Source organism: Nicotiana tabacum, chromosome 10 (genome assembly GCF_000715075.1).
Source record: "Nicotiana tabacum cultivar K326 chromosome 10, ASM71507v2, whole genome shotgun sequence".
NCBI lineage: Eukaryota > Viridiplantae > Streptophyta > Magnoliopsida > Solanales > Solanaceae > Nicotiana > Nicotiana tabacum.
This window is the reverse complement of record NC_134089.1, coordinates 78,858,174-78,930,262: the sequence shown is the minus strand read 5'-3', so window position 1 is coordinate 78,930,262 and position 72,089 is coordinate 78,858,174. Positions and strand designations below refer to the sequence as shown.

Sequence of the window (72,089 nt, the reverse complement as noted above, 5' to 3'; positions counted from 1 at the left end):
TCTTTCATTTTCATTACTGATTCCAAAAGAGGGGTATGAAAGAATAAATAAGGCTCAAAGGGGGAAGCAAAGGTTAAAGTGTTTGGATAGAAGAAAGAATTGCCTCCGTCATTTCATTCTCCGATAAATGCCAAGTACAAACAAACAACAATTACAATCAAAAGAAATCATACATAATATCTCTTAACTGCGTCCAAATTGATAGCCATGTCGACGCATTTCCCTTCGATATCTGTTAAACATAAAGCGCCATTGGACAACACTCTGGTTACAATGAATGGCCCTTGCCAATTCAGGGCGAACTTGCCTTTTGCTTCGGCCTGATGTGGGAGGATGTGTTTCAGCACTTGCTGACCCACTTCAAACTTCCGGGGACACACCTTTTTGTTGTATGCTCTTGCCATCCTCTTCTGATACAACTGGCCATGACATACTGTTGCCAATCTCTTTTCATTAATCAGACTCAAGTGCTCCAATCGGGCTTTGACCCATTCATCATCATCAATCCCAGCCTCAGCGACAATCCGAAGGGATGGAATTTCAACTTCTGCCGGTATCACTGCTTCAGTTCCGTATACCAACAAATAAGGAGTTGCACCTACTGAAGTACGAACAGTAGTGCGATAACCCAACAGTGCAAATGGTAATTTTTTATGCCATTGCCTCGAACCTTCTACCATCTTCCGAAGTATCTTCTTTATGTTTTTATTGGCTGCCTCAACTGCTCCATTCGCCTTGGGACGATATGGTGTGGAATTACGGTGTGTAATCTTAAACTGTTGACACACTTCTTTCATCAAACCGCTATTAAGATTAGCACCATTATCCGTGATGATCACTTTTGGGATCTCAAATCTACAGATGATATGGGAATGAACAAAATCTACCACTGCCTTCTTGGGTACCGACTTGAAAGTTTTAGCTTCAACCCACTTAGTGAAACAATCGATGGTCACCAAAATGAACCTATGACCGTTGGAAGCTGCTGGCTCAATTGGTCTAATGATATCCATGCCCCAAGCGACAAATGGCCATGGTGCTGACATTGTGTACAATTCTGTCGGCGGAGAATGAATTACATCTCCATGTATCTGACACTGATGACATTTCCGCACGAAACTGATACAATCACGCTCCATAGTAAACCAATAGTACCTTGCTCGAAGAATCTTCTTCGCCAATACATATCCGCTTATATGTGGCCCACAAACTCTAGCATGTACCTCTGTCATAACTGTCGTGGCTTGACTAGCATCTATACATCTCAGCAATCCTAAATCTGGTGTTCTTTTGTACAAAACTCCTCCACTGAGGAAAAATCCATTTGCCAATCGCCGAATGGCTCTCTTTTGATCTTCGGTGGCCTGCTCAGAGTATATCCCCATCCTGAGGTATTTCTTGACATCATAAAACTATGGCTCGCCATCCATTTCTTCCTCTATCATGTTGCAATAAGCATGCTGATCATTAACCTGGATATGCAATGGGTCAACATGAATTTTATCTGGGTGGTGCAACATTGATGCTATGGTGGCCAAAGCATCGACAACCTCATTATGAACTCTTGGGATGTGTCTGAACTCTACTGATCGAAATCGCTTGCTCAGATCGTGCAAACATTATCGATATGGTATGAGCTTCAAATCTCTTGTTTCCCATTCACCTTGAATCTGATGCACCAGGAGGTCCGAGTCTCCCAAGACTAAAACGTCCTGGACATCCATGTCTGCAGCTAGCCGTAGACCCAAAATGCATGCTTCATACTCAGCCATGTTGTTGGTACAATAGAACCGTAGCTGAGCCGTAACAGGATAGTGATGTCCTATTTCCGAAATAAGTACCGCTCCTATTCCAACTCCCTTCGCATTTACGGCTCCATCGAAAAAAAAGCTTCCATCCTGGTTCCTTGGTTATTTCCAACTCATCTATATGCATCACTTCTTCATCAGGAAAATACGTCCTCAAGGGCTCGTATTCTTCATCAACAGGATTCTCAGCCAAGTGATCAGCCAATGCTTGGGCCTTCATGGCCGTCCTCGTCACATAGACGACGTCGAATTCTGTGAGTAATATTTGCCATTTCGCCAATCTCCCTGTAGGCATAGGCTTCTGGAAAATATACTTCAGTGGATCCAAGCGTGAAATGAGATCAGTAGTATATGATGACAAATAATGCTTTAATTTCTGGGCCACCCAAGTTAGGGCACAACATGTCTTCTCGAGTTGAGTGTACTTAAACTCATAGCCTGTAAACTTCTTGCTGAGATAATAGACGGCTTGCTCCTTCCTTCATGTAATGTCGTGTTGCCCTAGTATGCAGCCAAACGAATTCTCCAGGACCGTTAGATAAAGAATTAACGGTCTTCCCGGCTCAGGTGGAACCAACACAGGTGGATTTGACAAATATCCTTTGATTTGGTCAAATGTTTCCTGACATTCTGCCGTCCATTGTACCGCAGCATCTTTCTTCAGTAGCCGAAAAATAGGTTCACAAGTTGCTGTGAGTTGAGCAATAAACCTGCTGATATAATTCAACCTTCCCAACAGACTCATTACTTCTGTCTTGTTCTTCGGCGATGGCAACTCTTGGATGGATTTGATCTTTGATGGGTCCAACTCAATGCCTCGCCGACTGACGATGAATCCCAACAGCTTTCCAAATGGAACACCAAATGCACATTTGGCCGGGTTGAGCTTAATATCGTACCTTCAAAGTCTTTGGAAAAACTTCCTTATGTCTGCTATGTGGTCCTCCTGATGCTTGGATTTTATGATCACATCGTCCACGTATACCTCAATCTCTTTGTGTATTATGTCATGAAACACAGTAGTCATTGCTCTCATGTAAGTTGCCCCAACATTCTTCAAACCAAATGGCATTACCCGGTAGCAATAAGTCCCCCACGGCGTAGTGAAGGCCGTCTTTTCCGCATCTTCTTCATCTATCAGAATCTGATGATACCCAGCATAGCAATCCACAAAAGACCCGATCTCACGTCCGACACAATTATCGATCAAGATATGGATGTTGGGTAATGGAAAGTTGTCCTTGGGGCTTGCCCTGTTCAAATTACGGTAATCGACACACACTCTAATCTTCCCATCTTTCTTCGACACTGGCACCACATTAGCCAACCAATCAGGATATCGAGTGACCCGAATAACCTTTGCTTGCAACTGCTTGGTTACTTCCTCTTTAATCTTCACACTCATGTCTGTTTTGAACTTCCTTAATTTCTGCTTGACGGGAGGCCATGCTGGGTTAATGGGCAATTTGTGAACTACTAAATCCGTGCTTAGCCCCGGCATGTCATCGTACGACCATGCAAAAACATCTTTGAATTCAATGAGTGCTTTGATTAGTTCCTCCCTGATGTTCGGCTCAATGTGGATGCTTATTTTGGTTTGCATCCCCTAAATTGACAGCTTCAGTGTCATTCAAATTGGGCTTGGGTTTCTCTTCGAACTGGCTTAATTCTCTATTTATATCTTCAAAGGCTTCATCCTCATCGTATTCCGATTCATCATCATAATCGACCTCTTATATAATTAGTTCGAAATCAGATTGATTTTTTAGACTAGGTTGAAGATCCGTTGTGCATGCCATATCATTAGAACCAGTATAAAGAGAACTGTTCAGAAAGAGAAAAGAAGAAAACAGAATTAAAACAAAATAAAGAGAGAAAACTTTCACTTTATTAAAATGCGGGATAACAGAGTTTCACTCTTTTGTCAAATACAAAAATAAAACAAAACTGGATTACAACCCTGGAATAATCCAAAAACAAGAAAGAAAATCCAGAGCCTACTACTAAGACTCCCTCCGGGTAGGAAGAAGAGTAGCTGTCCAATTGTTGATATTTGCCCTAGGCCCCACAAACTGTACATCTAACCTACTGGACCCTTCTCCAACTTCTATCATGTTGCCATCGGCGAACAGCCTTTCAAATCCCTCATTCAAATCTCCATCTGGCCCAATCAGTGGTCCGAGAACTTTCGGGACCGACAACTTTCTGATACCTGTTCTGACAAATGATCTGGATAGGTGCGGGATTGGCTTGGAAAGGACCCAGACTCTTTTCTTCAACTTGCGGGCCCGTCTCATATTCGCCGTTGTAGGCTTGAACCCCAACCCAAAGGTATCCAGATTTTTGGGCAAAGAAACCGGCTGAACAATACCCTAAAGATCAGTCCCTAAACCGTTGCCTGGCACAAACCTGTTCTTCAATATCTCTGAGGCTACCATGACAGTTGCAGCTGCTATTTTGGGAAATGGGATGCTTTCACCTTCGGGAACTTTGTCTACTAAAACTGTATCGAAAATCTGGTAAACCCACGGCCCCTTGTCATCGTCAGTCTCTATGAAGGGTACGATGACATCACTTACGGCACTTGTATTGTCTTCCCCATGTACTACAATCTCTTGCCTATCCCACTCGAATTTGACCATCTGATGTGATGTAGAGGGCACTGCTTTGGCGGTGTGGATCCAGGGTCGCCCCAACAAAAGATTATATGACACTGCCACGTCTAACACTTTAAACTCCATGGTGAACTCGACCGGACCAATTGTTAATTCAAGTATGATGTCACCCACTGTGTCTGTACCACCACCATCAAACCCTCGAACATAGATGTTGTTCTTGTGAATCCTGTCACCATCGACCTTCAGTTTGTTCAATGTGGCCAAAGGACAGATATTGGCACTGGACCCATTATCAATCAGTACTCGGGTGACTACCGAGTCTTCGCACTTCACGGTCAAATAAAGGGCTCTATTATGTTCTGTACCCTCCACGGGCAACTCGTCGTCTGAAAAAGTGACCCTGTTGACCTCGAAAATCTTGTTTGCTATTTTCTCCAGATGGTTCACAGAGATCTTATCCGGAACATGGGCTTCGTTTAGAATTTTCATCAATACCTGGCGATGCTCATCTGAATGGATCAACAACAATAACAATGAGATCTGTGCCGGGGTCTTCCTCAACTGCTCCACAATGGAGTAATCTTGAGCCTTCATTTTCTTTAAAAATTCTTCCGCCTCTTCCTCGGTAACTGGATTTTTTGTCGCTACTGGATTGGCCCTTCTTAACTCTGCGGGAGCAAAACACCTTCCCGAACGAGTTAACCCATGTGCCTCACATATTTCTTCCACAACTTCCTTCCCCTTATGCATTACCATTACCTGACTGTAGCTCCATGTCACAACTTTCTCGCTGATTATCGGCAACTGCATTACTAGCCTGATAACAACTGGTCCTATGCATGCGCCTTTCACGGCTACTGGCTTGCTTGATATCCCTTGCACCGTTACTTTGACTGGCTCTGGATTCTTGGCAACATCAGATGAACTCTTCCCTATCACCACCACTGGCTTGCCTTCTACCCTTTCCGACTGTACTACCGTTTTTTCACTGATCAACTTTTCTTTCGGACTGGCACAGATCATCATTACTGTTTGTGAGGGCTTCTTGAGCTTCCCTCCTTCGTGCACTAGTTCGATTATGTAGGCTTCATAGTGTGCCGGCAACGAGTTCTGATTGATGTTAGGTGCCTCTGGCTCCTCGACGTCGATCCTATTTGTGTCAATAAGATCTTATACGATAGTTTTCAACTTCCAACACTTCTCAGTATCATGCCCGGGAGCCCCCGAACAATATTCACAACTTACTGAGTGGTCCAGATTTTTGGGAAGGGGATTTGGCAATTTGGACTCCACAGGACTCAATAGGCCTAACTGCCTCAATTTATGGAACAGAGTAGTATAGGTTTCTCCCAGCGGAGTGAATGTTCTCTGCCTCTGCACCCTTTCATTCCTGAAAGTCTGATTCCCACGGAAACCTGGTCCCGAAGGATTCCTGTAGACCCTTGGTGGTGGATATGTGTTTTGTGGAGGTGGATATGTATTTTGTGGGGCCAGCGCACGCCATTGCGGGCGAGCCAGAGGCTGGGTGTAAGTTTGGGCGTGATGAACAGAGAAATGGGGCTCTTGTGGTGGGTAGTAGGGCTGTGGAGGGCCGTATGGAATGTGTGGGTAATTTGAGTGATGGGGTCTAGGTTGGTAGTGAGGGGGGGAGAACCTCTGGATCTGGATCAAGTACCTACCTCGACTGTTGCTACATCTTCCCTTTTCTTCTTTTCGAGCGCACCTCCTGTGCCGCTCTGGATGGCCTGAGTGGTTGCTTTAATCGCCGAATAACTCAGGATTTTTTGGACTTAAGTCCCTCTTCGATCATACCGCCCATTTTCACTACCTCGTTGAAAGATTTGCCAACTGACGTCACCAAGTTACCAAAGTAAGTTGGCTCTAGAGTCTGCAGAAAGTAGTCCACCATTTCCCCTTCCCTCATCGAAGGATGAACTCTGGCCGCCTGCTCTCTCCAACGAAATCCAAATTCCCTGAAGCGTTCCCCGGGCTTCTTCTCAAGTTTTAGCAATGTGAGACGGTCAGGGACGATCTCAAGGTTATACTGGAAGTGACCTGCAAACGCTTGTGCTAGATCGTCCCAAGTATACCACCTGCTAGGATCCTGCCTCGTGTACCATTCCAGCGCGGACCCGCTTAAACTTTGACCAAAATAGGCTATCATCAGCTCATCCTTTCTACCTGCCCCTCTCATCTTACTACAGAAACCTCGTAGATGTGCCATGGGATTACCATGTCCCTCATACAGATCAAACTTTGGCATCTTAAAACCTGCCGGCAATTGAACATCGGGGAAGGGACACAGAACTTTGTAGGCCACACTGACTTGGCTGCTCAATCCATGCATATTTCTGAAGGATTGCTCCAGGCTTTTCACTTTGCGAAGCACTTCATCCTGCTTCGGATTCTTAGCTGGCCTTTCAGTTTCCGCTGGGATCTCAAAGTGAGGGGTGTAAGTGTATGGCTCGGGTGCTTTGAAGGTGAGTTAGGGAGGATAGTATTGGTTGTCGTGAACCTGAAACACTAGTTCACTGGATGATCTTTGCAATGTGGCAGGTGGAGGTGCCACGAAAATAGGAACAGTTGGTGGATGAGGGTTCTGTTTGGGTGGTGGAGCTTGGGGATTATAGGAAGTTTCCCCCTGATAGTATTGGGCAATGGGGAAGCTCGTTGATGGACCAGTGGGAGGGTGTTCTGGAGTCCGAGCCGGTGAGAGGGTAGGAGTAGGGGGAGGGATTGGTGATGGTTGTCCCCTAGCCCAGGCTAGGTGCATCCCAGCTATCTCTTGTCTCAACCTGTCTACTTCCTCCTTCATCATTTGCATTTCCGTCTTTTCCTCCTCAACACTTTTGTCCGAACCAGAAATGCTTTTCGGAATGGGCCCTTTAGATCTTGTGTGGTAATGGTAATCTGCCAGAACGTTCTAACGAGCTAACTGTTTCGTAATCTCTGGATTAACAACAAACTTGTTAGTGTTAGAGTTTTAACACATATTGCAATTTCACGTTGGGGGATGCAATATTCTTAAGCAGTTTAACCATTTCTAACATGTCTTTGCTTCGACCGCATGCGTCATTCCGACTTACTTTGTTTGTGCCTCGTTTAAGTGTTTCTGAAACTTTCTTTATCTCTCTTTTTATTTCTTTCTTTTCCTTTCTTTTATTCACTTTGCCTTTTCTCTTTTTCTTTTTAGTGGTGGTCGAATCTTATGTGGATTGCCTACGTATCATGTCCCCGCATGAATCAGACCGGGCGTAGTTCTGCCCTATAAGTGCGAAAAGCAAAAAGATAATTTTTTGGAAATTTTCAATTTTTCTTTAATAAACATTCTATTACAAACCAGACACTTCTTAGAAAGGAAAATAACAAACTTGAAACCAAACCAAGTACGAACTCAATAACTACCAACATACTCTGATGCGAAATAAAGACAGACTCTAACAAATAACAGACTCTAAGAGAAATAAAATGCAGATTCAAACTATGAACACATTAAGGTTTTGAATTTGGGTGCCAGCGGGGCATCATTCGGCCTCGCCGCGGGTTTAGGTGTAAGGTTCCTTTCCAGCTGCTCCAATTCATGCATGATTTGCTTCACAAATATCATCACCGCCGAGAAGAAGGTAGTACGGGTCATGTTTTCACACTCCCGACATTTCCTGGTGATAGCACGAGCAATAGTCAGAATCTTGTTCCTGGTTCGGTCTTTCTCTAGGAGTAGGCGTTCTATCTGATCCCCTCTAGCCTTAAAAACCTGAGAATCATGCAGATGTTGTTTCCGTAACTGCTGTATTTCATCTTCCATCGAGGCCATCAGATTACAACAGTGTTTACTCTCGGTTTCAAAAGCCTTGGCTTGTTGAGCCGCCTTGCTCTCTAGGGTGGTCACCTTCCTTTTTAGGCCGACAATGGTTTTTTCATAATCTTTCCTTGCCTGATGTAAGTACTATGTGCGCTTTTTCGTTCTCTTCGCCCATTGTGCCTAGAGTTGTGCTATGGTATCCTCAGATTTCTTCAAATCATCCCGGCACTCACCGATTTCCTTTTTTAACCCTTTTATTAACCGCTCATCCGACCGACTCCTTTGTTGTTTGTCACTATCTCTCCTCATCTGTCGGATTTGGGCTTTCAACGCCTCATTTTCTTGGGTCAATTTGCTCTTTTCTCCCCGATCGGCATCAACTTGCAAACTATTTTCAAATTCCAGGTCTCCAATCTGTTGCCTCAGCTTACCTATTTCTGCCCTGTAGCTCTCTTCTTTAGCCAACCAACCCCACTGTTCTTGCGACGCCTAGACGAACTCCTGGAGATGGGGCCTTTTAGCCGGCCTTTCGTGCTCAAGTCCTCTCATGTACCAAACAAGGTATCCTAGCGCCACTTCGCCTTTGGCCTGATCCTGCACGCAAGTATCTGCTTTTAAATATTGGCATTCACTCCAGATCTGACGGACTCTTGCTTCAGGGAACTGTCCGTCACGGCTAATCTCAATTACTTGAGCACTAAGATCTTCTTCCTGCGGCCTTGTTTGGCATCTCCCGAGTTGTCTCAAAACTCGATATGGTGCGTAAGGCTGAATGCTCTTGAGCCCCATCAATAGAAAGTGGGTCCTAACTGCCGGCATATGGATGACCTCGTCAACGGGCAACCATCCTAGTGTCCACTATATTTGGCTGGCGGTGAGGGTCCGAAAGAATGATGTCCATGCCGTAACTCCCTCGGGTAGACTGACCCCCTTAATTCTTGTGTAGAACTCTTCTATGCAAGTTTTCTTCGAGGAACCATAACTCAAGAGCTGGGAACGGTGGCAGAGATGCTCAGTCATCCATATTTGTAGCAACAAGTTACACCCCTCGAAACAGTTCCCTCTGGCTTTGCAGGCTGTGAGATCTCGGAAAATATCAGATACTATCATAGGTGCAAGAGTGCTTTTATCTTGAGTGAGCAAGGTACTGACGACCCCGGCTATTTTCAGATCAATGTTTCCGTCTTTCCTTGGAAATACCAAAAGGCCCAAAAAGGCTATCATAAAAGCCGCTCGTCTATGCGCGTTCCACTTCTGACGGTTACTTTTGCTGGATAACTTGTTACCCGGGTTGTTGAATCCTCCGACATGACCGTATTTGTCGTATATGAAGCGCGGATTACAAAATCCTGCAGCCAAATCTGGGTTATGGACCGCCCTGGGTATCTTTAACGAATCTATAAACCGATGCACAATGACAGCTCTTGGAGCGACCAGGTATTTTTGCCTCAATGGAACTTCAGCATTTCCAATGTACCTGGCTATTTCCTCCAAAGTCGGTGTGAGTTCAAAATCGGAGAAGTGGAAGACATTGTGTGTCTGGTCCCAGCAGGTGACCAAAGCTCTTATGATATCCCCCCGAGGCTGGATTTCCAATAAACCCGTAAGACCTTTTAGATATTTCTTGACCTCATCTTGCCCTTCACCACCTAAATCATCCCACCATAGCCGCAACTTGAAAGGGATTTTAGTCATTATTGAAAAAGGTTCATTTTGCATCGTGCTCATCCTGCACATTTATTAAGGTGATTAAGAAATAAAATTTATTTGACTCAACAAATTGACTATTTTTTTTAAATTTTTCACAGATTAAAAGGAAGATCCGATTCTGCACACGGCTTTTCAGCACTTCGGGAACGAAGATTTTAAAGCTGGGTGAGTCAACCGGTCAAAAATCCAAAAATGACTAAAAGTGGCCGTTTATGCAAAGTCAGGCTTTCGGCGTCCCTTTCGAGAACATTCGGCTATTCTTGCCAAAAACGGCATCACCCGACTTATTTATGTTGACAATTAAAATTTGACATTTTTTGGCTATTTTTGTAAAAGGGAGGTTGGACTCGATGAGGGTTGCCTACGTATCCCGCACCCTGTGAGAATCAAAGCGGTGTAGTTCGGGTAGATAAAACAAACTTCTTTTGAAAACAAGACTCTTTTCAATAACAAATAAAACCATTTTTCATAAACAAAACCCTTTTTTTCTTTTTTTTTTGTTCATTTTTTCTCAAAAATTCGACAGAGTTTCGACGCTATTTGGACATTGATTTTTTTTCAACACAGGCGATTAACTACATCTATCTCTCTTTTTCTCAAAGTATTCAAAAGCCGGTCAGCATGCAAGTCCGAAGCAAACAAATGCATAGGTAGCAAGTTAGATGCAACAGGATGGTCTTTTGTCGTTTTGGTACACCTGTCCTAGACAGACCCAACCCCTGTGTTGACCCTCCAAAGTCAAATGCACATGATGCAAACAAACATTCCTACTAGGGATCCGGCATGAAACTGAGTTATTCTAGGTTTGTAACCTGGGTATTTGTTCTAGACTGTGTACCCAAGAGGACAACTCGAGTCGAGGAGGGGGCTACGTACCGGGGACCCGCGAGATCGTCTGACTTTGTAACTTGTCCGGCCTCTTTCTTATTTCAAGGTACGACACTAACAGAATAGGGAGTCTCAACCAGCAAGCACATCCCCGGAGGTAAGAAGAGAAGGGTTTCAGCATAGTTTATATACAGTTCAGATAATATCAAAGCGGTAAAAGCAGCATTTAGCACATTAGGCCCAAACATGTAAAAATCAGATATTAAACAAAGCCAAATATAACAATTTATCTAAGCTCGAATTCTGAAACCTGAACCAGAGGTTCTGGGTTTATATCCCCAGCAGAGTCGCCAGAGCTGGCACACCTCTTTTTTACCTAAACCCCCGTGAAGGGACGTAAATGGAGTTTTTCCAATTAAAGGGCAATCGAAATGGGATTTATTATTTAATTTAGAGTCGCCACTTGGGAGATTTATGGTGTCCCAAGTCACCGGTTGAATCCCGAATCGAGTAAAATATTAACTCTGTATTACAGTCCGCGAACCAGAAATCCGCGTAAGGAATTCTGTTAACCCGGGAGAAGGTGTTAGGCATTCCCGAGTTCCGTGGTTCTAGCACGGTCGCTCAACTGTCATATTCGGCTTATTTGTCTGATTTTAATTCATATTGAACCTATGTGCAAATTTAAACTTTTTACCGCTTTTATTATTGTTATTTTTTTTCAACGAGAATTGCAATGTCGTGAAAACGCATCTCGAACCACGTCACATCAATGCACCCGTGGTTGTTAACACATCTCGACTCCGTTGAGATTTGGATTTGGGTCATATAAGTGTGCACCCAAGTTTAAGAAAGTAAATTATTAAAGGCGCGCCTAAAGCGACTAGCGTATCATTATTTTGGGTAAGGCCGTGAAATTTTGCTATACGGCCCATCCCGAAGTCTAAGTAATTTTACCAACACATATAGAGGGCCCCGCAACTTGTGTATTTTTGTTTGTCGAGGCTCTTCTCACTCATTATTAGGTCCATCCTAAAGTGAACTAAGATTTTCTAATTAATTTGTCTCTAAAAATAAGGAAAAATCCTAATCGATTTTGTCAAGGGCCTAAAACAATAATTATAAACCAAATATGTCTCAGGGCTCAAAGATAAGCCCGAAAAATGTGAATTGGCACAACCAAAAGCCGGCCCAACGTAGTCTTTGGCCCAGGTCCATGCGAGTATACAAATAAGGTAAAACCCGGGCCATTCGTTAAAGCGCTAAAGCTCAGATGGCCTGGAATTAGGCTGACCATTAGACCGACGCAGCTTCCGTTGAATCAAATCAAGTACCCATCGAAATTACTGCGTCCTTTTACTCAAATGAACAGAACATGGTTTGAAGATTAGATTATTTTAACTACTGGTCCGTTTTTACTAAAGGTGAAAGAGCAAATTAAGAGGTAGCTTTGAGTTCGACAACAAGATTGCATATCAAGCCTTCAAGGATTAGACTATTGGTCATACACTTCTACCAACGCTAGTTAACACCTATATATTAAGAACTAATCTGCATGATATGAGTTACTGTAATACAATACATGCTCAACTGGACATCAAACTCGATTTCAAATCCAACTGTTTCCGACTTTTTGTTTTAAACATAAATGAACACTAAACTACACATACACCCATTGTACTGAATTGCAGTTAGATAGTCACGAATTTGAATTGGTTCGAAGCAGTTCAAAGGCAGTTTATTACAAGCTGTAGATTTAGCCATTCCAAATTACTTAAACAAACAGTCCTAATTACAATTCAAACCATTACATTCTATTATAAGGAAGATATAGTAGCTACTGAAGTTTTCCAATGAAATTAGGTTTCCATTTCATTTTATTTCAGCCAAACTCTACATGATGTGGAGATTCAACATGTAACTGGATTGGAAAACAGGACAAGAAGAAGGAGAAGTCAGCAGCAGACAATACAGCAGCAATGGGATTCAGAACAACTCCAAAAACTAGTTTTAAACCAGAATAACACTCAACCACAACCCAGAATGAGTTTGTCAACCAACAACAATACAGACACCCAAAACAGAACAAACTGAGTTCGGATAAGTTCAGAAACAGAATCAATAGACTGCCAAATAGATTCAACAATCAAAAGGGGCAAGAACCAGTGCTTGGAATCTAAATTCTGCCTAGAACTCAATGGAACAATATCCTTTCTCTTAAACTCTCTCTTTGAACTGATTCAAGACTCAAAAATGTTCTCTCAGATTGACTTTTCCTCTCTCCGGGTCTCTCCTCTAATTTTCAGAATATCCTTTAATGTCTCTACTGATCTCTATATTTATACCGAAACCTTAAACCCTTTCCAGCCCCTCTCCTTTTTCTTTTCCAGTTGTAAAAGAAAACCTTTTATTATTACCCCTACTCCTTTTTACTTTCCAGCTTTAAATATTCTTCTACTATGTGAACGTTTTTAACTTTTCATTATTACTTACTGTTTCTGATTTCCAATTTAGTAAAAAGCATTCAACAGATTATTATTCTCATAACCCATTAGAGCCCTACTTATTACTTAGTGGCCCCCCCTATTAATAAACTAAAGCATTAGTTTAAAGGTAAATCAGGACCCTATTGGACAGACTACCCAGTTAAACCCATTTTCAAACCTTTGAACTCCCAAATTACCCCCTGAAAACTCCTATGATTTACCCTAGAATCTCCTATTGTAAACACTTTAATCTATATTACATCTTTCAACTATAACCAATTCAATTCGAATTCAAATAACCGTTCGAACTAGAATTTAAATCAGATCAAATGGCATCAACATAAGAACAATGATTCAGGACGAACTCCCATTGAACTGTCAAGGTTACAGATACATAGAAATGAACTAACACAATCCTAAATTGAATCCATGCAGGAACAAATGAATCATTGTAACTACACTGAATTCATATGCGACAAAATGATAGACAACACAGATGAAACAGCTTGAACCAAATAATAGCACCAAACCATTATAGGAGTAATCATGGCTTTATACCAGGCCTTATTGACACTGACTTTTACAACCAAACTAACGGACAAACATACTCAATCGATTCAGCATATGCTAACCAACCATATAAGAAAAACTGGACCAGAAAAAGGTCCGAAAGAGAAGAGAGAAATAAATTAAAAGATGATGAAATACCATGAAGCTTAAGCAGATAAATAACAACAAAAATAGAAAAGAAAAAGAAGAAAAATACCTCAAAATTACAGGCTAACTCCGAACAGTTCCCATTTTAGACTTTGACTCGAACTTTTGAGGTCTAAACGGACCTTAATCGAGTGTTCTCGACTGAAAACACTCGACTAAAGTCGATTAAGAACCTCAAATTTCCCCTTTACTCGGACAGGTTCCAAGTTTTGGCTCTCTAGGGTTCTTCAATTAATTTGAAACTCGACCAGTTCTAGCAAGATTCGAGCCAGACCAAGGGCGTTTTAGGCACGATGGAGGTCAGGTGGATAGCTGGTATGAGTTTGGGGTTCATTAGATGAACTAGGGTTTTGGGTCCTGAGCTTCGATCGAAGATTCGAAAAAGTCGGGGATGATTCGAGGACAATGGAGTGGGGATTCGGGTTGAGGGTGGTTAGGAGGCTTAGGGGTGTTAATTTGAGGGTCACCGGAGAAGGTGAGGTTTTAGGTTGATTCTGTGATTGAAGATTCGAGAAGTTGTGGCGTGATTCGAAGTTAATAGAGTATGGAATCGTGTTGAGGGAGGTTAGGAGGTTCAAGGGTGTTATTTGGGTGGCCGACGGCATTGTTGCCGTCGGGTTTCAAGCGAAGGCGTGGGGTGGCAGCTCTAGGGTTTCGAGAGGTCGCTTGGTCTGTGGTTTGGGAGACGAAGAAGAGGGGTCGGGAAATGAGGAGGGGTAAGGGGTTTAGGAGTTTGGTATATTGAGATGGTGAGATTAATGTGGTCCGTTGGATCAATGAAGATTGACGGCCTGGATCAATTCCCTTAATGGGAACGATGTCGTTTGGTTTTATTAGGGGATGGGGCGGGTATAGGAACAGGTAAGGGAAATGTTTTTGGACCGTTGATCAATTTAAATCAATGGACCTGATCGGGGCTTCTCCAAAACGATTCCGTTTGGGGTGTCTTTGAGATGGACTGGACCGGGGTCGTTTGGGCCTGTTTGAACGGGCAAAACGGGGTGGGTCTAGGCCCAATCCGATTGTTTTCTTTTTCTTGTTTTATTTGTTTCTTTTTCTTCTTAAACTAATTTTCCAAATTAAAAACCAAAATCCTACATTGATTTATAAATCAAATTAACTTATAAAAATGCTAATTAATTATCATACATAATTGACTAACAAATGAGAAAACAAAATCGCACAATCGGACATCAAATGCTAAAAATGCACAGTACATCATTTTTGTGATTTTTGTTCTCGCAAAGCCAAAATTGTTTTAATTAATTCCTAATTGTAACATTAAATCCTAAATTCACAGGCAACACATATGTCACACCTCCTTTTTCCGCCCCCACGAGGGTGCGTAGGGAGTTTTCTCCATTTGAAGGACAGTCGAAACGGGATTGGTTTATTTGTTTCAGAGTCGCCACCTGGGAATTTTAAGGCGTCCCAAGTCACCGGTTTTAATCCCTGAATCGAGGAGAATATGACTCTATTTGTTATTCTGCGAACCAGAAATCTTGAGTAAGGAATTCTGTTAATCCGGAAGAAGGTGTTAGGCATTTCCGAATTCCGTGGTTCTAGCACGGTCGCTCAACTGTTTTTATTCTTGGCTTAATTATCTTGATTTTACTAAATACATTTTTATCGCATGATTTTGTTACCGCTTTTATTTAGATTGTTTACAATTATATAAACGAATTACGCGTACGTATACTCGTATTATATACCTTTTATAATCATAAAGAATCATGTCACGCATACGTGTACATAAAAAGATTGATTATATTTTTATTATAAAAAATCATACGTTCGAAGTTAGAAATAAAATTAAGAACAACGTCGCCCTTGTATGCACATCTCGGGTTATATGAAATTATTTTAACATTCTTGGAGAAATCCCTTTTATTAAATATTCGCTCGAAGTTGCGCGAACGCATAATCCGAATTTGCTTTTAAAAATATAATCAGGTTACGCGAACGCATCCCTAATCGTGCAAAATATTCGTAATGGTATTATGAATTTTCCACAAATTGTTTATTATATCCATACATTTTTATGTGAAAATCATGAGAAATTCCCATTTTTGAGATGCCCTTAAATTCTTTGAAAAGAATTCACAATTTATTAAATGTTGACCGCTGATTATATTTTTCGCTTATGAATTACATTCCTCCAAGCTATTCAAATTTAAAGAAAATAATAAACATATAATTAACACTATTTTTAGTAAATACAACATATGCATACTAAAAATGTGAATAGCGTATGAAACTAAAAAAAAAAAATCAATTCTTGAAAGGAAATGATATTTTCGAAGAATTTCATTATTCTTTTTGCAACGAATGCTATTTTTGCACTCTTAAAATTGTTACACGTTATAAATCTAATCTACTTCTACATCACGTGTTCTTAATCCGATATGCATGATTATTTTGGTTAATTCTGCTTATGATTGAGTTTGGGATATACATAATCGAAACGATTTCTATTCTTAACCTACGCGAACTATCGGCAAACACTAACTTTCGCATTGTAAAATTCCTAGGCCATTTGTTATTAAGAAAGAGAACAAATCTACCTGTTGACTTAATAAAATGATATTGCATATAACAATGCGGATATTTTGCCATATTTTGACATTGTGAACATAGCGGATTTTACTAATGCAACTTTCAACTATTGATTGTAAACATAACCATTGTTATGCCATAATATAGCAAAGTGCAACCAACATCACCTAGCTTTAAACAACAACTAACTAACTAACAAAATAAACCAATAATGTATGTTTTCCTTGATATTTCCATATTATGCTGTACCTAACTAACAATACCATAAAGTTTGAATAATGGCCAACTTCCTGCCATGTTCCTTATTTTGACAGTTCAAATATAACTAAACTAATGAGATTTCGAAATGGATAACATTATTACAAAGCTTTTATACGAATTTCAAAATAAGACAATTAACTTATAACCATCGTGTCGAACTCACTACTAGTTAACCAACATGAAACAAAGCTGAAATTTAAACTAATGAACTTAGACGAATGGAAAACAGAATTATAATTTCCAAGCTTTATTTATTTGTCATGTTGAAGCTCTTCACAACATGAGTTTAAAAGATATGTACCTGGAAATGAAGGTAGAATGAGTAAATTTCAGCAGTAATAGCAGCAACAAAATAGACGCAGCCGATTTTGAGTACAATCAACGAGTCCCGTGAAACCAGACCAAAAGTAACAGAAATTTGAGAAAAAATTTCAGATTTAAACCACACAGTATCAACAAACAAACACGGACAGATTCCAGGAAAAATATGTTTCGGATTTTTCTTTCCTTCTTCTATATCTGTTTCAGATTGTGTGTATGTGTGTGTGTTCTCATTCTTCTGTTTCTTTTTGTTTTCTTCTTTCTTTTCAGATTGTTGTTTCTGATTCAGTATGTGTTTCTTTTCTTAATTTCTCTCTTTTCCCTTTGTGTATCTCTCTGTGTATATGTATCTCTCTGTGTATATGTATCTCTGTGTGTGTTCCCCTCCTTTGTTTTTTGCCTTAAAATCAGATCCTGTATTTATACAGGTCTGCCTCTTTTCTTTTCAGTGCTGCCTGGACCCTTTTCTCTTTTAAAAAGCAGAAAGTCCCATTAAAATCTGCTTTTACTACTTTAAATCTCATTAAGTGATCTTATCCTGACTTTCAGCAGCCCATTACCCTTTGTTTCTCATTATCCCATTAAATTAAAAGCCATTAACATTCCACTTTCATCCCACTATTATTATCATATTACCCTCACTGTTTTATCCCAGAAATACCCCAGAAATCCTACTGTAATTACTGTTATTACTGCCTTTAAACTAAAATTCAGAATCTGATACAAAACAAATTTTAAAATCTGTCCAGGCTTAATTATCCTTCTGATTTAAACAGCTAGAACCAATCCTAATCAATTTCCTAACACAGTTGTATCTAATCAACCCTTGTAAACTTGAATTCAAACTTAACATCACAATAACATTACACTGAATTCAGTACAATAATTCAAACTGAACTTCAACTTTGAACTAAAATCAACCAAACACAGGAGCATTGTCAATATACTGACAATGCCCTGAAACTTAGTGTTCAGGAAACAATATATACACAACATTTATTTTGATAGACTTATTGATTTACAAACGAGTATTAATCAACTGACTATCAAATACGAAACAACTGATTACAACAAAATAATCCATCCAAAACAGGTTGTTTCAATCAACATTTTCAGAAACAGGATTTATAACACAACTAATCGACGAACTTAATCGAGTCGATTACACACATTGTAAATAATCATAACCAACAGAAACAATTCACATTTTGATCAAGTAGACGGGTAGGAGACAGAATCATAGAATTAAATAAACAAAAATATGAAAAATTACACAGGTTATTAAAACAATCAACTATACATACGTAGGAAACAAAAGAAGTAGAAAAAATATCTCTGAATCCTTAATTCACACGGACACAGGGTCGACTTGGACTTGGACCTTTTTGAGGCTGAACAGACTTTATTCGAAGTATTCTCAACTGAGAATACCTCGATTAAAGTCTCTTAGACCTCAATCCCTCATTTGGATTGGACAGATTCCACGAGTGAAAGTTTTTAGGGTTTCAGATTCTTGGATTTTAAATTCGAACACTTCTGGGCAGATTCAAATCAAACCAATGGTATTCTAGGCACGAGGGAGGTCAGGTGGGTAACTAGTGTGAGTTTGAGGTAGGTTGGGATAGGGTCAGGTTTCACTCGAATCTTCAAATGAAGATTCGAGCAGTTCCAGTAGGATTCGAGCCATGCAACTAACAGATCCGTGGTGAGGGTATCTAGGGGAAGCTGTGGTGTTATTTTGGAGGCCATTGGAGAAGATAAGGTTTTCAGACCAACCTTCGATTTAAGATTCGAAGAGTTGGGGTCTGATTCGAAGGAAACTAATCCTGGATCCGTAAAGAGGGGGTTGTGAGGAGTCTGGGGTGTTAAGGTGGTGACCGGCGGCGTTGTTGCCGCCGGGTTTCAGGCGATGGGATGCTAGGGCGGCTAGGGTTAGGGGTGTGCTTTCGGAGAAGATGATGAATAGTGAAGAGGGGGGGGTTTTAGTTAGGGGGCTGGGGTAGGGATTTGGACTTATATAGGGACGGGGTGGATTGATGCTGACCGTTAGATCAGGCAGAATGAATGGCCAGGATCTATTCACTTAACCAAACGATGTCGTTTGGTTTAGGTTGGGGGGACGGGTTGAACCGGGTACTGGATCGGGTAAGGATCACGGGTTAGGTTTGTAGGATCTCAGCCGTTGGATGGATTTAATCAAACGGCCCTTGATGAAGGACGACCAAACGTTGTCGTTTTGGTTCGTTTGAATTGGACCGGACATGGGAGTGTTGGGATTGGGCTGTGGAGGGTTAAAATTTTTTGTTTGGGCCTGGATTTCAGTCCAGGCCCGATTTTTTAATGTTCAGAATCCATTTCAATTTCCTAATTTAAATTTTCCAATTTAATTATTAAAATACTAATTAAAATTATAAAAACAAGAATTAACTTTACAAGACATTTAATCAACCTTTAACAATTATTAACACATAGACAAAATATTAATCACATAGTGAAACATGCATATTTTTTGTGATTTTATTTTAATTAACTCAATTATTAAATGCATAATTAAATCCTAGATATGCATGAAACATGTATTTTTATTTTAATTTTGTTTAATTATAACAAAGCAAACATTTACGGACAAAACATAAACAATTAATAAACGCAACACAATTTCTAAAATTGCACACTAAAAGAAATTAATTTTATTTTTTATTTATTTTGGAGTAGTTTTCGTGAGGCAAAAATCACGTGCTCACAGCTGCCCCTCTTTGTGTGGAAACTCGAAGAGTTTTCGTGCAAAGATAAAGTGAGCGGATACGAGCGATTTTTGCCCATTCAAATACTCCGTGGGAAGCATTTTTTGAAAGATTTGACCAAACCTCTGCTTCAAAGGTTTCCTACATATCCTTGGCTATAAAGGAATCAGGTCAATGTAGTTCGGGAAATTTTGGGTAGCTGGGACTACCATGGGACTGTGAAGTTATTGCTGTTTTGTGCTGCTTTTACTGCTTGCTGAACTCCTTATTACACCTTGCTTCAAAGGTAATACAAAAAGCTAAACTAGACTATGGTACATGAATTATAAAATCTTATCTAGATCATGCACTTGCGTTTCTTGTTGTCTTGATATCTTGGTGACTCTTGGGCATTTGGCTTATTCCGCCTTCCCTTTCATTGTGTCCCATATTTTCTTTCTCTGTTTGGGACTCTTGTTGTTTCCTATTGGGGACTTTGTTGCACTCCTCTGCTTTATTAACTCTAAGTGTGCTCCTTTCTCATACGAGCAGGCTTTTGATTTCAATACTTCAGTTATATTCCCTTGTTCTCCAGGTGGGCGCCTGACTTCTGTTGCTTCAATTCTTCATCCTCATTCTCCAAGTGGACGCCTGATTTCTTCTTCTTAAATTTTTCATCCTCATTCTCCAGGTGGACGCCTGATTTCTTCAATTCTTCATCCTCATTCTCCAGGTGGACGCCTGATTTCTTCTTAAACTCTCATCATCATTATCCAGGTGGACGCCTGACTTCTTTTTAAATTCTTCATCCTCATTCTCCAGGTGGACGCCTGATTTCTTCTTCTTAAATTTTTCATCCTCATTCTTCAGGTGGACGCCTGATTTCTTCAATTCTTCATCCTCATTCTCCAGGTGGACGCCTGATTTCTTCTTAAATTTTTCATCCTCATTTTCCAGGTGGACGCCTGATTTCTTCTTAAATTCTTTATCCTCATTCTCCAGGTGGACGCCTGATTTCTTCTTAAATTCTTCATCCTCATTCTCCAGGTGGACGCCTGATTTCTTCTTAAATTCTTCATCCTCATTCTCCAGGTGGACGCCTGATTTCTTCTTAAATTCTTCATCCTCATTCTCCAGGTGGACGCCTGACTTCTTCTTAAATTCTTCATCCTCATTCTCCAGGTGGACGCCTGATTTCTTCTTCTTAAATTTTTCATCCTCATTCTCCAGGTGGACGCCTGATTTCTTCAATTCTTCATCCTCATTCTCCAGGTGGACGCCTGATTTCTTCTTAAACTCTCATCCTCATTATCCAGGTGGACGCCTGACTTCTTCTTTAATTCTTCATCCTCATTCTCCAGGTGGACGCCTGATTTCTTCTTAAACTCTCATCCTCATTATCCAGGTGGACGCCTGATTTCTTCTTTAACTCTTCATCCTCATTCTCCAGGTGGACGCCTGACTTCTTCTTAAATTTTTCATCCTCATTCTCCAGGTGGACGCCTGATTTCTTCTTTAATTCTTCATCCTCATTCTCCAGGTGGACGCCTGACTTCTTCTTAAATTCTTCATCCTCATTCTCCAGGTGGACGCCTGATTTCTTCTTTAACTCTTCATCCTCATTCTCCAGGTGGACGCCTGACTTCTTCTTAAATTTTTCATCCTCATTCTCCAGGTGGACGCCTGATTTCTTCTTTAATTCTTCATCCTCATTCTCCAGGTGGACGCCTGACTTCTTCTTAAATTTTTCATCCTCATTCTCCAGGTGGACGCCTGATTTCTTCTTTAATTCTTCATCCTCATTCTCCAGGTGGACGCCTGACTTCTTCTTGAATTTTTCATCCTCATTCTCCAGGTGGACGCCTGACTTCTTCTTTAATTCTTCATCCTCATTCTCCAGGTGGACGCCTGACTTCTTCTTAAATTTTTCATCCTCATTCTCCAGGTGGACGCCTGACTTCTTTTTTAATTCTTTCTCCAGGTGTTTCCTGACACAAATGTTGTTTTTGCCCCTATTTTAAAATCAAAGAAAATTTTGTTAATTTTAAAACAGGATGGTTAACTGGGGCATTCTTGCCGACAGTGGGGCTTCTCTGTCTTGTTTTGTTGCCTTGAATGGTTGAAAATACTGTTTGTCCTTGTAATTGATCCTTAACTATATGATTCCCCTCTGTATGTTTTCCTTCAAATCCTTTTAACCGTAATCATATGTTCTCCTGACATTGCTGATCCGCTTTTGATTCCACTTTTCTTACACCCATATCTTATTATTTTTTATTATCTCTTGCCCATCATGGCCGTATTTTTGTCCTATGCAACCTTGAATCTTGGTAGTATACCTTGACATTCTTTCTTATTTGTTTGGAACAAAACTCATCTCAAAAGCTTTAGAAGAGTAAGATTATTAGTGACGAAAACATGATGATTTCGACAATCTAGAATGAAAAGAAAAATCCAAATTTGGATGATTGTTGGAGAAGGAATAAAGGACTTATCTGATTGGAGTCACCGTCGCCAATGATCATGGCATGCAATTTGGATTAATCAACCCAGTATTTTAATCAATCTCCTTTCAATTGTCTCATTTTTGTTTTCCCCAAAATTTCCGTAACCCAACTTCATTTTTCATTTTACAGACTTGTTTGACTTGCAATATTTCAAAGAGTTTTCACCGACAAACCTTCCTCATTTGTTCATTTCTTACTTCCTTTTCGCCTTATGGTGCCTGCGAAGGTTTTCACCAATAAGACTCTCTCATTTTACTTTCTCTCAACTTCCGTCGTCTTATGGTGCCCGGATGGGTTTTCACCTATAAGACTCTCTCATTTTTACTTTCTTTTCTTGTTTGTACCAGAGTGTTATGAACCATCTTCATTTGCTTGACTCAGCATTCTCTAAGATTGATCGAAAGGTCTTTTTGGCATGTGGTTGAAAATGGAAAGGTATCAAAAGTTAAACAGTTTTGATATGGGTTTAAAATTACAACTCTTGGAATCTTTTTCTTATTTCCAATACAATTCCTGCCCCAGTTTTCTTGATTGGGGTCTCTTAATGTTTCTTTTTGTGCACATTATGCATATTGTGCACCCTATGACCGAGCCGTGAGGCGCCTACATATCCTTCTTTGAGGAATCAGGTCAAACGTAGTTCACTAAATAATAGTGATTTTCTTTCCCCCTTTTTTTTTATTATTATTATTTCATATTTGATTTTCATTGATTCCAAGAGAGGGTAGGAAAGAAACAAATATGGCTCAAAGGGGAAGCAAAGGGTATAGTGTTTGGATAGCAGAATAAATTGCCTTTGTCATTCCAATCTTCGAAATAATGCTAAATACAAACATTCAAAAAGTTATGCATAATATCTCTTTACCGCGTCAGAATAGATCGCCATGTCTATGCATTTGCCTTCAATATCTGTTAATCATAGTGCACCATTCGATAATACTCTGGTCACAATGAATGGTCCTTGCCAATTTGGGGCAAATTTGCCTTTTGCCTCAACCTGATGTGGAAGAATACGTTTCAGCACATGTTGACCCACTTCAAACTTCCGTGGACGTACCTTTTTGGTGTATGCTCTTGCTATTATTCTTTGATACAATTGACCATGACATACTGCGGCCAATCGTTTTTCATCAATCAAGTTTAACTGTTCCAGACGGGTTTTGACCCATTCATCATCATCAATCTTTGCTTCGGCGATGATCCGAAGGGAAGGAATTTCAACTTCTGCAGGAATTACTGCTTCAGTGCCATATACCAACAGATAAGGAGTTGCTCCTACTGAAGTGCGAACAGTAGTGCGATATCCCAATAACACAAATGGTAGTTTTTCATGCCATTGTCTTGAACCTTCTACCATTTTCCGAAGTATCTTCTTTATGTTTTTGTTGGCTGCCTCGACTGCTCCATTCGCCTTGGGCCGATATGGGGTAGAGTTACGATGTGTAATCTTAAACTGTTGACATACTTCCCTCATTAAGTTACTGTTAAGATTAGCACCGTTATCTGTGATGATCACCTTTGGGATTCCGAATCGACATATGATATTTGAGTGAACAAAATCGACCACAACTTTCTTGGTCACTGATTTGAATGTTTTGGCCTCAACCTATTTGGTAAAATAATCAATGGCTACCAGAATGAACTTGTGCCCATTGGATGCTGCCGGCTCAATTGGTCCAATCACATCCATGCCCCAAGCAACGAAGGGCCATGGTGCCGACATTGTGTGCAACTCGGATGGTGGAGAATGAATCAAATCTCCGTGTATCTGGCATTGATGACACTTGCGCACAAAACTGATACAATCTCGCTCCATGGTAAGCCAATAATAACCAGATCGGAGGATTTTCTTTGCCAACACATATCCGCTCATGTGGGGTCCACAAACTCCCGAATGTACTTCAGACATAACAGCTGTAGCTTGTCTGGCATCTATGCATCTTAATAATCCAAGATCTGGTGTTCTTTTATACAAAACTCCTCCGCTTAAGAAGAATCCATTTGCCAATCGCCTAATGGTCCTCTTTTGATCTCCTGTGGCTTGTGCGGGATATATCCCCATCCTGATATACTCCTTGATGTCGTGGAACCATGGTTCACCATCAAATTCTTCTTCAAATATATTGCAATAGGCGTGCTGATTGTGGACTTGAATATGTAGTGGGTCCACATAAGCTTTGTCTGGATGGTGCAACATTGATGCCAAGGTAGCCAATGCATTGGCAACCTCATTATGGATCCTTGGAATATGCCGGAACTCCATTGATTAAAACCGCTGACAAAGATCATGTAGACATTGTCGGTATGGTATGAGCTTCAAGTCTCGGGTTTCCCATTCTCCTCGAATTTGATGTACTAGAAGATCCGAATCTCCCATGACTAAGATTTCTTGGATACTCATGTCTGTAGCTAACCTTAACCCCAAAATACAAGCTTCATATTCAGCCATATTATTGGTGAATAAAATCGCAATTGAGTCGTAACAGGATAGTGATGCCCTGTTTCAGAAATAATTACAGCTCCTATCCCGACTCCTTTCATGTTAGCGGCCCCATCAAAGAAAAGTTTCCATCCAGGTATTTCAATTCGCTCGATCTCATCGATATGCATTATTTCTTCATCGGGAAAATAGGTTTTCAACGGCTCGTACTCCTCGTCGACCGGGTTTTCAGCTAAATGATCAGCCAGTGCTTGGGCTTTCATTGCAGTTCGAGTCACATAGATAATGTCAAATTCTGTGAGCAATATCTGCCACTTTGCAAGTCTCCCTGTTGGCATAAGCTTTTGAAAAATATATTTCAACGGATCCAAACACGAAATGAGGTAAGTAGTGTAGGAAGACAAATAGTGTTTCAATTTTTGAGCTACCCAGGTCAGGGCGCAACATTGTAAGCACGTGATTTTTGCCTCACGGACGATCACTCCAAAAGAAAATAAAAATAGTGACAGATGGTTTCGTTGTACAATTTTTCGTTCTTTCCGTAACATGTGTTGTTGGTCATTTGTGGGTCTGTCCATTTTGCATCTAGTCATTATCAAACAAAAATACAAAATATGTGTCAGTAAAAGAAAATTCAAAAAAATAATATATATATGTGTGCGTCCTTCGTTCTAGGCTTTTAGTTAACTTACTTGAATATTTGGTGTTAATTGTGTTAAAATGTTCCATTGTTGTTTAGTTTTAATTTCATTATTTTATTGTCTATTATTTTATTTTTGAAAAATGAAACTAGAAAAAACAAAAAAAAAAAAGAGAAAAAGAGAAAGGGAAGAAAATCGGTTGGGCCCATGGAAATAAACCAAAAAATAGGCCCAAACCAATTCGATCAGGTCCAGTCCAAAACCGGCTGCCCAGGCACCTCCTGAAACGACGTCGTTTCAGGCAAATCAATCTGAGCCGTCCGTCCCAGCCGATCCAACGGTTCAGGACCTCTTTCAGCGACCCATGTTCAAACCCGACCCAAATAACCAATCCGATCCGACCCCTCACTTAAACCAAACGACCCCGTTTAACTACCAAACGACCCCGTCTCATGTCTCATCCTCAGATCCAAGCCGTTGAGATCATCTGATCCAACGGCTCAGATCCAATCAGCCTCCCCGTATATAAGCCTCCTATCGTACCCCGCACCCCCTATACCAACCCCACCCTTCATCGTCCCCAAACCCAAATCTGAAACCCCCCGAACCCTAGCAGCCGCCCCAGTATCCCTCGCCATTAAAGCCGGCGGCATGAACGCCGATGACCGCCTCCTGAACACCCTAGGACCACCTCACTGTCCTGAACATGAATCCACTAACCACGAGCCTCGAATCACTTTCGTTCGTCTCGAATCTTCATTTTGAAGATTTGAGTCGAACCCGGATCTATGCCAAACCATCCCATCTTCATACCAGACACTCTCCCGACCTTCCTCGTGACTAAACCAAACTTGGTTTGGTCCGAATCTACCCACAACTCCCTAAAAATCAGATCTGGAAATCCAGACTTTAGAACACATGCACCTGGGGAATCCGGCCGGTTTGGACATGGGTTTGAGGTCTAATAGACCTTAATCAAGGTGTTCTCATGTGAGAACACCCTGATTAAAGTTTGTTCGACCTCAAAAGTTCGAAGTTGAATCTGATTTGGGTCATTTTGATTTCAAACTCTTTTTGGTAAGTTTTCCTTTCTTTTGTTTTATTTCTAATTAAGTTGTCAGCATATTTCTTTGTGTTTGTTTGTTATTTTGTTATTTTTCATTCGGATTTCTTCCATCTCTGTTAAAGGCCTTTTTATTTGGCCATTTGTCTTCTGTTTGTGTTCTGAATATACCCTGTGATATACGTGCTCATCAATTAGATTAATCGTCAAGCGAGTTTAATTCATATAAGTTCCCAGTGTTTGAACAAATTTGCCTGAAGCCATTCGGGACTCTATACGTGTTGTTTATATGAACGATTGATTGTTATGTGTTACGACTAATATAGTCGAGTCGATATATGTCGTCAATTAGTTTCAATCGTTAATGGTAACAACTTGATTCGTATTGCTTATTTCTGCTGTGATCGTATTTGAGTCTCATTAGGAACTGAAGTGTATTGCCTGTTGATTTTGTTCAAATTGAATTAAAAGAACATCTAGGGGAAAGGTTATAATGGCAGATTCAGACTTTGGTTTTAAAACACAATGCCATTTGGTTCGGACCGTGGGCAGCATGTGTATGGTTAGCTTTAAGGAATTAAAATAATTGAACAGCATGTGCTGTCAGATTATATTCCCACTGCCCATATTTTGGTTAAATAAACAAGTGATCAGTACACTTTAACAACCAAAAAGATAGAGGGGCTGTCAGGGATTTCATGGGAGCTTGGTTATTTAAAACAAGTGAGTGGAAAAACAACAGGGGGGGGGGCAATTGTGAGTTGTAAAACAGACTGTAAAGTGTTAATGTTAGGCTATAAAAGAGGGAGACCTTCGATTAGAAAAGGGGGTTTATTTTTTGAGTCTTGAGAGTTTCTGTGAGTAAGAAAACTGAAAAAAAGAAAGACAGGAATAAATTTCAGAACATTGTGAATGAGTATTGTCTAGAAGAAACTGTGTAAGAGTCCAGTTTGATCAGGTTGTCTTTGTAGTTTTGCTTTTCTGCCGTTTGCCAAGCTTTCTTGTGATCATTGGATTTCTGTTGTTGTTACATTCAACATCCTGGGCTGTTATTTCCTACTCTGTTTTCTGGGATCACTGGTTTAGTATTCAACTATTTGCTGGTTTCTCTTTGGTTCTGGGAAATATTGTTGTTTGTCTGTGGACTGTGGACACCACTGGGATTGTCCATTTGTTGTTCGACTTTTTGCTGAGCTTCATCATTATTGGCTGGTTGTCTGTTGCTGTGTTGTTGCTGTGAATCTGCTGATTGCCGTTGTTTGCTGTGTGCTACTCAGCTGATCCTTTCTTTCTTCTTCTGTTCCTCTACATCAGGTAAACAACCAAGGCACTATCAAATGTAATTGGAACATTGAGCATGAATGCAAAAAAGGGGAAAAAGACTTGAAGTTGATTTTCATATATATACTGTTATATTAGATATCATGTATTGTATGATAATTTACATTCTTGTGTTGACAATCGAAGCAGCCTGTATGCCTAGTGTATATCAATATAAGTTAGCTAAATGGTAGATTACATATGTATGCTGATAGGTGATAATATGTCCAATATGATAGGTTGCATCTCAGATTTTAGTTTACTTTGCAGTATATGTTGTAATGTATAGCAAGTATGAACACTGTATATCCTGGATTAAGTTCTTCCTTTTCGAATTGATGGCCTCATATAACTAGTAAACCACCTGCTAAGACAAAGAACACCAAACTTGCAATCTCAACCCCATAAAGGTCGAGTTCAAGCCAAAATAGGCCTAGCCGGCCTGCTTCGAACAAAGCAGTGGCCCAGGTTTGGCCCATCACGCATGGGTCGAATTTGGGCCCATGATTATTTATTCGACTGTCTGTGCGCGCAGCCTTGTTCCTGATTTTAGCATTTCCGAATTCTGTTATAAAATAACTTGCAAGCATTAATTAATTAGGACTATCTACTGCTTTCGATTGATAGAGACAAACACGACAAGAAACGTAGTTGCTATAGGATATCCTTTAAAATAAGAATGAGATGAGCCTCGCCTAATAAAAATACAAATTGCGGGGCCCTCAGTAAACACTTGTTTTAAATTACTTAGAACTCAGGAGGGCCGCTTAGTGAATTTCGTGGCCTTCCCAAAATAATAACGCGATAGTCTTTTAGGCGCGTGTTTAATAATTTACTTTCTTTAAACTCGGGTGCGCATTTCATGCGACCCAAATCCAAATTCTAAAACATCAAATAAAATATGTTTCGGATTGTGGGTGCATTTCATGTGACACAGTCCAAAGATATGTTTTAAGCGATGTTCACATTTCTTAATAATAATAATTAATAAAGCGGTTAAAAGACAAAATTTGCACATGGTTCATAATTGTATTAAAAATCAGATAAATAAGCCAAATATAACAGTTGAGCGACCGTGCTAGAACCACGGAACTCGGGAATGCCTAACACCTTCTCCCGGGTTAACATAATTCCTTATCCGGATTTCTGGTACGCAGACTGTAATATAGAGTCATTCTTTTCCTCGATTCGGGATTAAAATTGGTGACTTGGGATACCCTAAATCTCCCAAGTGGCGACTCTGAAATAATTAAACTGATCCCGTTTCGATTGTCCTTTAATTGGAAAAAACTCCCCTGCGCCCCCTCGGGTGCGGAAAAAGGAGGTGTGACAGCTCTGGCGACTCTGTTGGGGATTGAGACCCAGAACCACTGGTTCAGGGTTAAGAATTCGAGCTTAGAATAATTGTTATTATTTGGCTTTATTTATTATCTGATTTTTACATGTTTGAGCCTAATGTGTTAAATGCTGCTTTTACCGCTTTGATATTTTTGGACTGTATATAAACTGTGCCGAAACCCATATCCTTTCTGAGTCTTCTGAATCATGAAGAAGGGTGTACTTCGTACGACTTCTTTTCTGTATAGTGTCAAATCCCAATTTAGAACGAGGTTCAGACAAGTTGCTAAGCCGGTGAAGCTTCTGTATTCCCGGTACGCTGCCCCCTCGGCTCGAGCTGTCCGCTCGGGTAAGCCAGGTCTAGAACAAACACCCAGGTTCTGAACCTAGTATAACAAAGCCACATGCCGGATCCCTAGTAGGAACGTTTATTTGCATCATGTGCATTTGACTTAGGGGACTCAACACAGGGGTTGGGTCCGTCTAGGAATAGCAACCTGAAATAGAAAAGGCCATCCTGATGCATCCTACTCACTGCTTGTGCATTTATTTGCTTCAAACATGCATGATGACCGGTTTTGAATGTTGGGAAATTTTTACAAAAAAAAAATACATATATATATATATATATATAGAAATAAATAAACCAGTTAGTTTATCACCCGAACTACGTCGGTTTGATTCTCACCGGATGTGAGATACGTAGGCAACCCTCATCGGGTCCAACTCTTTTTCCATTTTACCAAAATGATATACCATAAAGCATATATGTATATATGTATACACATGTATATAAATAAATTTTTTGTTTTTGTCCAAAGATTTTTGGTTAGAGTCAAAATAAAGGTTTTTGTTTTCACCTAAAAGGTCACCCTAATAAATGTGCAGGATGAACATAGAGCAAAATGAACCATTCTCAGCCCTCAGCGAGGTCCCTCTACAACTCCACATGTGGTGGAATGACTTGGAAGCCGATAGCAAAGGGGTAATAGGAAGAATATTGGGAGGTTTTGTAAATTTGTTGGGTGTTGAGCCGAGGACAGATATTCTTGAAGCTCTAATACCATTTTGGGACCCCACCTGCAATGTGTTCCGTTTTGTTGACTTTGAACTTTCACCGACACTTGAGGAAGTTGCCGGATATGCGGGACTGAATGAGAAGTTAAGAGGGCAATATTTGCTTTCGCCAAGGCCAGTGTCCCCGCATGCGCTTCTGGATCTACTAAGCATTAGTCGGAAGGTACAACATGACGATTTATCGAGAGGGTGTTGTGATCTCCATTTCTTGTATCAGCGGTACGGAACCCCGCAGGGTTTCGAGGAACCAAACCTTGGGCTAACTCACGGCGGGAACAGAAACAAATGGGAAGCAAGACGTACTTTGGCTTTTATCACAGCATTCTTGGGAGTCATGGTCTGCCCAAGGAAGGACAAAAAGATAGAGATAGGTCTGGTAGGGATGGCCGACGTGGCAATCAAAAGAACCAATAGTACTGTGGTTCCTTTGATTTTGTCCGAAATCTACCGGGCTCTGACTATATGCCGAGAAGGAGGCAAGTTCTTCCAAGGTTGCAACCTGTTACTTCAGCTATGGATACAGGAACACCTCCATCACCGAGTAGGATACATGAACCACGGGTTAACCGAGAGGAATTGTATCAGCGGATTCAAGAAGCGCATGACAGGCGCCAGATTTCCTGAAGGTGTCGAGGAATGGTTTACACGGTTAAGGTCAACAACAGCTGACCAAATTGAATGGGCATTTGGTTGGTTAACTGATACTGAGGTTATCTACATGTCGGCTGAAGAATGTCATGTTCTCTTAATGGGGCTTCGCAGGATCCAGCCATATGCCCATCATCGGGTATTACGACAACTGGGCAGGTTTCAAGTAGTCCCTAATGATGAAGATCTGAGCAAGCATGCCCTGGAATTAAGCCCGGGAGTCATATTCCCCGAGGGAAAGATTAGAAAACTGTGGCATGAATGTAGATTCTTGGAGCCCAAAACCATGGTACGAGAGCTAGCTAAAGGTGAGGTAGACCCAAAGTACGATGCTTGGTTCGAAAGAAGGTTTCAGACTCGGCAAAGACCTGCTAAAAGGGCCCACGTCCAACACTTTACCAATGATTCACAAGAGCAATGGGGATGGTTGAAAAGGGAGAAAGGTTACCGGGTCGAAATCGGGAAGCTAAAGCAACAAGTTGAAAGGCTTGTATTTGAGAACAATGTGCAAGTCGCCTCGGAGCAGGCTGAAAGAAACAAGTTAGCCCAAGAAAACCAAACCTTGAAGGCCTGCCTTCGCCAAGCCAGTAAGAGCAACGTTGACCGACAGAAGCGTCGCTCTGATGAAAGATTGATAGCAAGTTTGAGAAATCAGGTCATCCAAAGCCAAGAAGAATTAGAACAATCAAAAGCTTGCATAACAAGGATGAAGGTCAGATGGGCAAAGTACGCAATGGCCCGGAAGCAGCGTTTGCAACAGGTCATAAGGGATTATGAAATGAGCGTCAGAATATTAAGGGAGACGAGCTCCACTCTACATGATCGGATCGTCAAACAAGCACGAGACGCCCAGGCCGACAGAAGACAGTGCTACGATGCAATGGCCTACATGGAAAGACAAATGGAGTTATTTCAGGATCGACTTGCCGACGATGCTCAAGCACTGGGGTTAAAGAACCAACAAATCAGGCAGTTGCTCAGTGAAAGAGATAACATTCAAGCAAGGATTGATGAAATAGGGCATTACATCTACATGAAATGCTTGGCATGTGAGCGAACACCTCGGAAGACCCTCCTTGTTTCCATCATGGGCTGCGTCCGCCGGATTATGAACGAGTTGAAGAGCCTGCAATGAGACCTTACACCTAGATCCGCGAAAAGGCCGGACGATGCCTCGCGGCCCCTTAAATTGGAGAATTAGTTTTGGTCAAGTCCTGTTTATTTGGCTTTGGTTGTTTTTCCATATGTTGTTTTCTTTTTCGTTAAACCGAGTTTAAAACCGTGGAGTCTGTACTATTGCTATTCCTTGCTTGATGTAATTTGTAATAGCAAAATTTTGAGAATGAATTCAATGATTTCACAAGAATTGTGTGTTTCTTTACTTTAAGGCAGAACTACGCCTGGTCTGATTCACGCGGGGACGTGATACGTAGGCAATCCCCATAAGATTCGATTGCTTTTAATAAAGAAAGAGAATAAGGTACATAATAAAATGAAACACGGAATTTCCAAATAATTTAAAAGGGGATAACTGAGCAAGCCGGGATGACGCATGTTGTTTGAAGCAAAGCATATAGAAACGGTTAACTGCCTAGGTACATTGCATCCCCTATGTGTTATGATCAAATCTGTTGAAATCTAACGCTACCGAAGTTTGTTATTGTCTGATTCAGACAGTTAGTTGTTAAAGAATTCTGGCAACACATTCATACCAAACCAAATCCAAAGGATCGGTAGCAACAAACATGACTACTTTAGAGAATAGTAATGAGGAAGAAAGGCCGATGAGCCAATTGCTAAAAGAGGCAATGGAAAAGATTGAAAGGATGGGACTAGAGATGCATGCAATGCAGCTAGCCTTGGCCAAAACACAAAAGAGCCCTGAGACACTGGGACACATGCCGGAGTACCCTCACTCTGGCCCTTCCACAAGCCGCCCAAATCCCCTCTATCATCAGGAAAGAAGCCCTCATGATTCCCAAGCTCCACCACCCCATCAACCTCTCCCAACACCCAATATTCCCATTTTTGTGGGACCAACATCGGCCCCTTTGCAAAGGACGACCAGTGAGCCATTGTTTCAGGCTCACGATACACAATACTATCCCCCTGAGCCTACATTTCATGCACCTGAGCCTCAAGCTTACAATCCACATGTGGAAGTGCCGACAGAGATTGAAAAGCCGGCTAAGGCCCCTGAACAGGATGAAGTGCTGAGAAAGTTCAAAAGCCTGGAGCAATCCTTCAGGAACTTGCACGGTTTGGGCAATCAAGTCAGCGTGGCATACAAAGATCTGTGCCCTTTCCCAGATGTCCAACTCCCGGCTGGGTTCAAGATGCCCAAGTTTGATTTATACGAAGGGCACGGTGATCCCATGGCACATTTGCGGGGATTCTGTAGTAAAATGAGAGGGGCAGGAGGCAAGGACGAGCTCTTGATAGCTTATTTCGGCCAAAGTCTGAGCGGATCTACACTGGAATGGTATACCAGGCAGGATTTCAGCAGGTGGTACAGGTGGGATGACCTGGCGCAGGCTTTTGCAGGTCATTTCCAGTATAATCTGGAGATAGTCCCTGACCGTCTCACGTTATTGAGAACTGGGAAGAAACCCGGGGAAAGTTTTCGCGAGTTCGGGTTCCGCTGGAGAGAACAAGCAGCCAGAGTCGATCCTCCCATGAGAGAGGGAGAGATGGTGGACTATTTTTTGCAGACATTGGATCCAACCTACTTTGGTCACTTGGTGACAATGGTTGGAAAATCTTTCAACGAAGTGGTCAAAATAGGGGTCATGATAGAAGAAGGTTTGAGGTCAGACAAGATTTTGAACTATTCGGCACTCAAGGCCACAACCCAGGCTATTGAAAGCGGCACGGGAGGTGCGCTAAGAAGAAAGAAAGAAGAGGTTGCCACGATTGAGGCAGGCAGTTGGTCCCGGGCTGGCAGGCCGCATTACAACCAACCCAGGCCTCACAGGTCAAACTACCCATACAACCCACCACAAAATTTCTATCCACCTCGAGAACCACATTGTTCCGTACACCAAGCCCAGGTATACACTCAGCCTCCGGTTCGCCCACAATGGCGCGCACCGGTTCCCCAGAACATATATGCACCACCACAAAACACCTACCCTCCACCAAGGGCATATAGAAACCCTTCAGGGGCAGGTTTCCGGGGAAATCCAGATGCTAGGAATGACAGGTTGCGGAAGCAAAGAACCTTCACCGAACTGGGAGAAACCTACACCGATGTGTTCCACAAGCTGCGGCAATTGGGTTTGGTTAGTCCTGTCCATACTCGGGACCAAATCCCCCGCCTCAGAATTTGGATCATTCAATCAGTTGTGAATACTGTTCAGGGATGCTCGGGTACGATACCGAGAAGTGCTGGAAGTTAAGGCATGCCATACAGGATCTTATTGACACCAATAAGATCGAGGTCCAGACACCGGAGGCTCCTAACATCAACCAGAACCCACTGCCAGCGCACCACGAAACTCACATGATTGAGTTGGTGTGTGAGGGAGGAGAATTAAGAAAACCCTCACAAACAGTGATGATGATCCAAGCCGCCCCGAAAGAAGTCTTAGCCAGTGGAGGAACGAGTGTACAGTCGCAGGGAGAAGGCATCAAGCCGGTAGTGATATGGGGGAAAAGCCCATCCATCATAGCAAGCAAACCCGAGCCAAGCAAGTTGGTAATACCAGGGATCCTGCCCACACCGGCAGTCATGTTGAAAGGGGTATGTAGAGAACGGGTGACCATAAAGCCGGTGGTCCAACTGCCGATGATTGACAGCAGGGCTGTGCCCTGGAAATATGAAAAGGCAGTGGTGACCTACCAAGGAAAACAGGTGGAAGAAGTCAGTTGTGAAGCGCAAGGGCTGACTCGATCAGGTCGATGTTTTGCTCCGGTGGAGTTAAGAAAAACCAACCCAGTGGCAACCAAGAAGCCAGTGTCAGAAGAAGAGGCTGAAGAATTCCTGAGGAAGATGAAAGTACAAGACTATTCTGTGGTTGAGCAGCTGAGAAAAACACCGGCCCAGATCTCACTATTGTCATTACTCCTCCATTCCGAGGAACATCGTCGGGCCCTGTTGAAGATATTGAATGAGGCCCATGTACCCAGTGAGATTTCTGTAAACCACCTGGAAACCATTGCCAGCAAGATCTTCGAGGTGAACAGAGTGACATTCTCAGATGATGATCTGCCGGTGGAAGGTACGGAGCACAATAAAGCTCTATACCTGGCTGTCAAATGTGAAGACTCGGTGGTAACCCGAGTATTGGTGGATAACGGCTCAAGCGCCAATATTTGTCCCTTATCCACCCTGGACCAGTTAAAGATTGACCGTGGAAGAATCCGGGAGAATAGCATCTGTGTCCGGGGATTTGACGGAAACGGAACAGCCACTGTGGGGGATGTTGTACTTGAACTGACCATTGGGCCAGTCCTGTTTACCATGGAATTCCAGGTATTGGACGCTACGGTATCTTACAACTTGCTGTTAGGACGACCCTGGATTCATGCAGCTAAAGCGGTGCCTTCCACCCTACATCAGACATTGAAGTTCGAGTGGGAAAGACAAGAGGTCGTGCTGCACGGTGAGGACACAACATGCACCATGAGCGGAACCATTGTGCCTTTCATAGAGACCACTGATGACAAGGGCCCCTGGGTCTACCAGATTCTCGATACAGGGTCAGCCAACAAAATTTCTGAAGGAGAAATCATCCCGCACCCTAGGGTAGCTGCCGCAACGGTCATGATGGTCTCGGAGATGCTGGGTAACGGATTTGTACCGGGAAAAGGCCTGGGAGTTGAACTTCAAGGGATAGTCCAACTTGTCTCCCTTCCTAAGAATCTGGAAACCTTTGGGTTGGGGTTCAAACCGACCGCAGCAGACAGGAAGGAGGCGCGAAGAATGAAGAAGAAGGTCTGGTTTCTGCCTAAACCAGTACCATGCCTCTCAAGGTCTTTTGTTAAAGCAAGTGCCAAGGAGTCAGCGATCCCAAAGATTCGAGGACCTTTGATCGGTATAAATGAAGACCTGAATCAGAGTTTTGAGAGGCTATTTGCAGATGTCAGTATGGTGGAAGCTGGAGAAGGTTCCAGCAGAGCAGAGATAAAATTTGTGGGGCCTGAGGCCAAGACCAACAATTGGACGGTTACTCCTCTTCCTGTCCGAGGGGAGTCTTGGTAGTAGGCTTTGATTAATGTTTTGTTTGTTTATTTGTTTGATCGGATTATTCAAGGGTGTAATCCAAATTTTACTTTCGTTTTGTAAAAGTGTGAACCCTTTTTATCCCGCAAATTTAATAAAGTTTTTTTTCTTTTGTCCCATTTTAATTTCTTGTTTTGTTCTTTTCTTTCTGAACAGTTCTCTTTTTACTAGTTCTAATGACATGGCATGCACAGCGGATCTTCGACCTAGTCTAATAAATCAATCTGAAACCGACTCAATGATGCAAAAGGTCGTTTATGACGATGAATCCGAATGTGACGAAGGTGAAGCCTTCGAAGAAATAAACAGAGAACTGTGCCAATTTGAGGAGAAACCCAAGCCTAACTTAAATGACACCGAGGCTGTGAATCTAGGAGACGCTGATAACGTCCAGGAGACCAAAATTAGCATCCACATTGAGCCGAATGTCAGAGCAGAATTGATCAAAACTCTCAGGGAATTCAAAGACGTTTTTGTCTGGTCATATGATGATATGCCTGGATTAAGCACCAATTTAGTGGTTCACAAACTACCCACTGACCCGGCATACCCTCCGGTCAAGCAAAAACTAAGGAAATTTAAAACAGAAATGAGTGTAAAGATCAAAGAAGAGGTGATTAAGCAATTACAATCGAAGGTCATTCGGGTCGCTCGGTATCCCGAGTGGTTGGCCAATGTGGTACCAGTCCCAAAAAAGGATGGAAAAATCAGGGTGTGCGTGGATTACCGCAACCTCAACAAAGCAAGTCCCAAGGACAATTTTCCGCTACCCAACATTCATATCTTAATCGACAATTGCGCAGGGCGCGAGATTGGATCCTTTGTGGATTGCTATGCAGGTTATCATCAGATCCTAATGGATGAGGAGGATGCTGAGAAGACAGCGTTTATTACGCCATGGGGAACCTACTGCTATCGGGTAATGCCATTCGGGTTAAAGAACGCTGGGGCAACATACATGCGAGCAATGACTGCAGTGTTTCATGACATGATACACAAGGAGATTGAGGTGTACGTCGACGACGTGATCATCAAATCTTGGCGTCAGGAGGACCATATAGCAGACCTAAGGAGATTTTTCCAAAGACTCCGGAGGTATGATATCAAGCTTAACCCGGCCAAATGCGCATTCGGGGTTCCATCAGGAAAGTTGCTAGGATTCATCGTCAGTCGGCAGGGAATTGAGTTAGACCCGTCCAAAATTGAATCCATCCGAGATTTGCCACCGCCAAGGAACAAAACAGAGGTAATGAGTTTGCTGGGTAGACTCAATTATATCAGCAGGTTCATCGCTCAACTCACAGCAACTTGTGAGCCCATATTTCGGCTGCTGAGAAAGGACGCTGCAGTAGGTTGGACAGCAGAGTGTCAGGAGGCCTTCGACCAAATCAAAGGGTATCTGTCTAATCCACCCGTATTGGTCCCGCCTAAGCCCGGGAAACCCCTAATCCTTTACCTGACGGTCTTGGAAAATTCATTTGGTTGTGTACTGGGGCAACATGATGACACAGGGAGGAAGGAGCAGGCCATCTACTATCTTAGCAAGAAATTCACAGTGCATGAGGTCAAGTACACTCAACTCGAGAAAACGTGTTGCGCCCTAACTTGGGTAGCTCAGAAGTTGAAGCACTACCTGTCTTCATATACTACTTATCTCATATCCCGCTTGGACCCATTGAAGTATATCTTTCAGAAACCTATGCCCACGGGAAGGTTGGCAAAATGGCAAATTCTGCTCACCGAGTTTGATATCATCTATGTGACGAGGACAGCCATGAAAGCCCAGGCACTGGCAGACCATTTGGCCGAGAATCCCGTTGATGAAAAATACGAGCCCTTAAGAACGTATTTTCCTGACGAAGAGGTGATGCATACGAATGAGTTGGAATTACCCGAGGAACCAGGTTGGAAGCTTTTCTTCGATGGAGCTGCAAATGCAAAAGGGGTTGGAATAGGAGCAGTACTCATTTCTGAAACAGGACGGTATTATCCTGTTACGGCTCAACTACGCTTCTATTTCACCAACAATATGGTCGAGTATGAGGCTTGCATTCTGGGTCTGCGCCTGGCTGCCGACATGGATGTCCAGGACGTCTTGGTCTTGGGAGACTCGGACCTCTTGGTACATCAAATTCAGGGTGAATGGGAAACACGAGATCTAAAGCTCATACCATACCGACAATGCTTGCATGATCTGAGCAAGCAATTTCGATCGGTGAAGTTCAAACACATCCTGAGAGTTCACAATGAGGTTGCGGATGCCTTAGCCACCTTAGCATCAATGCTGCACCACCCTGACAAAATGTATGTTGATCCTCTACACATCCAGGTCCGTGATCAGCACGCCTACTGCAATGCCATAGAAGAAGAAGCAGATGGCGAACCCTGGTTTCATGATATCAAGGAATACCTCAGAATGGGGATATATCCAGAACATGCCTCTGGAGACCAAAAAAGAGCCCTCCGGCGTTTGTCGAATGGTTTCTTCCTCAGTGGAGGAGTATTGTACAAAAGAACCCCAGATTTGGGATTGTTGAGATGCATAGATGCCAGTCAAGCAACGACGGTTATGGCAGAGGTACATGCTGGAGTTTGTGGGCCACACATGAGCGGATATGTATTGGCAAGAAAGATCCTTCGAACAGGGTGTTATTGGCTCACCATGGAACGCGACTGTATCACTTTTGTGAGGAAATGCCATCAGTGCCAGATACATGGAGATTTGATTCATTCTCCACCAACAGAGTTACATGCGATGTCAGCACCTTGGCCGTTTGTGGCATGGGGCATGGATGTTATTGGGCCCATCGAGCCAGTAACGTCCAACGGTCACAGGTTCATTCTAGTGACCATTGACTACTTCACCAAATGGGTTGAGGCTAAAACCTTCAAATCAGTAACCAAGAAGGCAGTGTTGGACTTTGTTCACTCTCATATCATCTGCAGATTTGGGATCCCAAAAGTGATCATCATGGATAACGATGCGAATCTTAATAGCAGCTTGATGAGAGAGGTATGCCAACAATTTAAGATTACACACCGCAATTCCACCCCATATCGTCCTAAGGCAAATGGAGCAGTCGAAGCAGCCAATAAGAATATCAAGAAGATACTGCGAAAAATGGTGGAAGGGTCCAGACAATGGCATAAGAAATTACCCTTTGCCTTGTTGGGTTACCGCACTACCGTCCGGACTTCCATAGGCACAACTCCTTATTTGTTGGTGTATGGAACTGAGGCCGTGATACCAGTGGAGGTCGAAATTCCGTCCCTCCGAATTGTCGCTGAAGCCGGAATTGATGATGATGAATGGATCAAAGCTCGCTTGGAACAGTTGAGACTGATAGATGAGAAAAGATTGGCAGCAGTGTGCCATGGTCAGCTGTACCAGAAGAGAATGGCAAGAGCGTATAATAAGAAGGTGCGCCCTAGGAAATTTGAAGTAGGGCAGCAGGTATTAAGGAAGATCCTCCCACATCAGGTCGAGGCAAAAGGCAAATTCGCCCCAAATTGGCAAGGGCCTTATATCGTGACCAGAGTATTGTCCAACGGTGCTTTGTGTTTGACAGATGTCGAAGGTAGATGTGTCGACATGGCTATCAATTCAGATGCAGTCAAGAGATATTATGCGTAACTTCTTTAATTATGGAAATATTTGGTCTATTTGTTTGTATTTGGCATTTATTGGATAATGAGATGACGGAGGCAATTCTTTCTTCTACCCAAACACTGTTTAACCCTTGCTTCCCCCTTTGAGCCTTAAGTTATTCTTTCATACCCCTCTTTTGGAATCAATAATGGGAAAGACATGAAAAAGAAGAAAATGAAAATAAGGAAAAGACATGAAGAACAATAATGGGAAAGACATGAAAAAAAAAGAAAGAAAAGAAAAAAAAGAAGAAGATAAAATCACAAGAAATACAAAACCGTGGGAACTACGTTTGACCTGATTCCTCAAAGAGGATACGTAGGCGCCTCACGGCTCGGTCATAGTATGCATCATAATAAATATAGGATGCATAATGTACATAGTGTGCCTAATAGACACAGCGTGCGTAACGCACATAGCGCAACATAAGTGTAAAAAAAAAATTCCCCAAGCACGAAAACTGGGGCAGAGGTTATGTTTTAAAATCCCACAAAGGTTTGATTCCAAAAGTTGTAGCACATCGCCCATCAGATTATTTTCATTTTTCATAGCCTTTCTTTAACCCCACACCAAAACCAACATCAACGTCCAAAAGACCTCCCGATCAATGTTCAAGAGATGTCGAAATTTTGCAACAAAATTGCAACAAAATTTTGGATCCTTCGAAGACTTTTGCTCCTGATTTACATAAAGTCAACGCTCGATAAATGTCTGAGAGAATGATGGGGACAAGGGTGTGATTTTCCTTGGTGGTGAGGATTTGCACAACTTTTGCGGTGCGAATATCAATTGTTCGCTCTTTGTTTGGGAAGACCATGATTCCTAGAAAAGCCACCATGAAAGCAAAGCGACGGTGAATCTGCCAAGTGTCTTTGTTTTGCTTGTTAGTAAGGCCTTTCTCATGAATTTCGAATCCATCTGACTTTCCGAACCTTGAATATAAGAAGTTGAAAGAACAACATCCGTTGATGACATTGCTTTTCCTGATTTGATTACTGATGTTCAGAAGACCGAAGAATCAATGTACCGAGGGAGCCTTTATGAATATCAGGCTTTGATTTCTTAGACTTCCGTCAAAACCAGCATATCCAGCTATCTCCTCTAATGTAGGAGTAAGCTCGAAATCAGAGAAACGAAAGACATTGTGAACAGGGTCCCAAAAAGTTACTAACGCTGCAATCAGATCATCATGGGGTTGAACTTTCATAATATCCGTGAGATTTCCCAAATGCTTGACGACCCATTTTTGACCATCTTCGCCTAATTCATACCACCATATTTGAAGCTGAAATAGAAACTCGTCTGTATTCGTGGATGGGGGTTTTGTGTGGTGCTCATTTTGTATCTGAAATTTAATTTTAATAAAGTCAAGACTCATTTTGAAAATATACACTAAAAAAATCATTTTCAATTTTTATTTTTTTTATTAAACACTTTTTATTTCAAGATTTAAAACTATTTTTGGTAATTTCTTAAAAATAACCCATTTTATTCCTCGGCTCTCAAAAATATTATCAATTAAGCTGGTCAACAAGCAAATCTGAGGCAAATGAATGCACAGGTAGCAAGTAGGATACATCAGAATGGTCTTTTTTATTTCGGGTTCATCTGTCCTAGACAGACCCAACCCCTGTGTTGAGTCTCCAAGGCCAAATGTACATGATGCAAATAGACGTTCCTACTAGGGATCCGGTACATGGCTGAGTTATTCTAGGTAAAAAACCTGAGGCATATTGTTCTAAACCTGGCTCACCCAAACGGACAGTTTGAGCCGAAGTGGGGGCAACGTACCGGGAGCACGAAAGTCTACCCGGCCTAGTTACTTGTCCCAACTTTGTCTTATTTGGTATGACTTTAACAGAAAGGTGGGCCACGCGCACGTGTGCACCATAAATTTAGAAGACTCAGAAAGAAGGGGGTTTCGTAGCAGTTGTATATATTCACAATTCAAATAATATTAAAGCAGTAAAAGTGTCATTTAGCAAATTTGGCATATATCATGTAAAAAAAATCAGATAATAAATAAAGCCAAATATAACAGTTATTTAAAGCTCAAATTCTTTAAACCCTGAACCAGAGATTCTGGGACTTTTTTCCCCAGCAGAGTCGCCAGAGCTGTCACACCTCCTTTTTCCGCCCCCGCGAGGGTGCTTAGGGAGTTTTCTCCATTTGAAGGACAGTCGAAACGGGATTGGTTTATTTGTTTCAGAGTCGCCACCTGGGAATTTTAAGGCGTCCCAAGTCACCAGTTTTAATCCCTGAATCGAGGAGAATATGACTCTGTTTGTTATTCTGCGAACCAGAAATCTTGAGTAAGAAATTCTGTTAATCCGGAAGAAGGTGTTAGGCATTTTCGAATTCCGTGGTTCTAGCACGGTTGCTCAACTGTTTTTATTCTTGGCTTAATTATCTTGATTTTACTAAATACATTTTTATCGCATGATTTTGTTACCGCTTTTATTTAGATTGTTTACAATTATATAAACGAATTACGCGTACGTATACTCGTATTATATACCTTTTATAATCATAAAGAATCATGCCACGCATACGTGTACATAAAAAGGTTGATAATATTTTTTATTATAAAAAATCATACGTTCGAAGTTAGAAATAAAATTAAGAACAACGTCGCCCTTGTATGCACATCTCGGGTTATATGAAATTATTTTAACATTCTTGGAGAAATCCCTTTTATTAAATATTCGCTCGAAGTTGCGCGAACGCATAATCCGAATTTGCTTTTAAAAATATAATCAGGTTACGCGAACGCATCCCTAATCGTGCAAAATATTCGTAATGGTATTATGGATTTTCCACAAATTGTTTATTATATCCATACATTTTTATGTGAAAATCATGAGAAATTCCCATTTTTGAGATGCCCTTAAATTCTTTGAAAAGAATTCACAATTTATTAAATGTTGACCGCTGATTATATTTTTCGCTTATGAATTACATTCCTCCAAGCTATTCAAATTTAAAGAAAAGAATAAACATATGATTAACACTATTTTTTAGTAAATACAACATATGTATACTAAAAATGTGAATAGCGTATGAAACTAAAAAAAAATCAATTCTTGAAAGGAAATGATATTTTCGAAGAATTCTCATTATTCTTTTTGCAACGAATGTTATTTTTGCACTCTTAAAATTGTTACACGTTATAAATCTAATCTACTTCTACATCACTTGTTCTTAATCCGATATGCATGATTATTTTGGTTAATTCTGCTTATGATTGAGTTTGGGATATACATAATCGAAACGATTTCTATTCTTAACCTACGCGAACTATCGGCAAACGCTAACTTTCGCATTGTAAAATTCCTAGGCCATTTGTTATTAAGAAAGAGAACAAATCTACCTGTTGACTTAATAAAATGATATTGCATATAACATTATTCGCCATATTTTGACATTGTGAACATAGCGGATTTTACTAATGCAACTTTCAACTATTGATTGTAAATATAACCATTGTTATGCCATAATATAGCAAAGTGCAACCAACATCACCTAGCTTTAAACAACAACTAACTAACTAACAAAATAAACCAATAATGTATGTTTTCCTTGATATTTCTATATTATGCTGTACCTAACTAACAATACCATAAAGTTTGAATAATGGCCAACTTTCTGTCATGTTCCTTATTTTGACAGTTCAAATATAACTAAACTAATGAGATTTCGAAATGGATAACATTATTACAAAGCTTTTATACGAATTTCAAAATAAGACAATTAACTTATAACCATCGTGTCGAACTCACTACTAGTTAACCAACATGAAACAAAGCTGAAATTTAAACTAATGAACTTAGACGAATGGAAAACAGAATTATAATTTCCAAGCTTCATTTATTTGTCATGTTGAAGCTCTTCACAACATGAGTTTAAAAGATATGTACCTGGAAATGAAGGTAGAAAGAGTAAATTTCAGCAGTAATAGCAGCAACAAAATAGGTAGAAAGTGCCAAATAACGCAGCCGATTTTGAGCACAATCAAAGAGTCCCGTGAAACCAGACCAAAAGTAACAGAAATTTAAGAAAAAATTTCAGATTTAAACCACACAGTATCAACAAACAAACACGGATAGATTCCAGGAAAAATATGTTTCGGATTTTTCTTTCCTTCTTCTATATCTGTTTCAGATTGTGTGTATGTGTGTGTGTTCTCATTCTTTTGTTTCTTTTTGTTTTCTTCTTTCTTTTCAGATTGTTGTTTCTAATTCAGTATGTGTTTCTTTTTTTAATTTCTCTCTTTTCCCTCTGTGTATCTCTCTGTGTATATGTATCTCTGTGTGTGTTCCCCTCCTTTTTTTTTGCCTTAAAATCAGATCCTGTATTTATACAGGTCTGCCTCTTTTCTTTTCAGTGCTGCCTGGACCCTTTTCTCTTTTAAAAAGCAGAAAGTCCCATTAAAATCTGCTTTTACTACTTTAAATCCCATTAAGTGATCTTATCATGACTTTCAGCAGCCCATTACCCTTTGTTTCCCATTATCCCATTAAATTAAAAGCCATTAACATTCCACTTTTAGCTCACTATTATTATCATATTACCCTTACTGTTTTATCCCAGAAATACCCCAGAAATCCTATTGTAATTACTATTATTACTACCTTTAAACTAAAATTCAGAATCTGATACAAAACAGATTTTAAAATCTGTCCAGGCTTAATTATCCTTCTGATTTAAACAACTAGAACCAATCCTAATCAATTTCCTAACACAGTTGTATCTAATCAACCCTTGTAAACTTGAATTCAAACTTAACATCACAATAACATTACACTGAATTCAGTACAATAATTCAAACTGAACTTCAACTTTGAACTAAAATCAACCAAACACAGGAGCATTGTCAATATACTGACAATGCCCTGAAACTTAATGTTCAGGAAATAATATATACACAACATTTATTTTGACAGACTTATTGATTTACAAACGAGTATTAATCAACTGACTATCAAATACGAAACAACTGATTACAACAAAATAATCCATCCAAAATAGGTTGTTTCAATCAACATTTTCAGAAACATGATTTATAACACAACTAATCGACGAACTTAATCAAGTCGATTACACACATTGTAAATAATCATAACCAACAGAAACAATTCACATTTTGATCAAGTAGACGGGTAGGAGACAGAATCATAGAATTAAATAAACAAAAATATGAAAAATTACACAGGTTATTAAAACAAACAACTATACATACGTAGGAAACAAAAGAAGTAGAAAAAATACCTCTGAATCCTTAATTCACACGGACACAGGGTCGACTTGGACTTGGACCTTTTTGAGGCTGAACAGACCTTATTCGAAGTATTCTCAACTGAGAATACCTCGATTAAAGTCTCTTAGACCTCAATCCCTCATTTGGATTGGACAGATTCCACGAGTGAAAGTTTTTAGGTTTTCAGATTCTTGGATTTTAAATTCGAACACTTCTTGGCAGATTCGAATCAAACCAATGGTATTCTAGGCACGAGGGAGGTCAGATGGGTAACTGGTGTAAGTTTGAGGTAGGTTGGGATAGGGTCAGGTTTCACTCGAATCTTCAAATGAAGATTCGAGCAGTTCCAGTAGGATTCGAGCCATGCAACTAACAGATCCGTGGTGAGGGTATCTAGGGGAAGCTATGGTGTTATTTTGGAGGCCATTGGAGAAGATAAGGTTTTCAGACCAACCTTCGATTTAAGATTCGAAGAGTTGGGGTCTGATTCGAAGGAAACTAATCCTGGATCCGTAAAGAGGGGGTTGTGAGGAGTCTGGGGTGTTAAGGTGGTGACCGGCGGCGTTATTGCCGCCGGGTTTCAGGCGATGGGATGCTAGGGCGGCTAGGGTTAGGGGTGTGCTTTCGGAGAAGATGATGAATAGTGAAGAGGGGGGGTGTTTAGTTAGGGGGCCGAGGTAGGGATTTGGACTTATATAGGGACGGGGTGGATTGATGCTGACCGTTAGATCAGACAGAATGAATGGCCAGGATCTATTCACTTAACCAAACGATGTCGTTTGGTTTAAGTTAGGGGGACGGGTTGAACTGGGTACTGGATCGGGTAAGGATCACGGGTTAGGTTTGTAGGATCTCAGCCGTTGGATGGATTTAATCCAACGGCCCTTGATGAAGGACGACCAAACGTTGTCGTTTTGGTTCGTTTGAATTGGACCGGACATGGGAGTGTTGGGATTGGGCTGTGGAGGGTTAAAGTTTTTTGTTTGGGCCTGGATTTCAGTCCAGGCCCGATTTTTTAATGTTCAGAATCCATTTCAATTTCCTAATTTAAATTTTCCAATTTAATTATTAAAATCCTAATTAAAATTATAAAAACAAGAATTAACTTTACAAGACATTTAATCAACCTTTAACAATTATTAACACATAGACAAAATATTAATCACATAGTGAAACATGCATATTTTTTGTGATTTTATTTTAATTAACTCAATTATTAAATGCATAATTAAATCCTAGATATGCATGAAACATGTATTTTTATTTTTATTTTGTTTAATTATAACAAAGCAAACATTTACGGACAAAACACAAACAATTAATAAACGCAACACAATTTCTAAAATTGCACACTAAAAGAAATTAATTTTATTTTTGATTTATTTTGGAGTAGTTTTCGTGAGGCAAAAATCATGTGCTCACAACATATTTTTGTATTTTTCATTAATTAAAATAGAATAAACATTGACAGACAAAAATGCGAATAATTATCCAAAAATGCCACGCAAATCCTCAAAATTACACACAAAGGAAAATTATTTTATCTTGAATTTTTGGGAGTAGTTCTCGTAGGGCAAAAATCACGTGCTCACAAATATGCCTGATAAATTAGATAATAACACTATACATTGGCAAAGTAATAGTTAACTGATCGAATCCATGTCTCAATCTAGAGATTGATACACCTTTATGAAAGCTTATAAGTTTTCATGTGTAAACGTTACATTTGAATTTTATATGCGTCACAAGAAATAATTTAAGCAAAGGTCTAAAGGATATAATCAATAAATTAAATCATTAGTAATTTAATTTATTTGATTAGTATCTGAATCTTAACATGGGGAGTTAAAATGATATTTAATAAAAGAATTTTGAAATTGAACTAAGAACTGCCAATACAAATTTTTCGTTGAATAACTCATAATTTATTGTGGTAAAATTTTCATATATTTCGAATTAATTTCATTACAGTTCGCCTCGTTAATTAAATAGTATGTTCCATGTTGTACCTAAATAATTAGAAATTAAATGAAACTGGTTTCTTGATGGAAAAGGAAGACCGAAAATATTTTGGATATAGTTTTAAACCCTAAAATATGTGGCTATATAAAGGGTCTTATTCCATCAAGGAGGCTGGAAGCACGTCATTTCTTAGAGAAATTCGCTCACATATTCTTTGTAGGGGAACTTGTAACGACCCGACTGGTCGTTTTGAGTATCTGCACTTCGCTCGGTGTTTTGAGGGCTAAAGTATCTCCCTATGATGTATTTTGACTTATGTAAATCGTCAGTTTTGGTTTTCAGGTTATTCGGGACTGATTTGGAAAAATGATTCTCAACTAGGGAGCTTTAAATTTGAAAGAGTTGATCGAGTTTGGCTTTTTAGTATTTTACCTCGGATTGGAATTTTGATGGTTCCATTAGCACTGTTGGATAATTTTGGACTTAGGAGCGTGTCCATATTGTAATTTGGAGGTCCGTAGTTGAATTTGGCTCGAAATGACGAAAGTTGGATTTTTTGAAAAGCTCGGCCGATAGTGGACTTTTTGATATCGGGGTCGAATTTCAATTCCGGAAGTTGGAGAACCTTCCCTTTTCTTCTCTCTCCTTTCCCTCATCTCTCGGGCCTCAACCGAATTTGCTCCATTTTGCTCAGTTGAGGAGCAGAGTTTTGCTAAAGCTCTCCTTCAAAGAATAAATGAGCTTCAATTATTTCATTACAATAGAGGGAATCACATTCCCTTTAAATTCTCCTCGAGAGCAGGCCCGCAATGTCAAATATGACTTGTGTGCAAAATATAAGGTCAATCGGACCTGATTCGATGGGTTTCAGCATCGATTGTAAAAGTTTGAAGTTTCAAGTTCATTAATTTTTGGAGTGAGATGTGATTCGTCGTTTCAATGTTGTTATGTGTGTTTTGAGGCCATGAGTAAGTCCATGTTATGTTATGTGACTTGTTGGTATATTTTTACATGGTCCCAAGGGGCTCGGGTGAGTTTTGGATAGGTTTGGGTTGTGTTGCGCTCATTTGTTTTATGTTTCGACGTTGTTTCTTCAAGCATAAATGGTACTACATTAAGCAAATGAACTCCAATTTCTGTTTTTATTGAAATATTAGATATCGTAATTTTGGAGCCATAGCAAAAAGAATTATCGAATTTGGACAACGTATGAAGAGTTTATGGTCATTTTGTTAAGAATTAGGTTGCCAGATTTTTCAGTTTAATTACGAAATTGCCGCTGATTTCGTATTAAAAAATCTGCACTATTTTCAAATATTGAAACCAACATATCTCCTTCAATATAAGGTTAAATTGAGTGATTCAAGAGCCTAGCTTGACTAGAATTTCACAAGGAATCCATTGAATGTATCAAAAGTGAGTTTCGAGATCATTTGGCATAAGAAACGAGGGAAAACATTGTTAAAATGAGGGTTTTGTTCATTTAACATATTTTAAGTTGGGGAGCTCGGAATCGGGCAATTTTTGAGGCGATTTTCACCATGAATTGGGGTAAGTGTTCTCTACTCGATTTTAGTTATATTCCATGAATCTATCTTCGATTTTAGCTTTTGGTTGATGAATTTTAAAGAGGAAATTGGGGATTTTGGCCTAAAGTTTCATAATATGAATTTTTTAGTTTTAAACATCGATTTGGAGTCGGAATTGAGTTAAACTAGTATGGTTGGACTCGTAATTGAATGAGTTGTCGGATTTTATGGGTTTTGTCGGGTTCCGAGGCATGGTCCCGGGTGTGATTTTTGGGCGGATTTGGGATTTGATTTAGGATTCAATCTTTATCATTTGGAATTGTTTCCTTGGGCTTTATTTGATGTATTTGAGTTGCTTTTGGCTAGTTTTGAGACGTTCGGAGGTCACTATGTGCGTGTTGGCATTTTTGGAGCATCACTTGGCTTGCTCGGTATTGTAATTTGCTTATTCGAGGTAAATGTTTTGCCTAGATTTTTTGAGGAAATTTTTCCTCCTATTTGTCATTTTTTGCTACATGCGGGGGGTGATACATATATGAGGTGACGAGCGTATATCTATGTGCCATGGTTAATCATACTCAGAGGGTAGATTATGTTATATTTGTGTTTGTAGAATTCTATGACATACTGCTTAATGCCTTACTTGACTCTTAGATACTAATGACATAATATTAAATGATAGAAATCAAGACTTAGTTTGTTATAACTTGATCAAACTTGATGGAAATTGTGAGAATACATTGATATGTCTAATTCGGTCACCTCTATGCGAAATCATTACTACATTACTACAACCGATATTCTTGTGATGCTAAACTCTATACTTTTATTGTGGGTCATTTATGAGATACGTGGAAGTATTTGAATAATACGGTACTTGAGTGTTATTGAACCATTATTGACTTAGAAAGTTGTGATTTGGAATTTGTTTGGAATATTCATTTGAACACTCTCCTCGATGTTATTTATACTTCCTGCCTTGCCATTTTATTGATATTCATATGCTTGGTAAGGAAGAGTGTAAAGCACAAAGAGTGATGCCGTGCCATTTTATATTCATTATCATGTGAGGAAGAGTGTAAAGCATGAAAGGTGATATCGTGCCATGTTATTAAGAGTAATAGCACGAAGGGTGATGTCGTGTCATATCATTTGAGAGTAAAAACACGAAGGGTAATGCCGTGCCATTTCATCTATATTGTTATGATTGTGTGTTATCATGAGGTCATGGCACGATGGGTGTTTCCGTGCAGGCGAGGATGAGGGACATGCATTATGTTTGATATCAATTTTCTGTGTATACGTTCATGTCTTTACCTTGAACTGCTATTGTCATAATTATAGACTTGATGTGACTTGTTGCTAGTGTTATATCGTTGATCTCTATTTCAATTGTTGTCGTGTTGCTCATACCTTCTACTTGCTTAGCCTTCAAATACCATGCATATTTCATGCTTTTATAATTATATTTATGTTGTATCTATTCTGTAGCACTTAGTATAAGCCTTCCACCATGTTAGCCATTCATGCCCTTACTTGTCAACTTGTAAAGATCATGTGTTTCCGTTTTATTTGTTATATTTGTACTTAGGCCTTTAATATGTTAGTTAATTGAAGTTGATATTTCTTGTTTTCCAAATTGTTGTTATTACTCACATGGTTTCCGCTTAGTTTTTTACTGTTGCCCACATGTGCATCTTTGTCCATTGTTGTTACTTGCGTATTCCCTACTTTATAATTCCTGTTATCGATATTTCTGTCATCTGGTTGGTTCTGTTACTCGTACATTTGGGATGATGAGATGAACGCAGGAAGGGTATTAATTGATTTGTCACAAAATTTATATATATATATATATATATATATATATATATATATATATATATATATATAGGTGAGGCAGAGATAGAAGCACGAAGAGTGTTACCGTGCCGTTTGATTTGATATCTTGAATATACTTCTCATACTAGAAAAGATTGTAAATCTTCTAATGTGATTCCTTTTTGTAATTGTTGACTGTCTCGCCGAATTGTATATGGTACTTTTAACTATTATGCTTTGAACTGCTTTTACTGTTAATCTAATGTACATGTTATAACAATAAGCATCTTTTAACTAAAAGCCTCGTCACTACTTCGACGAGGTTAGACAAAATAATTACCAGTACATGGGGTCGGTTATACTGATACTACACTTCTATACGATGTGTACAGATTCTTTGGAGCGAAGCTGTTGGTGACGTCGAGTGCTGCTTCGGCAGATGTTCGTGCGTTTCGGATATAGCTGCCACTTGTCCTTGGTAGCTTTGGTTTTACTATTCTATTTATGTATCTTTCAAATAAAACGTGTATTTATTCGTACTAGCTTTGTAATTTCCAAATCTTAGAAGCTCATGAGTCGTACTACGAATCTTGGGTAAATTTGTAAATGTTCAGTTATCTATTATCTATTCTCTTATAATCTCAGTTGAGTTGTATTTTCTGTTAGTTGGCTTACCTAGCGGGTTGAGTTAGGTGCCATCACGACTTGTGATTTTTGGGTTGTGACAGAACTTATAGAAATGTCCCAAATAAGTCTCAACTTACCAACCTCTAGCCATTAATCATATACTAAAACTAGCCAAGCCCGTATAAAAGTTAAAAACCCAAATAAATAAGGTTCTTTCTCTCCAAGAATCACATGCAAAAATCTCCTTCCAAATTTTTAAGCGTGATTAGCAACATTAGATGCAAGACGGAAAGGAAATTTCATGGATGAGGTAGCAAATAAGGTGATGAAATATGAATAAGGCTACATATCTTATTACTCCCTACGTTTCAATTTATGTGAACTCATTTGACTAGATACGAAATTTAAAAAAGAGAGAAAGACTTTTGAACTTGTGTAGCTATAAATCGGTGCATAAAGGTAAATTGTTTCTAAATATAGAAATGAGTCATTCTTTTTGGCACGAACTAAAAAAGAAATAGGTTCACATAAATTGAAATGGAGGGAGTATTTAATAAATTGATAATTGGTACCTGAAAGCTATTAAAGTTGGTACTCCACATCAAATTCAATAGTAGAGCAAGGAGAACAAATAGACACACAAATGTAACTAAGAATAGAGATCATATCTCATACTTTCATTATGATTGATTTTATTTTGTGTCTCACACAACTTACACTAGTTGTGTGAGACCTCTTTTTATCTCACATATTTGTGGACCCATATCTTACACATCTGGGTCCACAAAAATTCTGGGACCACATAGTTGTGAGACAAAAAAGAGGCCTCACACAACAAGTAGTGTTGTGTGAGGCACAAAATAAATTTTTTCCCTTCATTATATAACCAGAGCAGAAGCCGGTTTAATATTAAAGCTAATAGATAGCTTGACAGAACATCTTTAGTTAGTCCCATCAAACTATTATAACAAGGTAGTTAGATTGAGATACTATTGGTAATTCCTTTGGCAGTAAGTCCTGGTTCACTTGTAGGATAGAGCAATGTGTATGGCATCTTAATAGGCCCACTCCTATTCTTCAATTTTCCATCATTGTTCATCTTCCATATATTTTCCTCTATTTCAGCCAGCTTCTTTCCAAACCTTTCAAAAGCTTTCATTGCTTCTTTGTCCATAGTCCATCCAAGAGTCTCTTTTTGGCCAAGATAAATTTCATCTGAGATATGTGTTGATAACACCTCAAGAGCAGATATGCCAATCAAAGTTTGGAACTAGGGTGTAATCGTCTATAGATATCCCTTTACAGGGTTCAACTTAAGCTCCTCATACTCAGGGGTTCAACTTAAGCTCCTCATACTCAGGGGTTCCAGTCTCAGGAATAAGTTTTTGGCTCATACCAGGGTGATTTGGAGCAAAGCCTCCATAAGGATACTGCCCAAAATTAATGGCAGCATGAAGAGCAGATGCCATCCAGATAATGATAGTCAATGAGTCGACTAACTCTTGACGTGTTTGCATCTTAGGCCATCAGGGCTCATCTTTCTTGTCACCATGTCCTACTTCGCGAACCTCCTTCCACTAAGCTTGGAGTTCAATGTCTTTCTGAATCATGTCATCTGATTTGTAATACAAACTGGTACACTCCTGTACCCAATTTTTGATTGCTGACCAGATTTCATGTCCATCTACCGCGTAAGGATATCCTCAATTAGTAGGCGGACACAATGTTTGGAAGTAGGATCCTCGACAGCCACTCTTCTGAAAACCAAAAAAAACTTAAAAATCATTACCTTAGGACATTGTAACATAGTAGATAGGCTGCAGTACAAAGTAATCGATATGACCAAACCTATTGTTGTATGTGAAATTAGACAAAATAAAAGAAAGAAAAATAAAAAAGAGATGAAAATATGATGTAAGCGCTTACATCGACATTCTTGTGATGTAAGCGCTTACCTCGACATTCTTGTGATGTAAGCGCTTACCTCGACATTCTTGTGATGTAAGCGCTTACCTCGACATTCTTGTGATGTAAGCGCTTACCTCGACATTCTTGTGATGTAAGCGCTTACCTCGACATTCTTGTGATGTAAGCGCTTACCTCGACATTCTTGTGATGTAAGCGCTTACATCGACATTCTTAAGATGTAAGCACTTACCTCGGCTGAGCATTCAAATGCCTATAAATAAGAGTCTACATTTTCATTTGTAGATCATCCCAAAACTTCTTCTTTCTCTCTTTAATTAATAAAGAGTTATCTTTGTGTGGCCGTGGAGTAGGCAAAAATTGTTGAACTACGTAAATCTTGTCTTGTCTTGTGCAATTTATTGTTTTTCTCTTAAATATTATTTTCTTTCTATTAGCTTGACACACTTCCTAACAACTGGTATCAAAGCACAGATAGTGTATTTCTGGTAGAAAAGCACAATATTGGTGCAGGTACTATTCACAAGAATAGTGCGACACTATTGATCATCGTTACTATTCACATGCACTATTCACATAAATTTTTTGTGAAAAATGGCATCGGAATAAGGGAAGGTTAAGATTGACAAGTTCAATGGCAAAAATTTTGGATTCTGGAAAATGCAAATAGAGGATTATTTGTACCAGAAAAAATTACACTTACCTCTGACCGAGGTGAAACTAGAGACTATGGCCAAAGCGGATTGGGATCTATTAGATCGCCAAGCTCTTGGTGTGATTTGTTTGACGCTAACACGAAATGTGGCGTTTAACATCATTAACGGGAATACCAATGCAGGCCTGATGAAGGCGTTATCAAATATGTACGAGAAGCCATCTGTTTCAAATAAAGTCTATTTGATGCGTCGATTGTTCAACTTAAAGATGACAGAAGGTGGATCAGTCACAGAACATATCAATGAGTTTAATATAATATTAATTCAGTTGAGTTCTGTTAATATAATAATTGATGACGAAATCAGGGCGTTGATTCTACTATCATCTCTACCGGAGAGTTGATCTGCAATAGTAACTGCAGTTAGCAATTCATCAGGAAGTACCAAATTCAAATTGAATGATATTAGAGACTTGGTTCTAAGCAAAGATATTCACCAAAGGGAACCCAGTGATTCCCTAGGATCTGCTTTAAGTACCGAAAGCAGGGGGAGAATCAACCAAAGAGGACAGAGTTATGGTCATGGCAGATCAAAGTCAAGGAGAAGAGGACAATCCAAAAATCGCAAGGACATTACTTGTTGGAATTGTGATAAAAAGGGTCATTACAGTAGCAATGTAGAGAACTAAAGAAGAAGAAGGAAGAAAATTCAGCAAATGCAATTGCTGAACAAGTCGGTGATGCACTAATTTGTTGTGCAGATAGTCCAGTCGAATCTTAGATTCTGGACTCAGGTGCATTCTTTCACTCTAGATCATGCAAAGAATTATTGCATAATTATATTGCTGGAAAATTTGGAAAAGTTTATCTAGCAGACGGCGAATCTCTCGACATTGCCGGAAAAGGTGAAGTTCGTATAAAGACTTCACAAGGCACGCTGTGGAAATTGCAAAATGTACGACATGTTCCTGGACTCAAGAAAAATCTGATATCTATGGGTCAGATTGACGATGAAGGATATGAAACAACATTCGGCAATGGATCGTGGAAGATAACCAAAGGGAATTTGGTTGTGGCACGATGCTTCAAAAGGGGAACACTGTATGCAACTGCAATACAAAGAGATACTATAGCAACAGTTGATCATGGTCGTGATACAACATTGTGTCATCAGAGGCTCGGGCATATGAGTGAGAAGGGAATGAAGCTTTTGGCATCCAAAGAAAAGTTACCAAACCTAAAACATGTTGAATTAGGTTTGTGCGAAGATTGCATTTACGGGAAACAAAAGAGAGTTAATTTCTCAAAGGTGGGAAGGACGCCAAAGAAAGAGAAGCTGGAACTAGTGCATACAGATGTGTGGGGACTAGCTCCTATAACTTCTCTAGGAGGCTCACGCTATTATGTCACCTTCATTGATGATTCCACAAGAAAGGTATGGGTTTATTTTCTGAAAAATAAATCTGATGTGTTTGTTACCTTTAAAAGATGGAAAGCTGAAGTTGAAAATCAGACAAGTCTAAAGTTAAAATGTTTGAAGTCTGACAATGGAGAAGAGTATGATAGCCAAGAGTTCAAAGCATTTTGCTCGGAGAATGGGATTAAAATGATCAAAACAGTTCCTGGAACACCGGAACAAAATGGTATTGTTGAGAGGATGAACAGAACCCTGAATGAACGAGCCAGAAGTATGAGAATACATTCTGGATTGCCGAAGTATTTTTGGGCTGAACAGAACCCTGAATGAACGAGCCAGAAGTATTTTTGGGCTGAGGCTGTTAACACGACAGCTTACCTAATAAATAGGGGACCCTCTGTACTGCTGAATATTTAAATTCCTGAGGAGGTATAGACAAGAAAGGAGGTAACTCTCTCACATTTGAATTTTTTTAATTGTGTTGCTTATATGCATGTAAACTCTAATGATAGAGATAAACTTGATCCTAAAGCCAAAAAATGTTTCTTTATTGGCTATGGTGATGATAATTTTGGTTATCGGTTTTGGGATGATCAGAATAGAAAGATCCTAAGATACAGAAATGTCACATTTAATGAAAATGTGATGTACAAGGACAAGCTTGAAGTACAACCAACCAACACCATCAAACAGACAATGTCTGAAACAGTTGAGTTAGAAGAAATCTCAGAAAATGAAGTGGCTAAAGGGATTACAACTGATTCTGAAATTGAAGATGAAGAACCAGAAGCCGGATTTGAAGAAGAACTAGAAGCCGAACCTGGATCAGAACCAAAACTGGAACCAGAGATAGAATCAAATGCAGAACCAAATCTGGAATCCGGACCTGAATCAAATTCGGATTTTGTTAGTCGTGAACCTACATTGAAGAGATCTAAAAGAGTCACAAATTCTCCAGATAGGTTAACGCTCTCTCTTCACTATTTACTTCTAACTGATGCTAGAGAACCAGAGCATTTTGTTAAAGCAATGCAGGTCATAGACTCTGATAAGTGGAATCTAGCCATGAAAGAAGAGATGAATTCTCTTCAAAATAATAAAACATGGATACTTACGGAGTACCAAAAGGAAAGAAGGCATTGCAGAACAAGTGGGTGTACATAGTCAAGAAAGAGCATAATGGTAAGAAGAGATACAAAGCACGATTAGTAGTAAAAGGCTTTCAGTAGAAGGAAGGAATTGACTACACCGATATCTTCTCTCCTATAGTCAAATTAACTACTATCAGGTTGGTGCTAATTATCGTAGCTGCAGAAAATTTGCATTTGGAGCAGATAGATGTTAAAACTGCTTTCTTGTATGGTAACCTTGAAGAAGACATCTACATGAAGCAACCTGAAGGTTTTCAAGTTTCTAGTAAAGAAAACCTTGTGTGTAAGTTGAAGAAGAGTTTGTATGGTTTGAAATAAGCTCCCCGACAATGGTACAAGAAATTTGATGGATTCATGCATAAAATGGTTTCACACGATATGAGATGGACCATTGCTGTTATATCAAAAATCTTGATGAATCCTATATCATTTTACTGTTGTACGTCGATGATATGCTAATTGCATGATCTAGCATAAATGAGATCGATTTGGTTAAGCAACAACTAGTGGAGGAGTTTGAAATGAAAGACTTAGGATCAGCTAAGCAAATTCTTGGGATGAGGATTAGCAGAAACAGGTCGGAAGGAACTTAAAATTGTCTCAAGAAAAGTACATACATAAGGTACTAAGCAGGTTCAGTCTTCATGATGCAAAGACCAGAAGCACTCCACTTAGAAGACATCTAAATCTGTCAAAGGACCAATCACCTAAGACAGATGAAGAAAGGAAGTACATGTCCAAAGTTCTGTATGCTTCAACAGTAGGAAGTTTGATGTATGCTATGGTTTGCACTAGACCTGACATAGCCCATGCAGTTGGAGTTGTCAGTAGATACATGTCAGATCCAGGAAAGGAGCATTGGGAAGGTGTAAAATGGATATTGCGATATCTCAAAGGCACTTCAATGCAAGTTTAGGCGGCGATCTGGATAGTCGAAAAAGTACCACGGGCTACGTGTTCACCTTGGGTGGTACTACTGTTAGTTTGATGTCCAGACTTCAGAAAAGTGTTGCTCTATCTACCACTGAAGCAGAGTACATGGCAATCTCAGAAGCTGGAAAAGAGATGATTTGGCTCAAGAATTTTCTTAAAGAGCTAGGTAAAGAGCATGATAATTGTGAGCTTTTCAGCGATAGCCAGAGTGTAATTCATCTTGCCAAGAATCCAATGTTTCATGCAAGATCGAAGCATATTCAGTTGAGGTATCATGATATCCGAGAGTTGATAAACAAAGGAACTATTTCCATGCAGAATATACAAGGATCAAAGAACCCGTCAGACATGTTGACCAAAGTTGTCGGTGTTGACAAACTGAGGCTGTGCACTGCCTCAGTTAGCCTTCAAGACTGATAGCGTGAAGGCGCCACCAGAGAATAGCAAATATTTTTTTATTTTCTTTCTTGATGTAACATAGGTTTGAGAGGGAGATTGATAGGACCAAACCTATTGTTGTATGTGAAATTAGACAAAACAAAAGAAAGAAAAATCAAAAAGAGATGAAAATATGATGTAAGCGCTTACATCGACATTCTTGTGGTGTAAGCGCTTACCTCGACATTTTTATGATTTAAGCGCTTACATCGACATTCTTATGATGTAAGCACTTACCTCGGCAGGGTATTCAAATGCCTATAAATAGGGGTCTACATTTTCATTTGTAGATCATCCCAAAACTTCTTCTTTCTCTCTTCAATTAATAAAAAATTATTCTTTGTGGGGCCGTGGAGTAGGCAAAAATTGCCTAACCACGTAAATTTTGTCTTGTCTTGTGCAATTTATTGTTTTTCTCTCTTAAATATTCTTTTCTTTCTATTAGCTTGACACACTTCCTAACAGTAATGACTCACCTCTTAACAAGTTCAGTAGGGAGAGCTTGATCAGGGAATGCCCAATTCCTATCAGCAATTGATGTTAACTCCATTAATAGTGGTCCAGGGAAAACAGTTTTCTCAACAATACCTCCAGCGTTAAGTATAGTCTGTCGAGCCAAGGCGTTGATATGAATTGTATCACGGAAGTGAGGATGCAAAAGCTTATAGCTAGGATGGAGCACGCTCAACTGCCTATGTGTCGCTATCACAAAAGGCACAACTGAAGCATGAGTACGTAACCTGCAAACAAAATTAGACACGACATCAAACAAATGGTTTAACAGACTAGTATTAATGCACTTCAACAAATTTAGGTACCAGTGGCTGAGGAGTTGGTGCACTCCAGAGTCATTGATTGCAACAAATACCTTTGCAATTTGCCATAAAGCACCCTCAACACCTTTTCGGACTGGAGTAAATACTTTGCCGATTGCACCAAGTTGATCACCATCTGGATGAGGCAAGCTTAATTCATTGGCTATTGTCTTCAAAGTCCCCTCTTTTTGTAGAAAGAGCACAGTTCTCGAGGCATATATCTTCGAATGTGACATGTTAACTTTCCTTGCATATGGCATCACTATGTCATGGTAATTCAGAATGAACAATCGGTTGACCTTCATTGCCTAATAAGAATAATGCAGTTGAGTCATCACTCAACAGGGTAAACTGCTTTGCCAGGCATAGCTTTGTTAGAAGCATTAAATAGTCGAATTAGTTACCTCTTCAATGGACAGTCCATCTAGCTGATTTTGTATGTGTTCTCTGGTTATTTTGCTTGATTGGTCACCATATATTTTAGGATCCAGCTTGCTCGTTGGAGGGTACTCCTGTATCAGGAGAGCAACGAATGTAAACTACAATCCAGGGTCTAAGACAAGGTCTTTAAATTAGAAGCAAAATATTTACTTTTAGGCCAGTTATGCACACAGGGTTCAATCCAGCTAACGTCTCTCTTCCGAATTCTTCATCTGACATCCAAGCCGACTTCTCCTCTGTTTAAACAATAAAGTTTCAGAAACACAATGCAATGGAATCATTTTAGAAAGGGGTCGAGCCAAAGTCTGATCCAAAGTTACCTCTAATAACATGTGGCATTGGATACTTGAGAAAACCAGGAGAGCCTGGTTCATAGACTTTCAGTACGTCTTCAAAGCTGTTGAATTCATTAAGAGTGATGTTTCCTAAAGCAGCAACCTGAGGAGCAAAGAGCTGAGCAATGGCTTTCTGTGCATTACTAAGCACATCTGTCAGCTTCAAGGGCGAAAATTGTTCATCCCTTGGGACATAAATTGCAAAGCTAGCTATTTGTGGCAGCCGACTTTCACTTTTAGGATCTATACAATCAGTTGTAAAAACAAAGGAGGACATGTTAGTACTTCACCATAAAAGAAGGCTAAATGTTTAGGATTTAAACACACCTCTCATTTGCCTTCTTATATTCTTAAGGCATTTGTATCTTCTCTCTTTAGTATTATTTCACTTATATTTTTGGAGTGGAATAAAATATTAGATTTAGTTCGAGGAAGTAGGCAAAATTGGCCGAACCTCGTAAATTCTGGTATTCCTTTTATTGTTGCTTTATTGTCTTATTTATTATTTGGTGGCTATCATAATTTTTGGTATATTAGTTGTGACTCATTCACACTATATACATTTGGCTTCTGCACCAATCGATATCAGAGCCAAGGTACTGTCTAAGTATGCTCTGTGGTTGCAGCATAGTCTGATCTTCCACATCAAAAAAGATTTATCTTGGTAACTGAGTCAATGTTCTGTCTGAGTATGCTCTGTGGTTGCAGCCTAGTCTGATCTTCCACATCAGAAAGGAAATAATCTTGATTTGTGTCGTCAGATATTAAATAATATTTGTGTCAAAGATGGGAGACAATAAACAAGAAGAATCTACATCAAGTGGCAATAATACATCATCATTGGCATCTTCGCTTATGACAAGAATTGTGCCAAATGTGAAATTTGCGGTAGAAATTTTTGATGGGTCAGGACATTTTGGGATGTGGCAAGGCGAGGTTCTAGATGTCCTTTTTCAACAAGGGCTAGATCTTGACATGGAATAAAAAAGACCAGATGTTATTGGAAAAGAAGACTGGAGAATTATCAACCGTGTTGCTTGCGGTACCATTCGATCCTACCTTGCTAGAGAGCAGAAATATCCATAGACAAAGGAAACTTCTGCAAGTAAATTATGGAAAGCACTGGAGGATAAATTTTTGAAGAAAAACAGTCAAAATAAATTGTACATGAAGAAGAGACTGTTTCACTTCACCTATGTTCCAGGTACCACGATGAATGAACATATCACTAGTTTCAATAAGTTGGTCACAGATTTGCAAAATATGGATGTAACTTTTGATGATGGTGGCTTGGCCTTGATGTTGTTGGGGTCACTTCCTAATGAGTACAAGCACCTTGAAACTACTCTACTCCATGAAAATGACGAAATTTCTCTCAGAAAAGTTTGTTCGGCTTTGTACAGCTATGAACAAAGAAAGGGAGAAAAACAGAAGAGCGGAGAAGGAGAAGCACTGGTTGTTAGGGGTCGTCCTCAAAATCAAATGAGGATAAGGAAGGGAAGATCCAAGTCAAGATCTAGACCCAGCAAAGATGAATGTGCCTTTTGTCGAGAAAAGGGGCACTGGAAGAAAGACTATCCAAAGTTGAAGAATAAGGCCAAACATAACAATGGAAAGACCATTATCGATTCAAATGTAGCTGATTGTGATGATTCAGACTTCTCATTAGTTACAACAGAGTCATCAATATCATCAGACATATGGTTGATGGACTTGGCTTGTAGCTATCATATGTGTCCCAACAGGGACTGGTTCGTGGATTTTCAAGAAAGAGAATATGAAGTCATCCATACAGCGGACAACAACATTCTTACCTCATATGGAATTGTTTCAATACGATTAAAGAACCATGATGGAATGATCAGAACATTAACAGATGTTTGATATGTACCGGATTTGAAGAAGAATCTCATCTCTGTGGGAGCCCTAGAATCAAAAGGGTTCAAAATCATTGCAGAAAATGGAGTGATGAGAGTATGCTCCGGTGCACTAGTGGTAATGAAGACCAATCGGAAGAACAATAACATGTACCGTTATCGCGGTAGTACAGTTATTGGGACAGCGATAGTGACATCCAGTGACAAAAAAGAGGCAGAAGCAACCAAGCTATGGCACATGCGCTTGAGACATGCTGGAGGAAAATCCTTGAAAACTCTATCAGATCAAGGATTGTTAAAGGGAGTAAAGGTTTGCAACTTGGAGTTTTACGAGCATTGTGTCAAAGGGAAACAGACAAGGGTTAAATTTGGTACAACGATCCATAATACTAAAGGCATTTTGGATTATGTACACTCTGATGTTTGGGGTCCTTCCAAAACACCTTCATTGGGTGGGAAGCACTATTTTGTAACCTTTGTTGATGATTTTTCTCGAAGAGTGTGGGTGTATACAATGAAAAACAAAGATGAAGTGCTGGGAATTTTTCTCAAATGGAAGACGATGGTGGAGAATCAAACAGGCAGGAGGATCAAGTGTATTTGCACAGACAATGGAGGTGAATACAAAAATGATCATTTCAATAAGGTCTGTGAAAATGATGGCATCGTCCGACACTTCACTGTTAGACATACACCACAACAGAATGGAGTGGCAGAACATATGAACCGGACCTTGCTGGAGAAGGTACGGTGTATGTTGTCCAATGCTGGCTTGGGCAAAGAATTTTGGGCTGAGGCAATTACATATGCATGCCACCTCATTAATCGTCTACCATCTGCTGCTATTGATGGCAAAACACCATTTGAAAAATGGTATGGAAAACCTGCTGTAGATTATGACTCTTTGCACGTATTTGGCTCAACTGCATATTATCATGTGACAGAGTCAAAATTGGATCCAAGGGAAAAGAAGGCTATTTTATGGGAATTACTTCTGGAGTCAAAGGATATCGCTTATGGTGTCCTATGACAAAGAAAGTAATATTCAGCAGGGATGTTACCTTTGATGAATCTGCTATGGTAAATAAGGTAACAGAAGATACCAAACAAAATGAAGGTGTTTCTAAGCAGGTGGAGTTTGAGAGAAAATTTATTTTTCCTACACAATAAGTAGAGGAGGAAACAAATGAAGATTATCCTCTGGAAGAAGAGCCAGTAGAAAAGGAGATTTCAACTCAAGAACCTCAACAACAACTTGAATCAATAGCAACCAACAAGCCAAAAAGGACAATAATAAAACATGTTTGTCTTATAGAGACGATTGCTTGTGCCGCATCAATTGTAGCTGATAATGTTCCTACCACTTATAAAGACGCAGTCCAAAGTTCAGAAGAAGATAAGTAGAGGATTGCCATGAATGATGAAATACAGTCCCTTCATCAGAATCATACATGGAGATTGGCCAATCTCCCGAAGGGAAAGAAAGTAATTGGGTGCAAATGGATATTTGCAAAGAAAAAAGGATTTCCTAACCAAAAAAATGTTCGCTACAAAGCAAGATTGGTGGACAAAGGATATGCTCAAAAGGAGGGAATTGATTACAATGAAGTGTTTTCTCCAGTTGTAAAACATTCCTCCATTAGAATTATGTTGGCTTTGGTAGCACAATTGGATTTGGAACTAGTTCAGATGGATGTAAAAACTGCGTTTTTACATGGAAACTTGGAGAAGGAAATCTACATGACTCAGCCAGAAGGATTCAAAGTTGTTGGAAAAGAAAATATGATGTGCAAAGTTGAAAAATCGGTATACGGATTGAAACAATCTTCTAGACAATGGTACAAACGATTTGACAAGTTTATGTTGCGGCAAGGGTACAAGAGAAGCAAATACGATCATTGTGTGTATTTGTGCAAACTTAAAGATTGTTCCTTTATATATCTTCTCCTATATGTTGATGATATATTGATAGCTTCCAAGAATTGAGAAGAAATTGATAAGTTAAAGATTCAACTGAAGAAGGAGTACGAGATGAAGGATCTGAGTGAGGCAAAGAAAATTCTTGGCATGGAGATAATAAGATATAGACGTTCAAAGAAACTCTATTTATCTCAGAAAGAATATTTGAAAAGAGTACTACAACGTTTTGGCATAGATGAAAAGACTAAGCCAGATAGTACTCCACTTGCTCCCATTTTAAGCTAAGTACTACTATGTCACCAAAAGATGAAGTTGAACGAGAGTATATGTCAAAGGTACCATACGCAAATGTTGTTGGAAGCTTGATGTATGCAATGGTCTGTACGAGACTTGATATTGCACAAGCTGTTGGAGTTATTAGCAGATATATGCATAATCTAGGAAAGGAGCATTGGCAAGCTGTGAAGTGGATTCTATGGTATATTCATAATACTGTAGATGTTGGGTTAGTTTTTGAGCAGGAAGGCAATCAATCTGTAGTTGGATATTGTGACTCAGATTTTGCGAGTGATCTAGACAAACGAAGATCAACTACTGGTTATGTGTTTGCAGTCAACAGTTGCTTTGTCTACAACAGAGGCAGAGTACATGGCTATTATAAAGGCTGTGAAAGAGGCAATTTGGCTTCAGGGATTGCTAAAAGAGCTTGGTATTGGACAAAAAAGTATCACATTTATTTGTGATAGTCAAAGTGCTATTCAATTAGCGAAGAACCAAGTTTATCATGAAAGGACGAAGCACATTGATGTTCGGTATCATTCCGTACGATAAATCATAGAAGAAAGTGGAGTCACGGTGAAGAAAATTCATACTACAGAGAATTCTAGTGATATGCTGACAAAAGTGGTGACTGCGGTCAAGTTTCAACATTGTTTTGATTTGATCAACATTGTTGAACACTGAAGATTGAAGATGAAGACACAACCAAAATTTGTTATTGAGAGAAAATTAAAGATGTGGAATTTTGCCAAGGTGGAGATCTGTTGAGTGGCATAACTCCCACATCAGTGAAGTACCAATGTTGGTTGGTACTTCATCCTATAAAAGAAGGCCAAATGTTTAGGATTTAAACACAACTCTCATTTGCCTTCTTATCTTCTTAAGGCATTTGTATCTTCTCTCTTTAGTATTATTTCACTTGTATTTTTGGAGTAGAATAAAATATTGATTGTGTCCGAGTAAGTAGGCAAAATTGGCCGAATCTCGTAAATTTTGGTATTCCTTTTATTGTTGTTTTATTGTCTTATTTATTATTTGGTGGTTGTCATAATTTTTGGTATAGTGATTGTGATTCATTCATACTAATATACATTTGGCTTCCGCAACAAATAATAGTAAATACTACTGCTTATTGATAGAGTAATTACCATTCTTTGATGGAGGTCTTCCTGTTCTTCCTCTACGCGGATAAGGATACTCAACAGATCCTCCAAGAACTGGACGGGCATAAAGTGGACCATTGTCGGGATCTCCAAGATCATTGTAACAATCATAGTCACAAACCCTATTCCATTCCTCAAGCTTTCCACTTCCATTTCCTCTCAAACTGAGTAACTCTTCTTCTCTGTACCACCGCAATGCTGCTGGAGTTTCACTTGGAAGCAAAGCCTATTGCAATATCATAAAAAACCAAGAAGAGTATGTCATCTATAACACTAGAGTTTAAATCATGTTACTTGTGTACCTGATTCACAAAGAAAATGCGGTCCGACTTGTACTTGTCAGATGGATAAACCCAAGAATTGCAAACAACGTAGAAACTGCCTTGACTTGAATCATCAACTTGAAGAGTCAATGACTTGAGAAAGAATTCACTTTGATTAAGGTTCTTGATTATGAATGCTCCTGGAGCCCAAGCCGTTCATCATCCCACTCAAATGTCACACTAAACCTTGATTCAGTGTTGCCTGATTTGTTTTCATCTCCCAAATGTGAAGGCTTCCCAAGTTTCCCTTTCAGATTATTTCCTTCAAGAAAATAAAAGTAAGACTTTTTAATCGATCTACAGTTTCAAGATAATGCATATATTCACATTTAACCAGACCATTATGTTTGAAGCATGAGAAATGGAGTAAATACTAAAAGTTCATACCTTCATCATCTCCATGAACAGAACTAATCAGCTGCAGGATGACTTTGTGCCCAAGAATTTCATAAGCTTGAGGCTGAGCTGTTAATTCAGATGAACCTAGGTCTAAAGGTGTTTTTTTCATGAGCAGAACAGTGCCATTGATCATTTTGCTTTCATGTTTGTCACTGGATCCCATAAAAGTACTATAAGCCAATATTGTAATGGAGTAATTAAAAATGGATTTCTGATGAGGCTTGATATGAAACAAAGCAGGTATTCTCAATTTGTAGGTGAAGACTGGCTAGCCTTATGTGACGAGTGGAATCAATTTTCATAAATATAATGAAGTGTTGGAACTTGTGTTTGAATTCTAAAAAAGACTCCTTGAAAACTAATTAAGTCTTGAGAATTAGCAATTTGGTTACAATGTACCATGACTTGGTAACTGTGTATTTACCAGAGACGTATATCTTAGTTTACATGAGATTTCCATGTGGGAATGACTATATACACTCTATAGTAAATTTATCAAGACGATGACACTGGTCAAATGAAAAGGTTTTCCATTTGCATTAGGGACGTTATCCCTTTCTCTTCCTATTTTAACATAAATGAAATTTAAGCATGCGACAACTGCTCCAGGCAAGTTATGGAAATAATGTAATAAAGTTACTTTTAAATTTTTGTAATGATAAAATCATGATCTTCGCACAAAGTCATTTCAGTCGGAACATCAAATTTTCAATGCCGGAAACATGACGTGAAACTTTTGAATTTCTCAAATGGTCAGCCAACAAACAATTTTTTGCAAAATCTTTCTTTGTTTCGTAACTAAACTCTATGCCAGGTTAGTAACATTTACTCGATAAATATTTCCTTTCACCCAATAATATTATAAAATATTCTCCCATTTATAATATTCACTCGATAAATAAACTTTTCATCAAATAAAAGATACACTTATTTGAGGAATAAAAGCGTGTAGAGAATTGGTATAATTAAAATACATTTTTACTCGATAAAGTTTTACTAGATTTATCATGTATTATCCCCATTTCCCCATTAACATCATGCACAAGCATATTCTAATTTCCTTCTAGCCATCATTCTCGCAGTACAAAGTGCACTCATTCTGCCTGGTGCTTTTCTAAGAGTACACCCTGTTGTAGTAACATGAAAGGAACCCAATAATTTAGTAGTGCCTCATCCGGAGGCAGGGGTACTTTTGTTAAAGGCCATCCTCCTAAGACATTTCAGCCAGCGCTTCAGGTATCCCATAGTGCTTCAGGGAGTCGTGGTCCTTATGTGCCTCATTCTGGGCACCTAGCCTACAGTGTACAACCAGCTCCTATCAGTGCACCTCTTATTCAGAGTTATCACCGTGGTTATCCGGCTCGTTCGGGTCAGTCTCAGTTTCAGCAGCCATAACACCATGATGGATGTTTTGAGTGCAGTGGTTTAATTTTGGGCATATCAGGAGGACTTGTCCGAGATTATTGGGCGGTGCGCCACAGCAAAGTTTTCGTGCCACCACCGCCCATTCAGCCAGCTGAGGCAGGGGTTAGACAGCCAGAGGTGGAGGTCAGGCCGTTAGAGATGGAGGTCATACTGCTACAGGTGGAGGCCAGCCAGCTAGAGACCGTCCTAGGAATGTAGTTCAGAGTGGTGGGGTCCAGCCCCGATGTTATGCTTTCCCAGCCAGGCCTGAGGCTGAGTCATCAGACGCTGTTATCACAGGTATTGTTCCAATTTGCCATAGAGACGCTTCAGTTTTATTTGATCCGGGCTCTACTTATTCCTACGTGTCATCCTATTTTGCTTCATATCTATTTGTGCCTCGTGATTCTTTGAGTGTGCTTGTGTATGTGTCCACACCTGTGGGAGATTCTATTATTATAGATCATGCCTATCGTTCATGTTTGGTTACTATTGGAGGTCTTGAGACTAGTGTAGATCTTCTACTTCTCGATATGGTTGATTTGGATGTCATTTTGGGTATGGATTGGTTGTCACCTTATCATGCTATATTGGATTGTCACACCAAGACGGTGACCTTAGCCTTGCCGGGGTTGCCTCTATTAGGGTGGAGAGGAACTCCTGGCCATTCTACAAGCAGGGTTATCTCTTATGTAAAGGCTCGACATATAGTCGAGAAGGAGTGTCTAGCTTATTTGGCTTATGTCCGCGATTTTAGTGCGGAGGTTCCTTCCATGGATTCAATACCAGTTGTTCGCGAGTTTCCAGAGGTGTTTCCTGCAGACCTGTCGAGGATGCCACCCGACAGAGATATTGACTTCTGTATTGACTTGGCTCCAGGCACTCAGCCCATCTCTATTACGCCATACCGTATGTCCCCGCCAGAGTTGAAAGAATTGAAGGAGTAGTTGCAAGATTTACTTGATAAGGGCTTCATTAGACCTAGTGTATCGCCCTGGGGTGCGCATGTATTGTTCGTGAAGAAAAAAGATGAATCGATGAGGATGTGCATAGATTATCAGCAGTTGAACAAAATCACCATCAAGAACAAGTATCCATTGCCGAGGATTGATGAATTTTTTGATTAGCTTCAGTGCGCCAAAGTATTTTCGAAGATTGATTTGAGGTCTGGCTACCAGCAGTTGAGGATTAGGGTATCCAATGTCCCTTAGACAGCTTTTCAGACTCGGTATGGGTATTATGAGTTTCTAGTGATGTCATTTGGGCTGACAAAATGCCCCAGCAACATTTATGGATTTGATGAACCGAGTGTTCAAGCCCTATTTGGATTCTTTTGTGATTACGTTTATTGATGATATCTTGATCTACTCCCGCAGTCAAGAGGAGCATGAGTAGCATCTTCGGATCGTACTTCAGACTCTTAGAGACAACTAGTTATATGTTAAGTTTTCAAAATACGAGTTTTGGTTGGATTCAGTTGCTTTCTTGGAGTACGTAGTATGGGCAAAGGACATTCATGTGGATCCAAAGAAGATTGCTGCACTTCAAAACTGGCTTAGACCCACTTCAACTACGGAGATCTGAAGTTTCTTGAGTTTGGCGGGATATTACCATCGGTTTGTGGATGGGTTTTAATCTATAGCAACCCCGTTGACTAGGTTGACCCAGAAGGGTGCCTCATTCAGATGGTCAGATGAGTGTGGGGCAAGCTTTCAGAAGCTCAAGACTGTTTTGACTACGACGCCAGTGTTGGTGTTACCCACAGGTTCAGGATCTTACTCGGTATATTGGTGATGCATCTCGTATTAGAATTGGTACGGTATTGATGCAGGATAGCAAGGTGATTGCATATACGTCGCGACAGCTGAAGGTTCATGAGAAGAATTACCATGTTCATGACTTAGAGTTGGCAGCCATTGTTCATGCGCTGAAGATTTGGAGGCACTATCTTTACGGCGTGTTGTATGAGGTATTCATGGATCTTTGAAGCGTGCAGTATTTGTTCAAACAAAAAGAGCTTAATTTGAGGCAGAGGAGGTGGTTAGAGCTATTGAAAGACTATGATATAACCATCTTGTATCATCTCGGGAAGGCCAATGTGATAGCCGATGCCTTGAGTATAAAGGTAGTGAGTATAGGCAGCCTTGCATACATTCTAGTCGGTGAGAGACCACTTGCATTAGATGATCAGGCTTTGGCCAATCAGTTCGTGAGGTTGGATATTTCAGAGCCCAGTCATGTTCTAACTTGTATAGTCGCTCGGTCTTCCTTGTTTGAGCGCATCAGGGAGCGGTAGTATGATGACCCTCATTTGCTTTTCCTTAGAGACACAGTGCAGCACGGTGATGCCAAGAAGGTTACTGTTGGAGATGATAGAGTTTTGATGATGCAGGGTCGTATTTGTGTGCCTAATGTAGATGAACTTTGTGAGTTGATTCTTGAGGAGGCCCATAATTTTCGGTACTCTATTTATCCGGGTGCCGCCAAGATGTATCAGGTCTTGTGGAAGCATTATTGGTGGAGAAGGATGAAGAAGGATATAGTTACATATGTAGCTTGGTGTCCAAATTGTTAGCAAGTAAAGTATGAGCATCAGAGACCTGGTGGTTGGCTTCAGAAGTTAGAGATTCCTGAGTGGAAGTGGGAGTGTATCACTATGGATTTAGTTGTTGGACTCGCACGGACTCAAAGGAAGTTCGATGTGGTATGGGTTATTGTGGACAGACTGACCAAGTCAGCGTATTTCATTCCTGTGGTAGTTACCTATCTTCAGAGCGGTTGGCTGAGATTTACATCCGCAAGATCGTCCGTCTTCACGGTGTGCCCGTGTCTATCATTTCTGATCGAGGTACGTAGTTTACCTCGCACTTCTGGAGGGCAGTACAGTGTGAGTTAGGCATGCAGGTTGAGTTGAACACAGCATTTCATCCTCAGACGAACAGACAATCGGAGCTCACTATTCAGTTATTGGAGGATATGCTTCGCGCTTGTGTTATAGACTTCAGAGGTTCTTGGGATCAGTTCTTGCCACTTGCGGAGTTTCCCTACAACAACATCTACGAGTCGAGCATTCAGATGGCTCCCTATGATGCATTATACGGGAGGCGGTGTTATTCTCTAGTTGGGTGGTTCGAGCTGGAGGAGGCTCGATTGTTGGGTACAGATTTGGTACAGGATGCCTTGAAAAGGTCAAGATTATTCAGGATTAACTTTGCACAGCTCAGTCTAGGCAGAAGAGTTATGTCGACCGTAAGGTTCGTAATGTTACATTCATGATCGGAGAGAGGGTATTTCTCTGGGTTTCACCCATGAAGGGTGTGATGATGTTCGGAAAGAAGGGCAAGTTGAGCCCTAGGTATATTGGACCTTTTGAGATTCTTGAGAGAGTGGGAGAGGTGACTTACAAGCTTGCACTGCCGCCTAGTTTATCAGTAGTCCATCCCGTGTTCCATGTGTCCATGTTGCGGAAGTATCACGGTGATTCGTCCCATGTGCTAGATTTCAGCTCAGTCCAATTGCACAAGGATTTGACTTATAATGAGGAGTCGGTGGCTATTTTAGCCCGGCAGGTTCGACAGTTGAGGTCAAAGAGTTATCCTTCAATTCAGTTGTAGTGGAGAGGCTAGCCGGTTGAGGCAACTACTTGGGAGTTCAAGTCGGACATGCGGAGTAAATATCCACACCTTTTCACCAGCCTAGGTACTTTTCTATGTATGTTCGAGGACGAACGATTATTTTAGAGGTGGAGAATGTGATGACCAGATAGGTCATTTATAGTTTTAGAACTTAATTCTGTGTTTCGAAGCCTTCAATAGCTTCTTTAAGTCTTTTTCAATTTACGTGCACAGTCCGTGTATTTTTCGGAAGGCTTTTATATTAAAAACTAATAAAAATAAGAATTTTGTCTTAAAAATTCATTTGAGTTGACTTCAGTCAACATTTTGAGCAAACGGACCCGAATCCATATTTTGACGGTCCCGGTGGATCGTATCATGATTTGGGACTTGGGCGTATGCTCGGAATCAAATTCGGAGGTCCCTAGCTCGAGTTATTGATTTTTGTTGCAAATTAAAAGTTTAAAGATTTAATAATTTTTAAGAACTGATCGATGTTTGATTTTGTTGATACCGGGTTCGTATTTTGGTTTCGGAGCCCGATACAGGTCCATTACTATATTTATGACTTGTCTGTCAAACTGGTGAGAAATGGAGTTGGTTTGACGTTATTCGAACGTTCAGTTGTTAAAATAGAAGTTTTAAAGTTTTCTTGAAAATTTCATTTGATTTGGTGTCTGATTCGTAGTTCTAGGCGTTGTTTTGGCATTTTGATCGTGCGAGCAAGTTCGTATGAGTTTTGGACTTGTGTGTATAATTTGTTTGGAACCCCGAGGGCTCGGGTGAATTTCGGCTAGGCTACGGATGTTTTGAAACTTAGAAAATTTGGTTTTTTGTGCATCAGTTGGTTTCTGGTATTTCCTTCTTCGCGTTCACGAAGGTACTCTCGCGAACGCGAAGAGTGAACTGGGCTGGGTGGGAGTTTCTTCTTCGCGAACGCGAAAGTTGGGTCATGAACGTGGAGAAATGGGGGCATTACCCTTCGCGAACGTAGCCAGCCTCTTGCGAACGCATAGGCATGGGACCTGGGGGAAGGGAAACTGATCAATACTCTTCGCGAACGCGCCATAAGGCTCGCGAATGCGTAGGCTGGTGGGTATAACCCTTCGCGAATGCGTAGGCTATTTCAGCCACTGCTTCGCGATCGCGACAGGCCCTTCGCAAATGCGAAGAAGGCTTGACGCCCGGTGATTAAAACAGACCAATTACGGGATTTTGCCGATTCTTTCAAAATTTCAAAACTAGAAAACCCTAGAGGCGATTTTCCAAGAGTTTTTCTTCTCCAATTTGTTGGTAAATGATTCTAACCTACTTTCTTTCAATTACCCATTACATTTCATAGGATTTTCACCTAAAATCTAGGATTTTCATGGTAGAAATTGAAGGTTTGGGTAGAATCAGGGATTTTTGTAAAATTAGAATTTAGACCTCAAATTGAGGTCGGATTTCGAAACAAATTACATAATCGGGCTCGGGGGTGAATGGGTAAATGAATTTTGGTCCGAACCTCGGGTTTTGACCAAGCGGACCTGGGTTAATTTTTTACTTTTTTGGGGGAAAGTTTCGAAATTCTAAATTTACGCATTATAATTGATTCCTTTAGCAATATTTGATATTATTGATTCAATTTTGGCTAGATACGAGTGGTTTGGAGGTAGATTCTAGGGAAAAGGCCCCGGTAGAGCTCTAAATTGACTGCGGAGTGAGGTAAGTGTTGAGTTTAACCTTGACTTGAGGGAATTAGGAACCCTCGGACTATGTGCTATGTGAATTTCATGTGTTGCGGCTTATATGCGAGGTGACGAGTGCTTATACGCCGCCGAAATACTTGTATTCCCTGATTTTCTGCTTTTCCTTAATTATCTCCTTCCCTGTCTTAAATGTTATATGCTCTAAATACCTTCCATGCTTAATTGCTACCTATTAATCAGTGTTTCCTTCTGTTAATAATGTTATATCCTTTCATATTTATATGATTGCTCCTACTTGCCTTAACTGACTTACTTGCACCTTCTAATTGTCATTTACCATACTTGACTTGTTGTGTAGTATTATTATATGAATTC

General features: G+C 40.0%; 1 protein-coding gene and 1 pseudogene across 1 annotated transcript; both read right to left on the bottom strand.

Moving 5' to 3' along the window:
• Positions 1-51,517: 51,517 nt before the first annotated feature.
• Positions 51,518-53,081, bottom strand: LOC142161745 (putative linoleate 9S-lipoxygenase 5; annotated as a pseudogene).
• An 11,161-nt stretch (positions 53,082-64,242) lies between these two features.
• On the bottom strand, positions 64,243-65,168 carry LOC107777543 (putative linoleate 9S-lipoxygenase 5). The gene is made up of 4 exons (XM_075223800.1): positions 64,994-65,168; positions 64,786-64,868; positions 64,586-64,699; positions 64,243-64,509 (listed from the first exon to the last, which is right to left on the bottom strand). The coding sequence occupies exons 1-4, from the start codon at positions 65,166-65,168 to the stop codon at positions 64,243-64,245; spliced, it is 639 nt and encodes a 212-aa protein (XP_075079901.1).
• Between the last annotated feature and the right edge of the window lie 6,921 nt (positions 65,169-72,089).

What these genes read in the sequence shown, in the direction of transcription:
- LOC107777543 (XM_075223800.1), bottom strand. Translation starts at nt 65,168, where the DNA reads ATGGGATCCAGTGACAAACATGAAAGCAAAATGATCAATGGCACTGTT. An exon ending in TGTTCATGGAGATGATGAAG is followed by an intron (nt 64,869 to 64,993) that starts GTATGAACTTTT and finishes ATTTTCTTGAAG; the next exon opens with GAAATAATCTGAAAGGGAAA. An exon ending in GCATTTTCTTTGTGAATCAG is followed by an intron (nt 64,510 to 64,585) that starts GTACACAAGTAA and finishes ATATTGCAATAG; the next exon opens with GCTTTGCTTCCAAGTGAAAC.